This window comes from Hevea brasiliensis, chromosome 7 (genome assembly GCF_030052815.1).
Source record: "Hevea brasiliensis isolate MT/VB/25A 57/8 chromosome 7, ASM3005281v1, whole genome shotgun sequence".
Lineage (NCBI taxonomy): Eukaryota > Viridiplantae > Streptophyta > Magnoliopsida > Malpighiales > Euphorbiaceae > Hevea > Hevea brasiliensis.
The window spans coordinates 26786475-26858563 of record NC_079499.1 but is presented as its reverse complement, the minus strand read 5'-3'; the positions used below and the strand labels follow the sequence as shown (position 1 = coordinate 26858563).

Below are 72089 nucleotides of genomic sequence, written 5' to 3'. Positions count from 1 at the left end.
CTAAGACTGCGTTCAAGACCCAGTATGGGCATTACAAATTTCTAGTGATGTTGTTTGGTTTGACAAATGCACCAACAACTTTTACAGACCTTATGAACCGTATTTGTAACACCCCTATATTCGGTAGTGCGTTCTACTGTTCCGGTGACTAGTGTCTGTTTGGATAGCTGGGATGCCTAGAACCACACTGAGATATGGGTGAGGAGACATAAAATAATGAAATACAAGAAAGGAAAATACAAGAAAAAACAAAGAAAAATAATAGCAATGAAATGAAACTAAGTTAAACGAGCCAGCACCGAAGCGATGGGTGACCGCACGGGAAAGTTATGGCACAGGCAATAGCCGACCCCAGGACTGTAGGGAACCCTCAGAATTTAGTTTCGAGACATAATTAAAGTCTTATTGAAGTATAAATGTCATTAGAAATATCAAAGAAAAATTAATTAATTAGTACAAAGAAAAACGAGAAATCGAGAAAATGACAAAACTCGGTGTTATCGAAAAATTGGGAATGCAACCTGAATAGGGGCATTGTGGTCATTTGACATCCCGAGTTGCCTTTTGACCTAAATTTCCATTAAAAATAAATGATATTACACTTGGAAATGTCATGAAAAATTAAAAGGAGATACATTATGTAAAAAGTGAAAGTGTGGTGGCCAAATTGCAAAAATTGGAAACTTGGAATAAATAACCATTATATTTCCTTAGTGCTCCACTAACCTTAACTTTGGGACACCTAAAGGGACACTTGGGAGGCTAAGAACTAATCTTCAACCTTACTTTGCAAAACCAGCCGAAAGCCTCCATGGGAATCCTCCATTGCCATCCACTCTCCAAGCTTAAGTCCGCCATGATCTAGCCATAAAAACCTTAAGTCTCTTCCTTAATCTTTACCTACACACCTTGGACAGCATACTAGGAGCAAGATATATAAGTTTTGGGGAGGTTTTGAAGAAGTCCAAAAGAGGTAAGTGGGTGTTTTCAATTCTTGTTTCATTAAAAGTGTAACCAGGGTTGTGGGTAGTTGATTTATGAAAGAATTTTTTATGTTTGATGAATTATTGGAGTTGAGCCATTTTGGTAGCCATGAAACCTCACCATGAACAGTTTGTCCTTGCATGTAAATGGTTGTTAAGATGTTGATGTAAGTGTTTATGTGTATAGGAATGATTTAGAAAATGTATACTAAGTGTATGTGTAATGGTGCAATTGATTTTGAAAGATTGAAAGCAAATTTAAAAGAGATGTGTTGTAACACTCCTAAGTTCGGTAGTGCGTTCTGCTGCTCCGGTGACCAGTGTTGTCTAGACAGCTAGGATGCCTTGAATTACACTTCGATATGAGTGAGAAGACATAAAATAATGAAATACAAGAAAAGAAAATACAAAAAAAACAAAGGAAAGATAATAGCAAAGAAATGTGATCAAGTTAAGCGAGCCGGGAATCCTAGCGATGGGTGACCGCACCGGGAAGTCACGGCGTGGACCGTTGATTGGCCCTGGACTGCGGGGAACCCTGGAAAATATTTTTAGGACTTAAATAGACCCTTATAGAAGAATAAATATCATTAGAAAGATCAAAGAAAAATTAAATAATTAGTACAAAGAAAAGTGAGAAATCGAAAAACAGACAAAACCCGGTGTTACCGAAAAATCGAGAATGTAACCCGAACAGGGGCATTATGGTCATTTGGCACCCCAAATTGTCTTTTGACCTAAATTTCCATTAAAAATAAATAATATTACACTTAGAAAATGAAATGAAAAATTAATTTGGTGGTACCTAAAGTAAATAACAAAAATTAAAGGTTAAATGTGGAATAAGTGGGAGTTAAGTTTATAATATGATTAAATTTATGAGTGGACCACTAATGAATAAAATAAACACATAATGGGGTAGCTGTAACTCCATTATCCAAGCTGAAATGTTCATCTTCTCCAAAACACCAAACCAGCCGAATTGTAGAAGGGAAGAAACCACCATTGCCGTTTTGCATGAGCTCTCCTAACTCCTCCATTTCAACTCCAATCACTTAGGGTTCTTCATGAAAGTTTGTATACACATCATAAGGAAGAGCTTGATACCAAATTTAAGAAGTTTAATCAAGGTTTGGCAAGTTCCAACTATAAGGTAAGTTTACATTTTTGAAGATAGCTTTGTTAAACTTTGTGTTCATGTTATGGGTGTTGGTTTTGTGAAGAAAATTTTTAAGTTTGAAGAGTTATTGAGATGTTCATTTTGGACAGCCATGGAGTTATGTATTTGATGAAATATTTGTGCATATATTTGATGAGAAATGATGTTGGTTATGGTGATTTAATATCCTAGTAAATTACTTCACATGTATATGGTGATTTTTGCACTTGGATGGAAATTGATGAATTGTAGGACACTTTGGTATTGAGAAACATTTTCGGCAGCCTTGGGACACTTGGATAAATGTGTGTGTTCATGAAGGTGTTGGCAGAATATTGACATAGAAGGTTGATGGACATGTATATAGATTGATTGTGTAAAGTGTATGTAAGAACTAGTAAGGTTTAGGTGTGTATGTGATTGTATTTAGACTTTGTAAATGTAAATTTTAATTGGTGTATTAAGGATGTTTGTAATCTGCCAAAGTGATGTTAATGTAAAGTAGAATATGGTTTTGGTAATGAACCAAAACAAAAATGGTAAGGGAAGTGGACATATAGTAATGTAAGTGTGTAATTGATGTATGTTTAAGTAAGGTAGTTAAGGGCAGAATGCATTTTAGTCAATAACTTTAAATGTGTAACCTCAATTGGTATGAGACCAATTGGAGGTGGAACTAGGCACAAAATGTGCCAACTTTCATTGAGAAAGCATACCAAAATTCTGCTTGCAAGGTGATATGAAAAATGACCAATTCGGATTGAGTACATTTGAGGCCTGAAATTTGACCAATTGGGCAGCAGTTAGTGTTTAGGCCATAACTCACTCAAAACAGGTCCAATTGACCTGAAATTTTAACCATGAATAGTTAAGACCCATACCTACAAGTCTTATGAAGACACCAAAACCCAGAAATGACCAGAAGCAAGTCAAAAAGCTTGCACAAGTTCGGGTCCAAAAACTGGCCGAACCAAAGTTGACCAAATTGACCTAAAATTGACCTAATTTGATGCCATTTGACCAGCAATAGTGTAATGACCATAACTTGGTCTACTTAACTCGGATTGACCTAAAATTTTGCCCTGCGTTCCATAAGACATAGATCTACAAGTTTGTAGTTTTGACCAAAACCCGAAAATTGAGGGAACTAGGTCGTCCGGCTAGGTCAAACTAGTATACCGGAATCCAGCGATTTGCAATAAAATGCAAGGAAACGCAGTATACAAGGAAATGAGTTTGGTAAAACGTACCAACCCTAAAACCCTATCGAATGTGACATATAAAGGACACTAAAACCTAATTTACCTAAAACGCATCGAGGGTCGGTATATTAGGTGATTAAGCAAATAAAGGTATTCAATGAATAATTGAGTTCAATGAATTACTTATCAAACATTATCGTTAGAGACAGTTTAATTTAGTACTGAAACACTTCAAATTGTGTTTCTCAGTTACCAAAGACTCAGGAAAAGGAAAGGAAATACTGAGTCCAGACCCGGAGATAGTTATCAGAGGTTTGTGCACAACAGCTATTTCTTTTGAATTATTTTCAATTGAAATAAATTTTGAATATTTGTATATTATTGTTTTAAATTGTGAAACTGTGAAAATTTGTTTGAATGATATTTGATGGATACTTATTGATTGAAAAGCACTGTAAATGATTTGAAACCACAGCTATCATGTATATTGATTGTATTCCTCGCTAGCTTGTCTAGTGGGACGAATTGAATTCCCTCTCTAGCTGAAGTGTTGAGGTGTGTGCCTGTTGAGGACGAATTGGATGAGTACTCATATTTTTGCTAGCTAGCTATGTTATTCCTCATTAGTCATTAACTTTTGGGATGAATTGAATACCTCATTAGCCATCGGCTTTTGGGATGAATTGAACTTTGGAACATGATTAAAGCTGTGTGTGATTTATTGATGCATATTGTAAGATTGTGAAATGAGTTTAAATTCTTATTGACATTCACTGTCTTTTGAAGTTAACTATCTTTTGATTACTGAGATTTATTGTAATATTGTGTTAAATTCCTTATGACATTATTGTCTTGAATTTAACTATGATTTTAAGTATCCATTATTCACATGACTTATGAATTGTGATTTAAATTGTATTTGGTTAATGTTGTGCACCACTGAGACATTGTCTCAGCGATAGCTTTATTATTGTCGCCGCAGTAGACAGATTGCAGAGCAGACTAGGCTGCTAGTACCTCTAGCGAGAGACTACCGGGTATAATGAGTATACCAGTATTTTGTATTTTGTAATGTAATGTATGTTCACTGTATGTACATATTGTTTTCGGTTTTGAGCAGTTGTAAATTAAAATTGTACATTGAAGTTGTAAGTAAATTATGAGATATTTTGACTTGTAAAAAATTGTATTATATTTTCTCTATCTCAGTCCTTGAAAAATTACTGTGAATTTGACTTGAGAAATGTGTTGAGTTGAGAAAAATGTTGAAGTTGAGATTTGGAAATTATTGAAGTGTTTTTTTACAGGTTTTCTGAAGAATTGTTTTATCCAAAATACAGATGGCACTCTGCCAAAATTTTTACAGAAATTCCAAATAATCTAAATGAGTTAGCTGTTTCACTTCAGTTCACAAAAGTTTTTAACACCTGTAAATAGTGCTCACCACTGTAAAAGAAGTAAGAAAAGTTTTTAAAATCCCTTGTAGTGTATTTAATGGGTTATCAGTAGACGGAGTTGGTAATTCATTAGGTATATTACGGGATCATGTTATGCCTTACAGAGGGGTAGGGTGTGACATGTTTTAGTGGTATCAGAGCAAAGTTTTTTAAATTCTGTTTTCACTTGCTATTTGAATATTCTTTCTACATAGTACAACTGCTCAATATCATTGTTTGTTACATACAGTACATTACATTATAAATATGCACTAACGGGAGGAAATCTCCTTGTGTTATTTGTTCAGGAGATCTTAAATCCTCGCATTGAATATGGAAGAGGGTGATCGTTCAGTCGATCAATCTATTGAGGCTGAGGTGCAAGGATGCCCTGTGCCTACAAAATGTTAGTGGTTCAAAGAAGACCACCGCATGATTTCTGCTTCGATTCGCTCAACAGATGGTCGCAATGTTCCAACAAATGGTGATAATGTGCCTACTCAAGTCCCAATACAGACACGATGGTACAACCACGCCTCCTACTAGGCAAGATGATAAATTGATGAAATATGTGGATACAGAGTTCAAAGGGACAGAGATCCTCTAGAAGTCGAGATGGTTAGAGAGGATGGATAGGGTATTCAAGAAATTGCATTGCATAGAGGAGCCTGATTTGAATACTGGTGTCTTTGTTCTGGGGATGCTTATGATTGGTGGAAAACCATTCCCCACGATGCAGTAGAACTGCAGTGTTGACTGGAATGACTTTCTCAGGAATTGATGCGAAATATGTCCCTGATGCTTATGTAGACCAGAAGCTGCAAGAGTTCCTCAGTCTGAAATAGGGAAGCAGATCAGTGGCGGAGTATGAAAGAGAATTTTCCCGCCTTAGCCATTATGCAGTGAGTCTACTATCTACCAGCAGGGAGAGATGCAAGAGGTTTGAAACTGTCTTGAAGCCCAGTATCAGAGTACAAGTAATCGGTTTCAAACACACTAACTTCTCTGAACTTATTTCTCAAGCCCTAGAGTTGGAAAGAATTGAGATTGAGACTGCTCCTGAGAAAAAGAAATCAGAGAAGACAGAGAAAGAGGGAAAGTCAGTAGAATAGAGTTCCAGTGGTCGTACTGGGAAGAGGAAGAACCATGGGGGACATGGCAGAGGTGGCAAGAAATCTAGTAGGAGAAGATATTCAGGACAGAGACCTCCCCTATCTGGTCAACAGAGTTCCAGAAGTTCCTACCCTCCCCGCCAATGTGAAACTTGTGGAAAAAATCATGGTGGGATATGCTATAAGGCTATTGGAGCCTGTTATAACTGTGGAGGCACAAGACACTTTGCCAAGGACTGCACCAGTAATCGCAGAGTTGGACCACCTCCTACTCATCGCAGTGGGTCGATTGAGCCTGTCACTAGAAGTTAACAACCACCTAGCAGAGGTAGAGGCAGGGGTAGAGGTAACCCAGCAGGCAGCCAAGGCACAATGAAACATTCAGAGCAAGACAGTGCTCCGGTCAGAATGTATGCAATGAGACAGAGGAAAGAGGCCGAGACATCTGATGTTGTGGCTGGTACCTTCTCAACTTTTAATCAAAATGTGTTTGTGTTATTTGATCCGGGCTCTACCCATTCTTATGTGAGTGCTAGCATCATTGATTGCATTGCCGTTCCATGTAAAAAAATGGACTTTGAGGTGCTAGTAACAAGTCCACTAGGACAGGAAGTCAGGGTTAATAGAATGTATAGAGATTGTCCTTTGGTGATCCAAGGACACACTTTCCTGTCTGATTTCATTGAAATGCCCTTTAGAGATTATGATATCATCTTGGGCATGGATTGGTTAGCTAGGCATCATGCCATGATTGACTGTAGGTTGAAGACAGTCACTTTTGGCCTTCCTCAATATAGTGATGTGGTAATACAAGGGGAGAGGTAGTTACTGCCATCAAACATCATTTCGGCTGCACTAGCCAAAAAAATGATCAGAAAGGGGTGTGAAGCCTACTTGGCACATGTGGTAGACACCCAAGTGGGGAGTCCAGCATTGAAGGACATCCCTACGATATGACTTTCGGATGTGTTTCCTGATGAATTGCCAGGATTACCTCCGGAAAGAGAAGTGCAGTTTGAAATTAATGTTATGCCTAGTGTGGATCCAATCTCCATAACGCCATACAGAATGGCACCAGCAGAGTTGAAGGAGTTGAAGATACAGTTGCAAGAACTACTTGAAAAGGGCTTCATCCGCCCTAGTGTGTCACCTTAGGGAGCACCAGTGTTGTTTGTTAAGAAGAAGGATGGTACTCTCCACTTATGCATTGACTACCAACAGTTGAATAAGGTGACAATAAATAACAGATATCCATTGCCTCGCATTGATGATCTGTTTGATCAGTTGAAGGGTGCAGCTGTATTCTCCAAAATTAATCTGCGATCTGGTTATTATCAGTTGAAGGTGCAAGAGCAGAGTATTCCAAAAACTGCTTTCAGAACTCGATATGGCCACTATGAGTTTCTAGTAATGCCATTCGGGTTAACAAATGCTCCAGCTGCTTTCATGGATCTGATGAACACTATCTTCAGACCATATCTCGATCAATTTGTGGTGGTGCTTATTGATGACAGTTTGATATATTCAAGGAATGCAGAGGAGCATGACAGACATCTGCGGATTGTACTGCAGACTTTAAGGGAGAAACAGCTATACGCCAAATTGTCGAAGTGTGAATTTTGGCTGAAAGAAATCTCCTTTTTGGGACATGTTGTGTCAGTTGAAGGGATCAAGGTAGATTCCAGCAAGGTAGAAGCTATCCTTAATTGGAAGCTGCCCAGGAACATCACAGAAATTCGCAGTTTTTTGGGTTCAGCTGGATATTACCGTCGGTTTGTGAAGGGATTTTCTATGTTATCTTCTCCACTGACCAAGCTGCTTCGGAAAGATGTAAAATTTTAGTGGACTGATAAATGTCAGCAGAGTTTTGATGAGTTAAAGAGGTGTTTAACTGAAGCTCCAGTCCTCACTTTACCTACTCCGGGTAAAGAATATACAGTTTATAGTGATGCTTCTCATAATGGGTTAGGCTATGTACTGATGCAAGATCGGAATGTCATTGCTTATGCATCACGCCAGCTGAAACCGCATGAGAGGAATTACCCAACACATGATCTGGAGCTAGCAACTATTGTTTTTGCTCTAAAGATCTGGAGACACTATTTGTATGGGGAGAAATGCTACATTTACACAGATCACAAGAGCTTGAAGTACTTAGGCACCCAGAAGGAATTAAATTTGAGGCAGAGGAGATGGTTAGAACTCATTAAAGATTATGATTGCTTAATAGACTATCAACCAGGGAAAGCAAATGTAGTGGCTGACGCCTTAACTCGCAAGACTATGGCAAGTCTCAGAGTTTCTCCTTTATCCATGGTATATGAGTTGAAAGCACAGCATGCCAGTTTAGAGATTGATGATGAGGGACAGACAGTAGTTGCATGGCATGTACAGCCAATGTTGATTGATCAGATCAGAATGGCTGCTCAGAGTGATGAAAAGTATCAGAAGCTACTCAAAGAAGTCCAGCAGGGCAAGAAACCTGAATTCTTTGTGAGAGATGTTGGTTTATTGCTACATCAGGGCAGAATGTGCGTTCCTAATAATGCTGAATTGAGACTGATCATTATGAAGGAAGCACATGAGTCTCCATTTGCTATGCACCCTGGTGGAACTAAAATGTACAGAGGGCTGAAAGAGCATTACTGGTGGATGGGCATGAAGAGAGATATAGCTGAGTTTGTTTCCAAATGCCTAACTTGTCAGCAAGTAAAGGCAGAACATCAAGTCTCAAGCGGTTTTGTTACATCCTTTGTTAGTACCAGAGTGGAAATGGGAGCGAATAACTATGGATTTTGTTACAGGACTTCCAAGGACACGAGTAGTCATGATGCGGTATGGGTTATAGTTGTGATTGACCAAGTCTGCTCACTTTTGCGATTCGGATGGATTATAGCACGGAAAGATTGGCGATTATGCGTATATGAGATTGTAAAATTGCATGGAGTGCGATTATCAATTGTGTGCGACAGAGATCCTAGGTTCACTTTTAGATTAGGGTAGTCTTTAGAGAGCCCTAGGAACTAGATTGAACTTGACATAGCATTCCACCCGCAGACGGATGGCGATCTGAAAGGGTTATTCGGATATTGGAGGATATGCTACGGGCTTGTGTGATTGAATTTGAAGGTAGTTGGGATACACACTTGCCTTTGATTGAGTTTGCTTATAACAACGACTACCAATCAAGCATTGGGATGCCTCCATATGAAGCTTTGTATGGCGAAAGTGCAGAACTCCCTATGTTGGGATGAGGTAGGTGAAAGGAAGATGATTGGGCGAGAAATTGTTCAGCAGACGGAGGAAAAGATTAGATTGATCGAGAGATAGACTTAAGGCTGCATCGGATCGTCGAAGTCCTATGTTGATCCGAAAGAAGAGATATTGTGTATGCGATGGGTGATAAGGTATTCCTCAAAGTTTCTCCTTGGAAGAGGATTATGAGATTTGGCGAGAAAGAAAGCGAGTCCTCGTTTCATCGGACCATATGAAGTTACGGAAAGAGTGGGTCCTTTGGCATATCGATTGGCATTACCTCCAGAGCTAGCAAGGATACAGTGTCTTCCATGTGTCCATGTTAAGGAGGTACAGATCTGACCCATCTCATGTACTATCAGTTGAAGAGATTGAGGTAAATCCAGACCTCTCATATGAGGAAGAACCCATAAAAATTCTGGCTTATGAGGTGAAGCAGCTGAGGAACAAACAGATACACCTGGTTAAAGTGCTGTGGAACCATCATTCAGGCCAGGAAGCTACTTGGGAATATGAAGAAGATATGAGGAGACAGCACCCACAGCTGTTCAGAGACTAATGCCAGGTAAAATTTCGAGACGAAATTTATTTAAGGGGGGGAGAATTGTAACATCCCTAAGTTCGGTAGTGCGTTCTGCTGCTCCGGTGACTAGTGTTGTCCGGACAGCTAGGATGCCTAGAATTACACTTCGATATGAGTGAGAAGACATAAAATAATGAAATACAAGAAAAGAAAATACAAGAAAAACAAAGGAAAGATAATAGCAAATAAATGTGATCAAGTTAAGCGAGCCGGGAATCCTAGCGATGGGTGACCACACCGGGAAGTCACGGCGTGGACCGTTGACTGGCCCTGGACTGCGGGGAACCCTGGAAAATATTTTTAGGACTTAAATAGACCCTTATAGAAGAACAAATATCATTAGAAAGATAAAAAAAAATTAAATAATTAGTACAAAGAAAAGTGAGAAATATAAAAATAGACAAAACCTGGTGTTACCGAAAAATCGGGAATGTAACCCGAACAGGGGCATTATAGTCATTTGACACCTCGAATTGTCTTTTGACCTAAATGTCCATTAAAAATAAATAATATTATACTTAGAAAATGAAATGAAAAATTAATTTGGTGGTACCTAAAGTAAATAACAAAAATTAAAGGTTAAATGTGGAATAAGTGGAGTTAAGTTTATAATATGATTAAATTTATGAGTGGACCACTAATGAATAAAAAAAACACATAATGGGGCAGCTGTAACTCCATTATCCAAGCTGAAATGTTCATCTTCTCCAAAACACCAAACCAGCTGAATTAAAGAAGGGAAGAAACCACCATTGCCGTTTTGCATGAGCTCTCCTAACTCCTCCATTTCAACTCCAATCACTTAGGGTTCTTCATGAAAGTTTGTATACACATCATAAGGAAGAGCTTGATACCAAATTTAAGAAGTTTAATCAAGGTTTGGCAAGTTCCAACTATAAGGTAAGTTTACATTTTTGAAGATAGCTTTGTTAAACTTTGTGTTCATGTTATAGCTGTTGGTTTTGTGAAGAAAATTTTTAAGTTTGAAGAGTTATTGAGATGTTCATTTTGGACAGCCATGGAGTTATGTATTTGATGAAATATTTGTGCATATATTTGATGAGAAATGATGTTGGTTATGGTGATTTAATATCCTAGTAAATTACTTCACATGTATATGGTGATTTTTGCACTTGGATGGAAATTGATGAATTGTAGGACACTTTGGTATTGAGAAACATTTTCGGCAGCCTTGGGACAATTGGATAAATGTGTGTGTTCATGAAGGTGTTGGCAGAATATTGACATAGAAGGTTGATGGACATGTATATAGATTGATTGTGTAAAGTGTATGTAAGAACTAGTAAGGTTTAGGTGTGTATGTGATTGTATTTAGACTTTGTAAATGTAAATTTTAATTGGTGTATTAAGGATGTTTGTAATTTGCCAAAGTGATGTTAATGTAAAGTGGAATATGGTTTTGGTAATGAACCAAAACAGAAATGGTAAGGGAAGTGGACATATAGTAATGTAAGTGTGTAATTGATGTATGTTTAAGTAAGGTAGTTAAGGGCAGAATGCATTTTAGTCAATAACTTTAAATGTGTAACCTCAATTGGTATGAGACCAATTGGAGGTGGAACTAGGCACAAAATGTGCCAACTTTCATTGAGAAAGCATACCAAAATTCTGCTTGCAAGGTGATATGAAAAATGACCAATTCGGATTGAGTACATTTGAGGCCTGAAATTTGACCAATTGGGCAACAGTTAGTGTTTAGGCCATAACTCACTCAAAACTGGTCCAATTGACCTGAAATTTTAACCATGAATAGTTAAGACCCATACCTACAAGTCTTATGAAGACACCAAAACCCAGAAATGAACATAAGCAAATCAAAAAGCTTGCACAAGTTCGGGTCCAAAAACTGGCCGAACCAAAGTTGACCAAATTGACCTAAAATTGACCTAATTTGATGCCATTTGACCAGCAATAGTGTAATGACCATAACTTGGTCTGCTTAACTAGGATTGACCTAAAATTTTGCCCCGTGTTCCATAAGACATAGATCTAAAAGTTTTTAGTTTTGACCGAAACCCGAAAATCGAGGAAACTAGGTCGTCCGGCTAGGTCAAACTAGTATCCCGGAATCCATCGATTTGCAATAAAATGCAAGGAAACGCAGTATACAAGGAAATGAGTTTGGTAAAACGTACCAACCCTAAAACCCTATCGAATGTGACATATAAAGGACACTAAAACCTAATTTACCTAAAACGCATCAAGGGTCGGTATATTAGGTGATTAAGCAAATAAAGGTATTCAGTGAATAATTGAGTTCAGTGAATTACTTATCGAACATTATCGTTAGAGACAGTTTAATTTAGTACTGAAACACTTCAAATTGTGTTTCTTAGTTACCAAAGACTTAGGAAAAGGAAAGGAAATACTGAATCCAGACACGGAGACAGTTATCAGAGGTTTGTGCACAACAACTATTTCTTTTAAATTATTTTCAATTGAAATAAATTTTGAATATTTGTATATTATTGTTTTAAATTGTGAAACTGTGAAAATTTGTTGGAATGATATTTGATGGATACTTATTGATTGAAAAGCACTGTAAATGGTTTGAAACCACAGCTATCATGTATATTGATTGTATTCCTCGCTAGCTTGTCTAGTGGGACGAATTGAATTCCCTCTCTGGCTGAAGTGTTGAGGTGTGTGCCTGTTGAGGACGAATTGGATGAGTACTCATATTTTTGCTAGCTAGCTATGTTATTCCTCATTAGTCATTGACTTTTGGGATGAATTGAATACCTCATTAGCCATCGGCTTTTGGGATGAATTGAACTTTGGAACATGATTAAAGCTGTGCGTGATTTATTGATGCATATTGTAAGATTGTGAAATGAGTTTAAATTCTCATTGACATTCACTGTCTTTTGAAGTTAACTATGTTTTGATTACTGAGATTTATTGTAATATTGTGTTAAATTCCTTATGACATTATTGTCTTGAATTTAACTATGATTTTAAGTATCCACTATTCACATGACTTATGAATTGTGATTTAAATTGTATTTGGTTAATGTTGTGCACCACTGAGACATTGTCTCAGCGATAGCTTTTTATTACTGTCGCAGTAGACAGCATGTATGGCAAGCAGACTAGGCCGCTAGTACCTCCAGCGAGAGACTACCGGGTATAATGAGTATACCAGTATTTTGTATTTTGTAATGTAATGTATGTTCATTGTATGTACATATTGTTTTCGATTTTGAACAGTTCTAAATTAAAATTGTACATTGAAGTTGTAAGTAAATTATGAGATATTTTGACTTGTAAAAAATTGTATTATATTTTCTCTATCTCAGTCCTTGAAAAATTACTGTGAATTTGACTTGAGAAATGTGTTGAGTTGAGAAAAATGTTGAAGTTGAGATTTGGAAATTATTAAAGTGTTTTTTTTACAGGTTTTCTGAAGAACTGTTTTATCCAAAATACAGATGGCACTCTGCCAAAATTTTTACAGAAATTCCAAATAATCTAAATGAGTTAGCTGTTTCACTTCAGTTCACAAAAGTTTTTAACACCTGTAAATAGTGCTCACCACTGTAAAAGAAGTAAGAAAAGTTTTTAAAATCCCTTGTAGTGTATTTAATGGGTTATCAGTAGATGGAGTTGGTAATTCATTAGGTATATTACGGGATCATGTTATGCCTTACAGAGGGGTAGGGTGTGACATGTGTTCATGAGGTGATTAGGCAACTTTAAAGTTTAGTTAGAAATGTGTTGTTTCATGGTTTGGTTTATTGTATTATGATCCTTATGGTGGCAGCATGTGTATGTGTATAATTGTTTGGATTTAGACATGTAAACGAGGTATGTTCATGTGGTTAAATTGTGTAAATGCACTTTGGAAAATTTTGAGTTATAATGTGTATGTTGAGAATGGTTACAAGCTATCCAAAATGACCAAAATGTGTTGTTAAGTATGTTAATGGTATGGTACAAACCAGAATTGGCATGAAAGGATTAGCTTGGTAAGTATAGAATGTGTAATTGGTATGTGATGAAGAGTGTGTAGCAGGGCAGTGTATGTTTTAGCTTAGAACCTTAAGTGTGTGACTTCAATTAATATGAGACCAATTGGAGGTGAAACTAGGCACAAAATTCGCCAACTTTCATGAAGGAAGCTTACTTAAATTCTGCCTAGAAAGTGACTTGAAAAATGACCAAATCCGGATTAGTGACTTGAAAGCCTGAAAATTGACCATTTGGGCAGCAGTTAGTGTATTGACCATAACTTGCTCAAAATATGTCCAACTGACCTAAACTTTTTACCATGAATAGTTTAGACATATATCTACAATTCTTATGAAGACACAAAAGCCCAGAAATGGCCAGAACCAAGCCAAATAGCTTGCACAAGTTTAGGTACCAAAACTAGCTGAACCAAAAGTAACCTAAAAATGACCTAAGCCTACCATTTTAGTGCATTCTGTGCAGCATTGGTAAATTGACCATATCTTGGTCTATACAACTACGAATGACCTGAAATTTTGCCCTGCGTGCAATAAGACATAGACCTACAAGTTTGTAGCTTGGACCAAAACCCGAAAACTGAGGAAACTAGGTCGTCCGGCTAGGTCAAAATAGTATACCGAAATCTGGCAAATTGCAATAAAATGCAATATGCTTGAAAATGAATTTGGTAACATGTACCAACACTAAAAGGCTATAAAATGTGACATATTGGTAACATTAAACCTAATTCACCTAAAGTGCATCGAGAGTCAACTTTTTAGGTTGACTAAGGAAAACAATAGAATTCAATAAATTAATTATTAAACCTTATTGTTAGAGACAGTTTAATTGAGTACTAAAACACTTCACATTATGTGTTTCATTTAGCAAAGACTCAGGGAAGGGGAAGGAAACACTAAGTCAGGGCCAAAAGACATTTATCAGAGGTTTGTGCAGAACAATTATTTCTTTTGAATTTTCCAATTGAAATAAATTATGACTATTTGTATGTTATTGTTTTAAATTGTGGAAAATTACTTGAATGGATATTTGATGGATACTTATTGCTTGAAAAACATTGCAAATGGTTTGAAACCACAACTATCATGTATAGTGATTGAATTCCTCGCTAGCTTGTCTAGTGGGATGAATTGACTTTGAATTCCCTTTCTGGCTGAAGTGTTGAGGTGTGTGCTTGTTGAGGACGAATAGGATGAGTACTCATTTATTTGCAAGGTAGCTATGTTATTCCTCACTATCCATCGGCTTTTGGGACGAATTGGACTATAGAATCATGATTAAGTTGTGTGTATGATTTATTGATATTTGTTGTGATATTGTGAAATAGAGTTTAAATTCTTAATGACATTCAATGTCTTTGAATTTAACTATGGTTTTAAGTATCCACTATTTATACGACTTATGATTTATGATTTAAAGTTGCATTTTGTTAATGTTGTGCACCACTGAGACATTGGCTCAGCGATAGCTTTTCATTGCTATCGCAGGTAGATAGACTGATAAGGCAGTAGACTAGGTTGCTAGTACTACATTGAGAGTTCATCGGGTATATTGAGTATACCATATTTTGCATTTTGTATTGTAATGTATGTTCACTGTATGTATATATTGTTCTTAGTTTTAAGCAGTTGTAAATTAAAATTGCACATTAAAATTATACATTAAAGTTGTAAACTAAATTTGTAAATTATTTTGGCTTGTAAATATTGTGATATATTTCTTTTATCTCAGCTTTTGAAAACACTGAAAAATTATTGTGGATTTGAGTTGGCAAATGTTGAGAAACTTATTGTGTTGATTGGATATTGGAGTTTGGGGATTGAACAAAATATTTGAAGTGCTTTTTACAGGTTTTTGAAGAATTGTTTTATTCAAAATACAGATGGCTCTTTGCCAAAATTTTTATAGAAATTATTAATACTTCAAATGTGTTATCTGGTTTCACTTCAGTTAAAAATTTTTTTTAACACCTATAAATAGTGCTCACCACTTTGTAAAGAAGTAAGAAAAGGTTTAAAATCCCTTATAGTGTACCAAATGGGTTATCAGTAGACGAAGTTGGTAATTCATTAGGTATACTATGGGATCATGTTATGCCTTAAGGAGGGGTAGGATGTGACAGTATCTTCCATCCATACTTAGATCGGTTTGTAGTGGTCTTCATTGATGATATACTGGTGTATTCCAAGAACAGAGAAGAACATGATGAGCATTTGAGGATTATTCTATAAACTTTGAGAGAGAAGAGGCTGTATGCTAAGTTGTCCAAGTGTGACTTCTAGTTGAGTGAGATCTCCTTTCTTGGACACATAGTATTAGCTGATGAGATTAGAGTGGATCCCAAGTAAATTGAAGCAGTGATGGAATGGAAGCTTCCCAGAAATGCAACTGAGGTCAGAAGTTTCTTGGGGCTGGTGGGTTACTACAAAAGGTTTGTGAAGGGGTTTTCTCTAATAGCTACTCCACTGACCAAGTTGCTGCATTAAAATATCAGATTTGACTGGAATGACAAGTGTTAAGCCAGTTTTGAGAGGTTGAAGGCTAGGTTAATAGAGGCACCAATGTTGACACAGCCAGTATCAGGAAAGGACTTCGTGGTCTATAGTGATGCCTCATATAATGGGCTAGGGTGTGTTTTGATGTAAGAAGGGAAAGTGGTCGCCTATGCTTTCAGGCAGCTAAGGCTACATGAAAAAAACTACCCTACTCATGATCTAGAGTTAGCAATGATCATATTTGCACTGAAGATATGGATGCATTACTTGTATGGTGAAACATGCTACATCTACATAGACCATAAAAGTCTGAAATATTTGCCAACCCAGAAGGAGCTCAACTGTAGACAGAGCCGGTAGATTGAGTTCCTGAAGGACTATGACTGTGTGATAGACTATCATCTTAGGAAGGCAAATGTAGTTGTTGATGCTCTGAGCAGAAAGTCCATTGTAGCATTGAGATCCTTGAATGCCCGTCCGTTCTTAGCTCAAGATGGAGCTATTTTTACTAAGTTGGAAGTAAGGCCAAACCTGTTACAGCAGATTTAGGATGGGCAAAAGGTAGATGAGAAGCTAATAGCTATAATGGGCAAAACCCCAGAGGGGAAAGAAACTGATTATGAGGTGAAAGCAGATGGGTATTTGTACTATAAAGGAAGAGTGTGTGTACGAGATAATATGAAATTGAAGACTAGTATTTTGAAAGAGGCACACAACAGTGTTTATGCTATGCATCCAGGAAGCACAAAATTGTACCATGATCTAAAGCCTCACTACAGGTGGCCTGGGATGAAGAAAGACATAGATGATTATGTGACTAGATGTTTGACATGCCAGCAAGTCAAGGCAGAACATCAAGTTCTATCAAGTTTGTTACAGTCTATAAGCATATCTGAATGGAAATGGGATCGGGTCACCATGGACTTTGTAAGTGGCCTACCTCTCACCCAGAAGAAACATGATGCAATATGGGTGATAGTAGATTGATTGACTAAATCAGCACATTTTATGCTAGTTAGAACTGACTATTCACTAGAGAAGCTAGCAGAGTTGTATATCAGTGAGATAGTTAGACTGCTTGGAATCCCACTTTCCATCATATCTAATTGAGACCCGAGGTTCACATCAAGATTTTGGAAGAAGTTGCAAGAAGCCTTGGGCACACAACTCCATTTTGGCATGGCTTTTCATCCTCAGATAGATAGACAATCAGAACGAGTAATTTAGGTAAAACTTAAAGCTCATTGAATCATTACAAATATTAAATTGAAATGATAGTAATAATATGAAATATGTGATAGGTCCTTGACGACATGTTGAGGAGTTGTGTTATTGAGTTTGAGGGAAGTTGGGATAGATACCTCCCACTAGTAGAATTTGCATACAAAAACAGCTACCAAGCTAGCATTCAAATGGCTTTGTATGAGGCACTATATGGGAGGAGGTGCAGAACACCATTATGTTAGACTGAACTGGGCAAAAATAAACTTGTAGGACCAGACCTGGTGAAACAAACTAAGGAGAAAATGAAATTGATCAAAGCCAATTTGAAGGTTGCCTCAGACCGATAAAAGTCTTATGTTGACATGAGGAGAAAAGACATAGAATATGAAGTTAGCGACAAGGTGTTTCTCAAAGTCTCACCATGATAGAAGGTATTGAGATTTGGAAGAAAGGGTAAGTTAAACCCTAGGTTCATTGGCCCATATGAAGTCATTGAATGTGTGGGCTTAGTGGCCTACAGGCTAGCTTTACCACTAGAGCTGGACAAGATCCACAATGTATTTCATGTGTCTATGCTGAGAAGATATAGATCAGACCCTTCACATATCATCTCCATGGAAGAGTGTTTGTTCATATGACTATAACTTTGTATAAGAAGGTCCAAATGACCTGATTTTTGAACCAATGGAAAACTTAGATAATTTAGAATAACTTTCATAAAGAACAGAAACCCAAACTCTGATTAGAACCAATTCAAATTGCTAGCCAAATTTAGGACACCAAAACTGCCAAAACCAAATTCTGCCCAGAAAATCTGGACAATGACCAATCCGGCCAATTATGGTAAAAATGCCATAACTTGAGCTATAAATCACCAAATGGAGTGATTCAAAAAGGGAATTAAAGAAGACACATTAAGGAACAACTTTGGTGGAGGAAGTTTAACCAAAATCCCACTGTAGATTAGTCCAATGGAATAGTAAACATTGGTTATGAAATCTGAAATTTTAAAATAACTTTTAATGAACTTTGATTTGAGATTGGCCATTAATGCCAACAAGTCTAAAATCCAAAATGTGGGATTTTAGTATAATTAGAACTAACATAACTATTTTCTATGAAAAAGTCAACATTTGTGCATGAATAGTAAGGTGAATAGTAACCACCAAACATTAAGTGCAAAGAATTAAACAATTAATTTTGTAATATGCCCTAGTATGCTTAGAACGATTGGTTTGGATAGGTTGGTATGCCAATTGGATTCCGATAGCAGTACTGCATATGGCTTTATGCCATTTCGTGACTTATGGCATTTTATGCCCTTTTATGATATTATGGCCTATGGCCATTTTGCTATGTTTGAGACACTTGGCCTTGTGCCCGATGCTTGTTATGGCTTGTTAGTTGTTCTATTGCACACCTGATAGACACTTTGTGACTAATGGTGTGACGGCCTAAGGTAATTGGTACCCAGTGCCAGTTTACCCATTTATCCAGTCCCGTCACTGGTATAGGTAACTTTGGCAATTAAAATAAGTCTTAATAAATTATAACCAAATAATGAACATAAAAAGTACTAAATGAATAATATTATAACTAATTACTAAGAATTCAGTCTGCATAAAATAATAATACAATTTCTGCATATTCAATTAATTTAGTTTATTATTTCTATTTTCTATTGGTACCACTAAGTTGTATTGCTTAGCGCATCACTTTTTACCATGCGTAGGTATTGGTGAGACAGATCGAGAGCCCAGCAGACCTCAGACTGGGTGAGCATCCGATCTGCATTGTGTTTCAATGTTACCACATCTGCAGTGTTTTGGGTAGGACTCATTAGACCTGTTAGTAGTTTTGCATTTTGTAGTTATGTATTCATTTTGTATTGTAAATTTTGAACTTGTGTAACTATTGTAAATTATGCAAATTAATAAAATTTAAGCATTTATTTATGAAATTGAGCAAAATTACGTGATAGCATGGGATGAATGAAATTATGAGTCTGAGATGAAATATTAAGACATGTTAAAATTTTGTTGATTTTTACTGGAGTTACAAAAAATACATATATTGGAAGTATTTTTAACAGGTTTTCAAAAGCTGTTTTCTCAATTTTAAGCATTTCTTTATGAAATTGAGCAAAATTACGTGATAGCATGGGATGAATGAAATTATGAGTCTAAGATGAAATATTAAGACATGTTAAAATTGTGTTGATTTTTACTGGAGTTACGAACAATACATATATTGGAAGTATTTTAACAGGTTTTCAAGAGCTGTTTTCTCAATTTTTAGCCAGCACTCTACCCAATTTTCTATAGAATTTTCGAAATTTCAAGTTAATCAAAATTTCAATTCATGATATGAATTTCACTTGAAAGCTTTTTAATAAATAAATTAAGATTTGGGAATTATAATAAGATAAGCTAAAATGCTCCAGCACCGAGTGTGACATACTTTGCTCGGCTACATTGTAGACAAATGAGGGGTGTCACATGTGGTGTCTCTAAAAAATTGCATCTTAAGAATTTAATTTGTAAGCACCAAGTAGATTTCATGGGTATTGTGAAGAGCAAGTTAGAGTCAGTATATTTTTCATTAATAAGGAACATATGGGAATGGAAAATGTGGAATGTGTCTCTGCCCCTTCAGTTGGAACATCAAGAGGATTGATTGCGATTCAGAATAAAAATTCTTTATAATTTAATAGGAAAACCTATTTTGATAGCTAGTTTCCGCTTTCAAGAAAAGTGGCTTCTTGCAATTTTGATTTTCATCTTGGACTGGTATATGCACTATGTGATGTTAAAGAGCAGAGTATCCTTTGGGACTCTATTTTTAGTGAGCCTTCATAAGTGGTTCATACGGTTATGCTTCTAGGCGACTTCAATCAAGTTCATCATGAAAGAATTAATGGAAGGATTTCATTAGAAGGAATGGTTAAGTTTTAGTCATTTGTAAATAGTTTGAATCTTTTTGATGCTACCCTATCTGACAAACACTATACATGGCATAGCAAGCACTGTATGAGCAGGATAGATAAGGTTTTAATCTCCTATCATTAGACAATTAAGTTTCCTAAGTACAACATTTAGTGTTTGCCTCATGGACCCTTAGATCATAATCCCATCCTTTTCTCCACTAAGTGCCTTGATTGGGGACCAAAGCCGATTCGATTTATTGACTCTTAGTGGTCATGGCCTTCATTTCCTAAGATTGTTCAAGAATTCTAGGCTAATGTCTCAAAGTCTACATCCTCACTCTTACAAAGTTTCAATTATTGATGCATAAATTGCAACATTGCAATAGATACATCTTTGGTAACATTGATTATAAGCTTTCTACTATTAAGAAATCATTGGATGATTGGGCAACTATTTCTAAGCAAAGGCCTCTGTCACCATTTAAAGTGAATTTAGTGCAATAGCTAAAAGTGGATTTAAGCTTATGGATAGCAAAGAATGAATGTTTATGGGGGCAAAACTTTAGGGCGGCATGTTGTCATTTGGGAGACTAAAATACTAAATACTTCCACATACAAAGCTCTAATAGGTGGAGAACTAATAGTATTTCCATCATCTCATAGAGTGGAAGTACTTTTACTAGCTAAAGTGCCATTAGAAGGTTCTTTATTAAGCATTTTAAAGCAAGGTTTTGTAAGCCACCATCCAATAGTTGTGTATGACTTAATTTGGATTAGTTCTAGCTTAACCTTGACGAAGCACTTCATTTGGAGGACTCATTTTCTGTGAATGAGATTTGGTCTACAATGTGCCAATGTGACTCAGTCGAAGCTCTGAGACCTAATGAGGTCAACTTTTTCTTCTATAAGAAAACTTAGCTGATCATTAGTGATGATTTGTACAAATTGATTTGTGAATTTCATGCTTTCTTAGTGTAACGATCCAAAGTATGGGCCATTATCGGCAATAGGAATCTGGTCAGCTTAAGGCTATCGGAACCAGTAGCAAGCCTAAAACCTGAGAAACATATATACATTCCTACATCTCACCATTTAAACATACTTCAAACAATTACACCTTAATCTTTTCATCCATACTTATAGATCCTTAATATAAAAATGATTTATAATTCAAACGTTAAAACACATAAGACCCAAAATGTAATGGTTCTATATGCATACTCCCACAAAGGGATAACATAACTTATACATTATCATACTTAAACAAATATTACATATTTTCAATTTCCTTTAGTCACCCACATAGTACTATCCATTCATAAATTATACGTCCATCTACCCATACATCATACATAAAGGAAAAGGTTAAAGTTACCCCTGATGCTTGTTTGTTGGTTTTTCAACCACCGCAAGTGCACGGATCGCTAACAAGTAATAAAGTAGTGAGTAGAGTATTGTCCCATGAGAAATTTAATTAGTAAGTACCAATCTACATAGTAATTTTAGCTATCTAGGCAGTCGAATATCATGGGGAACTGAAATTTGTCTATTTTGAAAGCTGGGATAAAAAAGGATAATAAGTCTAAATTGGATAATCTATTTTGAAATGATTATGAAATTAAGATTTCACACTTGAATCTCACTATGGATGTTACTTTGTTTATTCATGGGATTGAGAATCAGTTGCCTTGATGGAAATTAATCCTAAGATATCTTAGGTCCTCTCTCAAGGCACCCAAGGTGTGTTTGAATCAACCTAAACCTTACTTTCATAGTGATTAAATTAATTAAAACCCCTTAAGATCTTTGATTAATTTTGGAACTCCACAAAAGTTATCAGCCTATCTCTAGGTCAGATTTCCTAGGTTTAAAATCTTGATTTTCTAATATTAATCTTCACCTTTCAGTCATTCAATTAATATCTATAATCAATACTAGGTGGGTACCAACACATAGCATGCATTAAGATCACAAAAAATTAAATCAATGAACAAATCTCAAATCTAATAAATAAAACTTAATGTTTATCCATAATAAAGATTACAAGCATTACTCACCCAATTCTATAATATGAAAGTTACTCACTCATGGTGAGTTCAACAAATATAATACAAATGAAGTAAAGAATAATAAAAATCTATTTAAGGAAATGGAATGAAAGAATCGAAGAGGGTTTGCAGCTTTGATTTTGTGGAACTTTAACTGAAAAACTCCTCTTTGTTACTGATATTCTTCTCCTCAAGACGGCTGAAGAGAGTGCAGAGGCGAGCACTCTTCTGAAACTCCTAAAAAGCTCTGTAAAAAGATTGATCCCCCTTTCTTTGATATTTTCTACTTCTTTTTATAATAGCAGTTCTAGGGTTAGGTCATTTTGAGTCCAAAAAGCCTTAAGAGTCTATTTTGAATGTGTAAACAAGAGTGGGATTTTGGGTTAAGAAACTGGCTACCGCATGATACACGGCCTATGTGTCACTACACGACCCCAGGCCATGTAACTTACTGGAGCAAAATGGCGGAGTCTTGCATTGGCACAGAGGTTTACACGAGTCTGCATTGGCTACACGGGCCTGGTTACACAACCCGTATACTTTTGTTCTCAAAAAATTCTTTAAGCTTGTGCTCGGCAAAGACTTACACAGGTCCAATTACACAACCCATGTACTTTTGTTCCTCCGTTGGCTCTCTGGCTTTCATCTGGCAGAAGGTTACATGGGTCTGTGACTTTGCTTACACGACCCATGTAAGGTGTATCAGCAGCTTTTCACAATCCTTTGGCTTTTCTAAGTTTCCTTTTGGACTCCTATGCCCTGGGGCTTTACCCAAACACTTGAAAAGATGCAGAAAAAATGGAATTAAGAGCTTGATAATAGAAATTATAAAAGCTAATGAAATTAACTACTATGCATGAGATTACTTACCTAAATGCTATGAGATAGTATACAAATGTGCTTAAAAACATCTATACAATTCAAGTGTATCAAATGCCCCCAAACTCAATCTTTTGCTTGTCCTCAAGCTAAACAAGACTTTGTTTTAGAATGCACTCTAGGGAAAAAAACTCGGGAATATAACCAACAATTCGATAAGTGCATAATTGAACTCCTCCAATCCTTCATACCATTTACCCTCTTTCAAGGCATAAGGGTTCTAATAGCTGTTTGTTTGAAACTTCACCTCCTTTCATGGTGTTTCAACTAGTTATTCCTCTGTGCAAGGCTATTAATAAGTCACAAATAACTTATTTTATCATGATAAATTTGAGAAACACTTACTCCTCTAAATTTGCCTCTATTATGGATAATTGTGATAAAGTGACTCAATTCCAACTCCATAGGCATGTCTCAATTTTCTATCTCCACTAATGTAGCATACACTTTTCAAAAGATCAAAAGGTCTTTAAAAGGGTTGTAATAGGGCTAAAAGGGATAATGACTTAGTTGTCAATGAAAGGTTTTTAGAGAGCAAATATGAGGGTAGCATGTGTGTATAAAATATAAAGTATACTAAGTTTATTCTACTGATTTTGTATGGAGAGGAAAGGCTTTTGGTTTTTTATAGTGCCAAGCATGCTTCCATGATACTTATCTTGGGACTTCTTGTTTTTTTTTCTTTTTTTTTCCTTTTTTTTATTTTATTTATGTCCCTTTTGTCCTCTCCCCCAAACTCATTACTTTTGTTAGGTTGGAAAGGTAAATTTTTCTTTGATTTCAATTGCACACTTGCACTCTTTCTTGAGTTCTACGTCCTCTCCTCATATTTTCTTTTGAACTTGATATACCTATCCTTTATGCATTAGGCTTCCTCAAAAAGGTGAGGTATGTGTTTAGGCTAGGGGCTAGGTCAATAATTATGGGTAAACAAGGAAAATCACATAGGTAAAAATATAGGCTCAAGTTGGGTGCAAATGACATATTGTGGCTAAGGGTGGCTAAGGCTTAATTAGGCTATATCAAAGAATGCTTTAATCATTTCTTCATCAAGCATATTCTAAGATTTTGCCTTGATAGGTCCAAGAGATATGTTCTAGAGCTGGTGAAGCATTTTCAGGTTTGTTTATATTTCAAGAAATTTCTCCTAACTTCACAAGTTCGATGTGATAAATTAATAGTTATGAAAGGGTTTAACTAGTCTAGTTCCACTAAAGAGATTAGGTTTTTCACATACAACATGTTAAAATCCCTTTTTGCCTATCCAGATATGTTCATTCCTCTATCCCGTGGAGTCCAATTATTAGCTTACTAGAAATTGGTTATAGTTCTAAGTTTCACAATTCAAAGTTCAAAATTTTCAAAAATTTTTCAATATTTATCTGGAATTTTGATGCATAAGATTAATATAGTTGAAATTAAGCAATGTAATGATATGCAAGACATGAAATGCACTTGTACCCCCCCCCCCCCCCCCAAACTCGAATCAGACATTATCCTCAATGTCAACATAATATGCAAAATTAGAGAAAATTATATAAAAATAATAAGAAAGCATATTATATATTAAGCATGGAAAGGTTGGATAATAAGCAAATAAAAGAAACCTATGATTACAGTTTAGGACTAAGGTATGCAAGATTTTACAATAAAGAACCTATCCTATAGTCCTAGTTCTAAAAGGTCTCTGATGGTGATGATGGCGACCATGGCTCCTCTTCATCGAGCCTCTCCATTAGCATGTCCAGCTTATTGTGGGCTTTCTAGAGGCTATCATCGATTGCTCACATCCTATTCTTGATGGTGGTCTCCATACACTGTAGGTATGCAAGGACCGGGTCTGTAGGTAGTGGTGTGTATGGAGGCACTCGAGTGGGGGACTCATGAAGGAATGGCTCTTGGGCTTCCGCCTGTGGCTGTGAGGTCTTGCCAGGTCCTTCTCGTGCTTCGTCTCTCCAAGGGATGGCATTCCCTTTGACATCAAGTAGGTAGCAAGTGTTGCCAACCTTCTTATATATCCCCATGGATATGCAGATGGTTTGATCGATTTTTGATGTTTCACTGACAGAGTGTGGCCTATGATGTCTTGGGATAAATCTAAAGTGGAGGGAAATGGTTGTGATGAGGCCATCAAGCACGATGTGCCTAGTAGGCTGGTGAGATAAGCGGCGAAGATAGTTGCAGAAAAAAAAAAACTGGTGCTATAGTGCTGGACCATACACCACAGGAAAAAGAGCTCGTTGGCGTTTACCATTTCAAGGCTATCACCATGGCCCATGATGGTGTGGGAGGCTAAGTGGTGCATGTAGAGTAGGGCTAGACTGGTGATACCCGAGGATTTTGACTTGCTGGAGTTATAAGGCTCCGTGTTCGGGGCTATGGAACTCTAGAATCAATGCTATTGTAAAGCATGCAGTTTCGAGGGATCTCTTGGTGGTTGGTGCTGTCAAAACCAAAGATGGATCTGCATTCATTACCCGATCGACACCAAGGAGGTGAAATTAAATTCTACATCTATCTTCCCTGTTGGTAGGCCATAAAGTGGCCTTGAAACTGCCCAAAAACTCCAATGTGGTGTCCCGATATATGAGGAATTGGAGTTGGAAAAACCTTGTCCACCCGAAGCTGTCAAGGATTCTGTTGATCTCGTCTTGTAGCCTGATTTGCTCCAGTAGCGCGAAATCCTAGTATTTTATGGAGCTAATTTTCTGGGTGTGAAGCCGGGTGCACATGGACTTGTGGGTATCGTCACGGAATCACCAAGGAATGGAGATTTTGGGTTATTGAGTGGCTCGTGGCTAGGGGTTGCGGTGGGGCTGGTTGAGAGGGTTGTGGTTGAGGAGGGGCTGGTTGAGGAGAGGCTGCCCTTGTTCTTGGTCATTGGTCTAACACCCCTATGTTCGGCAGTGCGTTCTACTGTTTCGGTGACCAATGTCTATCTGGACAGCTAGAATGCCTAGAACTACATTTAAATATTAATGAGGAGACATAAAATAATGAAATACAAGAAAAACAAAGGAAAAATAATAGCAATGTAATGTAATCAAATTAAACGAGTCGAGAATCCTAGAGATGGGTGACCGTACCAGGAATTTGCGGCGTGGACCGTTGACTAGCCCTAGACTGCGGGGAACCCTGAAAAATATTTTTAAGACTTAAATAGACATCTATTGAAGTATAAATATTATTAGAAATATCAAAGAAAAATTAATTAATTAGTACAAAGAAAAATGGGAAATTGTGAAAACAACAAAACTCGGTGTTACCGAAAAATCTGGAATGTAATCCGAACAGGGGCATTGTGGTCATTTGACACCCCGAGTTGTCTTTTAACCTAAATTTCCATTAAAAATAAATGATGTTACACTTGGAAAATATCATGAAAAATTAAATTGGTGGTACCTAATTCAAATAGCAAAAGATATGAGCTTAATGAGAGAATTTGGAACTTTAAAATAAATAAATATTTAACCTTCACTTAGTGCTCCACTTACTCCACTTAAGTGGACCACTACACCTTCATTTGGATAGAAACTCATCTTCTTCAACCCTCCCAAAAACCAGCTGAAAATTTCCTTGAGAAAATCCTCCATGGCCGAATTCATGCAAGCTTCCATTTCCCATGATCCAAGCCATTTTTCCACTTGATCCCTTCACTAAAGTTGTTCTACACAACTTGGGCAGTAGATAGGCAGCAAGAAGATCAAGTTTTGGTGAGGTTTTGAAGAGTTTCAAAAGTGGTAAGTATGTATTTTTTATGCTTGTTTCATTAAACTTTGTATGGATGTTTAGTTGAATTGTGGAAGGATTTTTGAAGTTTGATGAGTTAAGGGAGAGGTACATTTTTGGCAGCCATGGAACTTCAATAAGGGTAGTTTATGTTTGCATGTAAATGGTAGATTAAAGTGTTGATGTAAGTGTTTATGTGTGTAGGAATAAATTGGATAATGTATACTAAATGTGTGTGTGTGATTATACACTTGATTTTGGAAGCTTGGAAGCTAAATGGAGAGATGTACAATTCAGCAACTTTGATGTGTGGACCAAAATGTGTTGTTTCATGGTTTGGTTTATGGAATTATATTGTTGAATTATGGTGCTTGTTATGGCAGCATGTATATGTGTATAGAGGTTTGAGTTTGGACATGTAAATGAGCTTGTCATGTGGTTAAATTGTTTGTAATTTGGACTTAGAAAATTCTGGACTATAATGTGCATATTGAGTGTGGTTATAAGCTGCTAAAATGACCAAAATGAGTTGCTAAATGTGTTTATGTTATGGTACAAAACAGAAATGGCATGAAGGAAGTGACTTGGTAAGTGTTGAATGTGTCTTTTGGTATGTGATGAAGAGTATGTTGCAGGGCAGTATATGTTTTGGCTTAGAACCTTAAGAGTGTGGCTCCAATTGGTATGAGACCAATTGGAGGTGAAACTAGGCACAAAATGTGCCAACTTTCATGAAGGAAGCTTACCAAAATTCTGCTTAGAAGGTAACTTGAAAAATGACCAAATCCATATTAGTGCATTGAAAGCGTGAAAATTGACCATTTGGGCAGCAGTTAGTATTTTGGCCATAACTCACTCAAAACAGGTCTAATTGACCTGAAATTTTTACCATGAATATTTGAGACATATATCTACAATTCTTATGAGGGCACCAAAGCCCAGAAATTACCATAAGCAAGTCAAATAGCTTGCACAATTTCATGTCCAAAAACTGGCCGAACCAAAAGTGACCTAAAAATGACCTAAAATGACCATTTTGATGCATTCTGACCAGCATTGGTAAATTGACCATAACATGGTCTACATAACTCAGAATAACCTGAAATTTTGCCCCACAAGCAATAAGACATAGGCCTACAAGTTTGTAGTTTTGACCGAAACCCGAAAATAGAGGGAACTAGGTCATCCAGCTAGGTCAAATTTAGTATACCGGAATCTAGCAAATTGCAATAAAATGCAACATACATGAGAATGAATTGGGTAACATGTACCAACACTAAAATGCTATCAAATGTGACATATTGGTAACATTAAGGCCTAATTCACCTAGACTGCATCGAGGGTCAATATCTTAGGTTGACTATGGAAATAATAGTGTTCAATAAATTAATTATTAAGTATTATCGTTAGAGACAGTTTAAATGATTACTGAAACACTTCAAATTGTGTGTTTTAGTTAGCAAAGACTCAGGGAAGGGGAAGGAAACACTGAGTCAGAGCCAAGAGACAGTTATCAGAGGTTTGTGCACAACTAGTTTTTAACAGATTTTGTTATGAATATTTCATATAATTAAATGACATATTTTTCTTATGTATTATGTTTAACAAGCATTGGATTTAATTCAATGATTATTGAAATTATTATAGTATGTATGAATTTAGCTTTGTGAAATGGTATTTCCACAAGTATTAAGCATTGTTGTGAATTGAATAAATTATGTTTTGGAAAATTGTGATAGAACATGTTTTGAATTGTGATGGGCAATTTGCATGGAAAAAGGCAAATTTATGATATGAATTGTGATGAGCATAAAAATTATTGGATATTGGAATTGACTTTGAATCGAATTGTATTGTGATTTATGCTCACTGAAAGGATTGTGATATTGTTTTATATCTCACTATAGATGCTTGACTAGGTTATTACCCGTCTCTCTCATTTGTTAAGAAGACAATGGAGTTAGTTGTGTTTTCATTACCATGGTACGTGCACAGGCTTAGATTCTCCTCTTATTAGATGTTAGATCTAAGTTCTTATTTGTTATGGACCTTTTGAAAGATTCATTATTGTGATGTGTACTGTGCACGATGATTTGACCTCCCCAACCATAGGGAGTTGAATCCGATTTGACCTCCCCAACCATAGAAAGTTAGAATCACCCTGAAGATGGCCCTATCAGATTAGTCTTGCATAATTAGTGAGATAAAGAATGGTTTTTGAGATAAAGAATGGTTTTTTAATAGTAAAGAATTGTGATTTCAATTATGATTTATGTATAATCGATTTTGTTGGAATTACCTTAAATGGTTAGTTATGATTTGATAAATTGAATTTTGTGATCAAAGTCATTTTATACAAATGATTTATATTATTGGCAATGAATATTTTTAGTTTTGGAATTTTATGAGTATTCAGATTTCCAAATTATTTGCTATAAATTTTGTCAATGTATATTGTACTATGTTTTAAATTATAGTTATGCACCATTGAGTTCACCACTCAGCGATAGCTTTGTATGCTGTCACAGGTGAAAAGAGCATAGAGCAATTGAGTAAGCTTCTTTGAAGAGACATTCAGATTAGCTCCAGGTTTACCCATGTACACAGGTTTTGATGTATGCATGTAATAATATGTATGTAAATTATTTGAGTAGTTGTATAAAAAAACTCTTGTAAAATATTTTGGTATGTAATTAAATGTAAATTATTGTGATATAAATGTTGAGTCTTTTAATCAATGAAATGTTTCTTTTATGATGAGATTGGTTTGAAAATGAATTGATTTGATTATTGAGATTTGAATTATGAGTTGAAATGAAGTCATTGGAGTTGTATTTGAGAAAACATATTGGGAGTGTGTTTCTTTGCAGCTTTTGAAGAACTGTTTTTTTAAAACACAACCGGCAGTTTGCCGAAATTTTGAAAAAAATTTTATAAAACCAGATTTTAATCGATGATTTAAATTTCACAAAAATTAATTTAAAATCCCTTACAGTATATCTAATGGGTTATCGGTAGGCGAAGTACGATAATTCATTAGGTGTACTACGGGATCATGTTACATCTTACGGGGGAGTAAGGTGTGACAATTGGGGTGTCAGTTGAGGGGGAGAAGGTGAGGATTCTCCTCCTTACCTCAAGGAAGACCCCATTCTTCGTGCAAATCACTTTATAGAAGCCATTGATCAGTTTTGGGAAAGAGAAAACTAGGGTTTGGTGAAGGGAGAGGAGATTTGAGGGGTTTTTATAGACTAGGAGGGGTAGAGAGGAAGGGTTTTTGCATAGGGAGCAGTTTAAGGAAGAGAGGTGCATTTAAAGAGTCATTTGGACTCTTTGTTTTGCGCGTTTCATACCCCAAAGTCACATCTGCGATGAGATACACGGGTCGTGTATCACTACACGGGTCCTGACATGTTAGGTCATGTAATTTTCTGCTCAAAATTTTGTCACTTCTGCTAAGTTACACGGGCAGTATAATTCCATTCGGGGACCCATGTAACTTACTGCCCAAGATGTTGTTACTCATGTTAAGATGCATGGGCCGTGTAAATTGGCTCAAAGACCCGTGTAATTTACTGTCCTCCAAGTTACCGTGTTGACGATGTTACACGGACTGTGCAATTTACCTGGGAGACTCGTGTAACTTCCTGTCTCCCTCAAAGTTAAAATTTGCAAGAGTTTTATGGACTTTCAGAAAGTTACACAGGGTGTGTGAAACCTATACATGACCCGTGTAAGTTTCTAGTTCTCCATTTTTTCCCCTATGAAAATTTTTCTCACCACAATGCATAAAATGGATATAAAGGTTAGCAATAGAGCTACTTCCCCAGTTTTGTTCAATTTTCTCTTGTGTGGTTTTGACTTGATGATTCCTCTACTTTCTTGCTTCTAGCTCCTTGTTTTTCTGGATTTGAGATTTTTAGGGTTCCTACAAAAGAAAATGTGAACAAATATTAACAAAATTAAAATAAGAAAGAAAGAAAGCAAAAAAATTAGAAATTTCGGATTGCTTCCCAAAAAGCACTTGTTTATAGTCATTAACTCGACTCTGTCTTCATTCTATCACAGTCTGTCGAGAGGATGGTCGAGGGTGCAATTGACTTCCTTTTCTATGGGTTTTCCTTGAAAGTAAGGCTTTAGCCTCTACCCATTGACTTTAAATGCTCCTGAGGTTTCACTCCACACTTCTACTACTCCATGCGGGAAGACTTGAGTGACCTTAAAAGGTCCAAACCATCTTGATTTCAGCTTCCCTGGAAAGAGTTTCAATCTACAGTTGAATAACAGGACAAGGTCTCCTTCTTTTATTTCTTTCCTTGCTATGCGCATGTCATGCCATCTTTTGGTTTTATCTTTGAAGATTTTGGCATTTTTGTACACATCCTATCGGATTTCTTCTAACTCATTCAGATGTAGGAGTCTTTTTTCACTAGCAGCTTTGAGGTCAAAGTTTAGGATATGAATTGCCCAGTAAGCTTTATGCTCAAGTTCGACATGGAGATGGCATGATTTTCCATAAACCAGTTGGAAGGGTGTTGTGCCAATTGGGGTTTTACATGCAGTGTGGTATGCTCACAGTGCATCATCTAACTTCATGCACCAGTCCTTCTTGGATCAGTTTACAGTTTTCTCTAGAATCCGCTTCAGTTCTCTATTTGAGATTTCTACTTGGCTGCTGGTTTGAGGATGATAAGGTGTGGCCACATTGTGAGTCACTCCGTACTTTTTCAATAGTGTTTCGAATTGTTGGTTGCAGAAGTGACTTCCTCCATCACTGATTATTGCTAGTGGTGTGCCAAATCTTGTGAAGATATTCTTTTTAAGGAACCTTGTGATCACTCTGGCATCGTTGGTTGGTGTGGCTATTGCTTTTATCCATTTTAACACATAATCAACACCAATTAGAATATACTTGTTTCCATGGGAAGAGGGAAATGGACCTATGAAGTCTATCCCCCATACATCAAACAACCTCAATTATACCATGCAGTGGCATTTCATTCCTTCTTGAAGTGTTACCTATTCTCTGGCATTGATCACAAGCTAGCACGAGGATCTCACATCCTTGAACAGATTAGGCCAGTAGAATCCAGCTTGCAAAAGTTTAGCTACTATTTTTGTGATGCAAAAGTGTCCTCCATATAGTGATGAATGGCAGTGCTGGAGGATGCTCTCTATATCCTCCTCTGGTATGCATCTTCTTATTAGTCCATCATTGCATCTCTTGTATAGCAGAGGTTCCTCCCATGTGTAGTATCTCACATCATGTAAAAATTTCTTCCTTTGCTGCTAAGACATATTTGGAGGTAATACCCTGCATACAAGAAAATTAACAAAGCCAGCATACCATGGAGCTTAGGAGAATGCTAGTAAATGCTCATTAGGAAATGAATCATCAATAGGCAAATCCTCAAAGTCCCCTGTGCACTCCAATTTCAGCCTAGAAAGATGGTCAGCACTACATTTTTTAATCCCTTTTTGTCCTTAATTTCAAGGTCAAATTCTTGCAGGAGTAAAATCCATCGAATCAGCCTTGGTTTCACCTCTTTCTTGTTCAAAAGATACCAGATGGCAACATGATCTGTGAATACAATGACTTTTGACCCAATTAAATAGGATCTGAATTTGTCCATTGCAAACACCACTGCTAGGAATTCCTTCTCTGTGGTGGCATAATTGATTTGCACGTCATCGAGTGTATTGCTGGCATAATAAATGGCTTGGAGCTTTTTATCTTTTCTTTGCCTGAGCACTGCTCCAACTACAAAGTCACTCACATCACATATCACCTCGAATGGTAGCTCCTAATCTGGTGGCTACATTATTGGTGCTGAGATCAGGGCTTCTTTGATCCTGTTAAAAAAAAAAAAACAAGGCAGCTCTAATCAAAATCAAAGGGAACATCTTAACTTAATAGATTCGTCAATGGTTTAGCTATTTTGGAAAAATCTTTGATGAATCTTCTGTAAAAGCCTGCATGTCCCAAAAAGCTTCGCACTCCCTTTATAACGCCTTTACTATAGGTAGTCCGTATATTCTACTATTCCGACGACTAATGTCTATTCGGACAGTCAAAATATCTGAAACTACACTTAAACTATAGCAAGGAGACATAAATTGATGGAATAAAAAGAAAATATAGGAAAAATTTAGAGAAAATAAAATAAAATTAAGAGAATTTATTAATTGGTATAAAAATAATAAAAATAACTCGATGAGCACCACAAAGGGCATTTTAGTCATTTACCCCCCGGAGGTGAATTTTGACCTAAATGTCAAATTAAAAATTTAGAGAATAAAATAATTAATATAAATTAAAAACTTTATGAATTGAATTAGAAAAGAAAGAAGAAGAAAAGAAGAAGAAAAGAAGAAGAAAAGAAAAGAAAAGAAAAAGGCTTTTGAAATTATAAAAATATAAAGTAAAAAAAAAAAAATATATATATATATATATATATATATATATATATATATATATATGTAAAAAAAAATATATATATATATATATATATATATATATATATATATATATATATATATATATATATATATATATAAGACATAAAAGATAAATCCTACCAACCTAACTCATCTTCTTCTTCACTTCTTCTCTCTCCCTTTCTTTGAACCGGCCACCATGGATGCTCTTTCCCTCCATTTTTATTTTATTAAAGCTTGATTTCCTAAGCTTGATTTCCTAAGCTTTCTCCTTACCAAAACCCATAATCCCCTTCATTAAAAATTTAGCCTACTCTATAAGAAAGCTTTAGATACCCATAAGAAGCAAGTAAGTTAAAGTTGAAGTTGGGTCACAAGAGGTAAGTGTAAGATACCACTCCCTCTCTTCTTTAAATCTTGTAAGAATGATGAGATGAGTGAGTATCACGTAAAAATGAAAACAAATGATAAGAAAATTTAATACCCTAATTTCGGCAGCCATGGAACCCTTGGGGTTTGATGCTTTTAAATGATGAAAATGGGTTCCACGAGGATTGTTTGATAAGTTGATATGATTAGGAGTTGAATGTGTTGTGTTTGTATAAATTGGATAATTAAAACTAGGGCTTGTGTACATTATTTGAGGATTTTGTGTAATTGTTGAGATTGACCTAATTGAGATGAGATTGTTGCTTATAGAAGTGCTATGTATGCAAATTGAAGTAAGAAAGTTGGAGGAGAATGAATATTTGGGAATGTCATTTTCTGCAGGTTTGGGACTCAATGAGTCCAGTGTGTTTGATGAACCATAACTGAAATTGTGTGACTCCAATTGGTATGAGGCCAATTGGAGGTAAAACACTCAAAATAGCCCATTTTTCATGAAGAAATCATGACCAAATTCTGTCCAAAACATGACCTAAACACTGCCCTAATCCGGATGACCCTGCACAAAACCCAGAAAATGACCAAATGAATAGTTCATATTCATTTGGTCATGACTCCCTCTATACTGGTCCAAATGACCTGTATTTAATACCATTGGAAAGCTTAGATATAGGGCTATAATTTTTATGTAGACCATTAAACTCAGAAATATCAAAAACCAAACCAAATTGCTGACCAAAGTTGGGTCACAAAACTGTCCAGAATTAGGTTGTCCAGAAACTACTAGACATAAACTTACCCGACTAGTTTTTGGCAAAATGGCCATAACTTGGTCTACAAGAACTCAAATGTAATGAAACTAGTGGAAAAATGTCCACAAGAGATAGACCTACAAAATTGGTATTTTGACCAAAACCCAAAAATCAAGAGAACTTGGTCAAATAGTTAGAAAATTCACTGCATCAAAACCTGGAATCTGACCAAACTTCACTTGACCCTAGAACAGTCTTTTAGTCATAACTCCCACTAGAAAAATCCAATTGGGATGAGCCATACCTTTTCAGAAACCTAAGAAACAAGGCTACAACTTCGTTTTCGGAAACTTCCTTAAATTATGAATTTAAGAACCTCAAAAAGTGACCTGCACTCACTGATCTGAACTGAACACCTGTTGGCACAGGGTACATAAGTCCAAGTTAGTTAATTGGCCATAAATAATTCCACAAAACTTGAAAAATTGTAATAAAAATTTCTCATTGATCATAAGACATACGATAACAATTTCTATGAATATTACCATGCTTAAAAGTGAATGCAACATGTTCCATTAGTTAGGTAAATTTTAAGTCCAAAAGCTGCCTAGTTAAGGAACCAGAATCTAGAAATGAGTCAGTTATGGTTATCTGACCATAACTTGAGTTCTAAAAATCAAGTTGACATGATTCAAAAGGGAAAATAAAGATAAGACATAGAGGACCAACTTCCATGAAGAAAGTGTGGCCAAACAGTTGCTACAAACTAATCAAATGGATAGGTAAAAGTGAAACACAAAAACTGAACCTAAAGAAAGGTCTATGAGATAAATTATCTTATGGTAGGAATTTAACCCTAACAAGCCATTAAACACTAAACCACATGAAAGGGGTATGTGGGACCTATTTTCCCACTATAAAGTGATATGAACATTTTAAATAAATAAGTAATAATGTGTAATTGCCCATAGTATATCTAGACTTATTTATTTAGTTTGGATTGATTGGTATACCAATTAGGGACTACAGATAGCAGTATTGCCTACAGAGAAAATCATGAACTGATAATATATGTCTGTTATGATTGTTCTACAGGCTATATGCCTACTTACTGGCCATTGTGCCTAACTTTATTTCTGGCTTTACAAGCTTGATAGCCTCGTGCCTGACAGTTGGCCTTGTGCCTAACAGATGTATACAGGGTAGAGATATGGCTGTTAAACCCGTATACTCCCGTGTATCCAGCATTATAATTTGTTATAGGTTACTTGGTTACAAATATATAGGTATGACATAAAATATATTGGTATGACATAAAATACACTGATATGATTCCAAAGACTCTAATATGAGTTTAGAAAGCCAGAGAATGAAATTAATACACAGAAAAGATACTGATACTTAATTTATTTCCAAAGTACAGAAAAGTCATAAATGACTTAGACTATATGAGAAATGAACAGAAAAGATACTGTTAAATTTAACTCTTCCCAAAGTGTAGGAAATTTATAAAAGTCTTAGAATTGATGACAATTTCACTGATATGAGTTTAAGGAAACTGAAAATGAAATATATGCATAGATAAAATCCTGATCAATATATTGATTCCAAAATGCTATAAAATATGCGATTGACTTATAACTATGAAATTACACATATTATTGTCATTTTGAATCATTTAGTTATTATGCTTTAAGATTATGCACAACTAAGTAATTTGCTTAGCGCATTGGATTTTCCATCGCGTAGGTACTGGAGATCAGCAGCCGCTATAGTAGTATTCGGAAAGAGCTCCGACTAAATCTACCACCGTCTAGAGTCACCTCACCAGTCTTTTATATTTTGGTAGGGCCCATGTATAGAGTAGTATTTTTATTCATTGTGTATAATCATATGATGTAATTACTAGTTTGTAATGTAAATAAAAATTGTAAATATATTTTGGGTTGTAAATAAAGTTATGAATTTCTGCATATAAATTCCCATATGAATGATTGAAAAGTATATTGACTTAAAATTATATGAGTAAGAAAAGATATGTTATATGACAAGATGAATAAAATAGATATGATATAAAATTGTTTTGATAAGTAACTATTAGAACTCGCCAGATGCCAATAAAACAGAGGAGGCTCTACCTGGGTTTTCATAGAGATAAATTGTGATAAAAGAAAAATTTTTCACATGTTTTCTATAAAGTTTAAAATTAACAATGGACATGACAGGATAAGATAGGGTGCTCGGCACCGAATGTGGCACTCCTCGCTCGGCTACACTGTAGACGGATGAGGGGTGTCACACCCTTGATTGATGTTAGTGGTGGCATGTTTTCAATGGTCTCAATTTTTGCCTTATCAAACTTAATTCCTCTTTCTGATATCAAATGTCCCAGAACTATACCTTCCCTTACCATGAAGTGGCATTTTTCTGAATTTAGGACTAGATTTGATTCTTCACATCTTTGCAACACCTTAGATAAATTGGCTAGACAATCATCAAAAGTAGTTCCATAGACAGAAAAATCATCCATAAAAACTTCCATGATATTTTCAATATAATCAGAAAAAATAGCCATCATGCATCTTTGGAAAGTGGCAGGGGCATTACAAATACCAAAGGGCTTCCTTCTATATGCAAATGTTCCATAAGGGCATGTGAATGTGGTCTTTTCTTGGTCTTCTGGGTGAATAGGAATTTGAAAGAATCTTGAGTACCCATCTAAATAATAGAAGTAAGAGTGTTTCGCTAACCTCTCTAACATTTGGTCAATGAAAGGGAGAGGAAAATGGTATTTTCTGGTGGCACTGTTCAATTTCCTATAATCTATGCACATTCGCCAACCAGTGACTACCCTAGTAGGGATCAGTTCATTGTTTGCATTTTGGATAACAGTTGTCCTACCCTTCTTAGGAATTACATGTACTGGAGTAACCCATTTACTATCAGAAATTGGGTATATGATACCTACATCTAATAGTTTCAAATTTTCTTTCTTGACTACTTCTTTCATGTTTGGTTTAAGTTTTCTTTGGTGCTCGATAGTGGGCTTACTATTTTCTTCCATAGGTATCCTATGCATGCAAATTGAGGGGTTAATCCCTTTCAGGTTTTCTATTTTATACCCTATGGCCTTGTTATGGGTCCTAAGTTCTCTTAGCAATTTTTCCTCTTCTATCTTAGACATGCTAGCATTGATTATAACAGGATTTTTAGAGTTTGAATCCAGAAATGTGTACCTTAGTGAGGAGGGGAGAGGTTTAAGCTTTACCTATTCAGTGGTGCTTTCTGGTTTGCTTTTGGTTTGTTCCTCCTTCAACTTCTCCATCTCGGAAGCTTGAGCTAAGGGTAGGGGTGGATGAGCTGCTAACTATTGTGCACAGGCTACTATTTCTGTGTTTTCATTATTTGCTGTGTGGCTGTGCACAATGCATGCTTCAAGAGGATCTTTAGGATGTATCTTATGAAATTCCTCTTCAACTTTTTTGTCAATTATGTCAACCTTGAAGCATTCTTCAGGTTCAAATTTGTGTTTCATTGTGTCGAACAAGTTGAATTCCACTTCTTCTTCTCCTTCCTTGAGGGTTAGTTGTCCATTTTTTACGTCTATGATTGCTCCAGCGATTGCCAAGAATAGTCTTCGCAAGATGATAGGGATCTGAACATCTTCTTCCATCTCAAGGACAACAAAGTCTACTGGAATAAAGAATTTGGCCACTTTGATGGGGATGTTCTCAAGTATGCCCACAGGATATTTAATAGATCAATCAACTAATTGTAGTGAAATTGTTGTGGCCTTCAATTCTCTGATCTCCAGCTTTTGGCAAATTGATAGAGGCATTAAACTCACACTTGCCCCAAGATCGCAGAGGGCCTTGTCTATTTTCTTATTGCGAATGAGGAACGGTATGGAGAAGCTTCCTGGATCTTTCAACTTTGGAGGCAGTCTGTTAGAGCAACTGTCTCATAGTCTTTTAGTTTTCTTTTCTTTGATAGAATTTCCTTAAGAAATTTGGCATAGGATGGCATCTGAGAGAGTGCTTTAGTGAAGGGAATGTTGATATAAAGTTTTTGTAAAACTTTTAAAAACTTCCAAAACTACTTGTCCAATTTGGCTTTCTGAAACCTCTGAGGAAAAGGTAGGGGAGGCTGGTATGGCTCTGGTAACTTCTTTTTCTTTCCTGTTCCCTCTTCCTGATTTTTCTTGGCTTCTTCCTCCTTTTTCTCTGCTTGGCTTTTAGATTTTTCTGAGGTTTCCTTTGTCAGTTCTTCCTCTGGTTGTACTAGAGTTCTCCCACTTCTCAATGTAATTGCCTTACAATGCTCCCTTGGGTCATCTCTGGTTGACGAGGCAGTTTACCAGCAGCCTTACTTGAAGAACTTGCTTGCTGAGCAATTTGATTCTCTAGCATCCTATTATGGGTATCAAGTTGGTCCATTCTGGAAGTTAGCTGTTTAATCAATTCATTCTGTTGTTGTTGAGCTGCTAGGAAAACTTCCATCATGGATTCCATGGTCATCTTCGATTCAAGTTGCTAAGGTTAAGGAGGCGGTGGTGGCTATGCAAAGTTTTGGCCTCTGTTCTGAAATCTAAGGGGTGCTGGTGCTTTGTACCCTTGTTGTTTGTTTAGTGGCTAATTCTGTTGGTTTGACCATGAGAAATTTGGGTAGTTCCTCCATCTAGGGTTGTAAGTGTTTGAATATGGATTATTGGGTTAACTCGGGTTGAAGTTTCCCCCGTTACTGAGATAGTACATTTGTTCTATGGAAGGCTCATTGTATGTGACTCCCCTTGCCCGTCTACAATGAAGCCGAGTAGGATATGCCACACCGTGTGCCGGAGCATCATATCTTATCTCATTGACATTTATCATTTCTTAATTTATTCATTTATGGTCACTAAATGAAATTTATAAAATTTATATCATTTATTGAAATTATAATTTTATTTGGGGTTCTGAAAATTTTATAGAAAATCTGGCAGAGTGCCGGCAAAAATGGAGAAAACAGTTCTTTAGAACCTATGAAAAACACTCCCAAATATTCATCCATATTCTCAAACTCCAATAACCATCAACATGGTCTCAACATTTTTTAACATTCACAACCATCTCAAGTTTTCAACATGAATCCACAATTTCATTCAGATCAAAATCAAATTAATTTCATGAAGATATTCTCAAATTATATTAGTTAATGAAATTTTACAAAATATGTATGTAACACCCTCCCGGTAACAACTCCGTACATTCTACTATTCCGGTGACCGGTGTCGGTCTGGACAGCTAGAACGTCCGGAAAAATATTTAAACTAAAGTGAAGAACCAAAATCAACTCAAATATTAATAAGAAAAATTTAGTAAAAATTTTAGAAATAAAATACAACCAAGTTAAGCAGTAGGTGCCTAGCGAGGGTAACCAGAGGAAGTTGCGGTTCTCAACGAGGAGCCCTAGACAGGGAAAAATTATAAAATAATTTTTGGGACTCCAGAGAAGGGTTACTGAGGTTCCTATGGCATTAGAATGCCAAGAAAATACCTAGAAAAATTTTTCAATCGGTATAGACAATTTTGACCCGTTAAGCCAAACGGAGGGCATTTTGGTCATTTCGCCTTTAGAGGTGATTTTTGGCCGACTTGTCCAGTTGAGTAAATAATTAATATGACATAAAATATGAATAAACATTACTAAAAATTGAATTGAAATCAAGTAGAAAAGAAAAGAAAAGAAAAATGAAAAAAATGGGACTTTTGACATCACATGATGTCATTAAACTTTCTCTCCACCAATGACAATCAAGCAATTTCATTAAAAAGGGAAAATGAGGCAAAATTGAAACAAAAATTCTGTTCTTCTTCCTTCATCAAACGGCAGCCTCTCTCTCCCTCTCTCAACCTCCATTAAACCTCACTTCTCAAGCTTGATTTCTACTTTGTTTCACCACAAAACCCTAACCTCTCTTCATTAAAATTTTACCCCACACCTTAAACAACCTTTTGGCAGCCTAGAAAGTGAAGGAAAGTGAAGTTTAGAGTTGGGAAAAATCTGCCCTATTCAAGGTTAGTGCACTATATACCTAAAACTCTTTAATTTCATGAATAGGAACTTGAATTTAGTAAGAAAATATAATTTAAATGAACAAAATTCATGTGTATGTGTACATGAATTTCGACTGCCCTAGTGAAGGAATAGGAAGGAGTGTTTTTTATGAGCTTGAAGTGAACTAGAATCATGTTGGAAGTTTATAAACATAAGAATAATAAGTTGGTATGCTAACTAAGGCATTTTGTAGAAAACATAATGTGAAGCTAGGGTTTTGGGGAGTGAAAATTGATTTGGCTTATGAAATTGTTAGAGAACATTTTAATGGTCAATTAGTGACCATTTGAGGAGATTTGACCATAATATGGACTGAAAAATAGCATGGTAAAGGGAATGACTATGCTGCCTAGGGACAGCAGCAATGGACTGAGATTTCAGTCCAATTGCACAGCCATAACTTTGGCTGTGTTAGTCCAATTGGTGTTTGGCCAATTGGACATGAAACTAGGCTTATAATGGCACATTTTTGCTGAAGAAACCATGCCCAAAAGACCAAAGCAAGAGGACCAAAACTTGGCCCCAATCCGGATACCCTGCAACTGATTCTGCAGAATTAACCAAATGAATAGTAACTGTTCATTTGGCCATAACTCACTGTAGATATGGTCAATTGACCTGAAATTTTTACAGCAACAAGTTAAGACATAGACAAAAAACTTTCATGAAGGAACCTACCCCAAATTATGGCCATAACCTAACCCAAATGGCAGTGGCAATCACTGTTCATGTTACTGTAGATATGGTAATTTCTGCAGAATAGTAATCCGGCCAGCTGTGGTTTTTGGACCATATCTGGAGCTACAAAACTCCAAATGGAGTGATTCGAAAAAGGAAATTCAATTAGACAAAATAAGGAAAAACTTTCATGTTTGCCATTTCTTCAAATTCCCACTGCAACAGGGCCCAATGGAATAGTAAAGTTGGGTCTCAAAAACTGAAATTTCTGCCCTCCTAGATTTAAGTTGAGAAGTGGAAATGGCAATCAATTCCAACAAGTTTTAAATACAAAATGTGGTATGTTTGGGGTGTTATAACCAATACACCTATTTTCTATCCAAAAGTCAATATTTTTGTTGACCAATGAGGTGAATAGTGACACCAAAACTTGAAATTCACAAATTGAAGAATTTAAAAGTTTCAAATGCCCTAGTATACTTAACAAGATTGGTTTGGATAGTTTGGCATGCCGATAGGGTTCAGTTAGCAGTACTGCACATGGCAATATGCCATTTTGTGACTTTATGGCTTTTAGCCATTCTGACCTTGTATTGAGCTTTGGCCTTGTGCCTGATGTTATCACAGCTTGTTAGCTGTTCTGTTGCACACCTGGAGATGCATATGTGACCGATGGTGTGACGACCCGAGGTACTTGATACCCAGTGCCAGTTTACCCGTTTATCCAATCCAGTCATCTAGTGTAGGTTACTTGGGCAACTACATAAATGAAAGTGGACAAAGTTAACGAAATGAATGGATATACAAATACAAAACAAACAAAACATGCACATGCTATACATATTGATTTTCTGTTATTTCTTGTTATTTTATTATTGCACCACTAAGCATTATTGCTTAGCGCGTTACTTTTGCCACGCGTAGGTTCTGGAGATACAGATCGTGAGCCCAGTAGACCGCAGACTGGGTGAGTCCATCCTGCAGATTACGCACGATGTCCGTGTCACCTCGTCACTTGCAGTGCATTGGTAGGACACTAGATGTCATTTTGTCATTTTGTAATTAAATTTTTATTTTCTCATATGTATTTAGGATTTATGTAATGTATTTTGAGGTTCATGTAAATAATAAAGATTTATGGTTATGTATGGAAGTAATTTGAGTATTTCATTGTTGTTTATATATGAGAACCCTGAGAAAGGGATGTTTGAGAAATGAAAAGGTTGTTGAGACCTGAAATTGAAAAATTGTTGAGATCTTGATATTGAGTTTTGTGATGATATTGGAGTTGAGAATGAATGAATTTGTTTATTGGAAGTGTTTTTAGAGTTCAAGAAGCTTTTCTCCATTTTTAGCGGTACTCACGGATTTTCTATAAAATTTTGAACCTCAAATAAATAAAAATTTTGCTAAATGGCTTAAATAAAGTATATTTCATAAATTATATGCAAAAGCATGATATAAATTAATTAAGGTATATTAGAGTGTGCCGATACACCGTGTGGCATTACTTACTCAGGTATACTGTACATGGGTAAGGGGTGTCACATTTAGTGGTATCAGAGCACAGTTTAGGCGTTTCTGGGCCTAGATTGAGTCCACACCATGCATTGCATTTGTAAGAGTCGAGGTGACACTAATGCAGATCTGTTTGTCTTTGTTTTTTTGAATAGGATATGGACCCTTCATCTCAGAGAGCTATTGAGGAGGAAGTGGAGAGTCATGCTCCACCTGCAGCAGCTGAGACTGGGGGCATGGGAGAACCTACTCCACCAGGCTCGAGCGAGAGCTCGGCCTCCACAAGCCATGTTTCAGCAAATGGCCAATTTCTTTAGACAAATGGCCGGGGTAATGCCAGCACCACCACCACCACCAGTTCCACAGCAGAAATCACACCTGAAAAGACTAAGAAAGTTTGGGGCAGTGGATTTCTATGGCAAGAGAGAAGATGACTCTGTTGCGGTAGAATTGGTTGAATGCAGAGCAGAGTCCTAAAACAACTCCACTTTGCACTCCAGAGCAAAACACGGAAGGCGCCATATCTTTCTTTGCAAGACGATGCATATGAGTGGTGGGACAAGTGTTCGATGAAGAAGTGCGAGTCAGAATTTGGGACTTCTTCCTCTCTGAATTCAAGAAGAAATATGTGGGTACTGTATACCTGGAAGAGAGAAGAAGAGAGTTTATTAACCTGAGGCAGAGACAGTTGTTAGTGGCCGAATATGAGAAGGAATTTGTTCGTTTAAGCCGCTATGGAAGGGAGATAGTCCCTAATGAAGCTGAAAGATGTAAGAGATTTGAAGAGGGACTAAATGATAACATCAAGATCCAGCTCACTGCCTTGGGAATCACAGAATTTACCAAGTTAGTGGAAGCTGCAATAAAGGTTGAAAAAGTAAGAATCAGTGAGCAGACTAGAAGGGAAAGACAGCAGAAGAGGGGCCCAGGTCAGTCTAGTTCAGCTCCTGCATTTGGGAAGAAGTTCAAGGGTCCTCCTACACAGAGTTCAGCTCAGCCACAGGGTCAGGGTCAGTCTCAGGGGCCCAGGCCACAGTTCACCCCTAGGAGAGGTCAGTCCACACCATCAGTGGGCAGCTCTCCAGGGATGGGGTTCAGGGGACCAGCCCCAGCATCTTCTGCATGTCCACACTGCCTGAAGTGGCACAAGGGGGAGTGTTGGAGAGTAACTGGTGCCTGCTTAAGATGTGGGTCGACAGAGCATCAGCTGAGAAACTGTCCACGCAGAACTACTACAGCTGCTCCAACACAAGCAGACAGACCTGCTCCTGCACCACAGAGAGGTAGAAAATCTGGTAAATCAGAGGTAGTGGGACCATCACAGAGGCCGGCATCTGAGCCAGCAGAGAGGCCAAATAACAGACCACCTGCCAGAGCTTATGCCTTGAGAGCTCAGGAGGAGCAAGATGCCCCGGATGTCATTAGGGGTACGTTCTCCCTCTACAATACTCCTATGCATGCATTGGTGGATCCAGGATCCACTCATTCGTACATCTGCATCAACCTACCCGTAGAAAGGGGGATACTAGTAGGGGAGAGTGACCAAGACATTCTGGTCACTAATCCATTGGGCCACAGTGTGGTAGTGAACAAAGTGTACAAGGGTTGCCCGTTAAGGATTCAGGGGTATGAATTCTTGGCAGACTTGATTGAGTTGCCCTTCCATGAGTTTGACGTGATTTTGGGAATGGACTGGTTATCACGTCATCAGGCAATAGTTGATTGCAAATTGAAGAGAATTTCTTTGAAAACTCCTGAGGGTAATGAAATTACAGTTGTGGGGGAAAGGACAGATTTCTTGTCCAATGTCATCTCAGCCACTGTTGCAAGAAGAATGATGAGAAAAGGCTGTGAAGCCTTCCTAGCACATGTGGTGGATACTAAGCAGGCTAAGCCAAATCTGAGTGACATACCCACAGTAAAGGACTTTCCAGAGGTATTTCCTGAAGAATTTCCTGGTTTGCCACCAGAAAGGGAAGTTGAATTTGCTATTGAGACACTGCCGGGTACAACACCCATTTCCATTGCTCCTTATAGAATGGCACCCACTGAATTGAGGGAGTTGAAAACTCAGTTGCAAGAGTTGCTTGATAAAGGGGTTCATACGCCCCAGTGTGTCACCATGGGGAGCTCCAGTGCTGTTTGTGAAAAAGAAGGATGGGACTTTGAGGCTTTGCATTGATTACCGGCAGTTAAACAAAGTGACTGTGAAGAACAAATATCCATTGCCTAGAATTGATGATCTGTTTGATCAGTTGAAGGGAGCAGGAGTATTTTCTAAGATTGATCTCAGATCAGGGTATCATCAGTTGAGGGTGAAGGATGCAGATGTGCCAAAGACTGCATTCAGGACCCAATATGGGCATTATGAGTTCCTAGTGATGCCCTTTGGCCTAACAAATGCACCAGCAGCATTCATGGACCTTATGAACCGTATCTTCCATCCATACTTAGATCGGTTTGTAGTGGTCTTTATTGATGATATTTTGGTGTATTCCAAGACCAGGGAAGAACATGATGAGCATTTGAGGATTGTTCTGCAAACCCTGAGAGAAAAGAAGCTGTATGCTAAGTTGTCCAAGTGTCACTTTTGGTTGAATGAGATTGCATTCCTTGGACACATAGTGTCAGCTGATGGGATTAGGGTGGATCCCAAGAAAATAGAAGCAGTGATGGAATGGAAGCCTCCCAGGAATACAACTAAGGTCAGAAGCTTATTGGGGCTAGCTGGGTATTACAGGAGATTTGTGAAGGGATTTTCCTTAATAGCTGCTCCAATGACCAAGTTGTTACACAAGAATGTCAAATTTGATTGGAATGACAAGTGTCGGACTAGTTTTGAGAAGTTGAAGGCTATGTTGACAGAGGCACCAGTGTTAACACAGTCGGTGTCAGGAAAGGACTTCGTGGTCTACAGTGATGCCTCACATAATGGGTTAAGGTGTGTATTGATGCAATAGGGGAAGGTGGTCGCCTATGCTTCCAGGCAGTTAAGGCCACATGAACAGAACTACCCTACCCATGATGTAGAGCTTGTAGCAATTATCTTCGCACTGAAGATATGGAGGCATTACCTGTATGGTGAAAAATGCTACATTTACACAGACCACAAAAGCCTAAAATACTTGCCAACCCAGAAGGAGCTCAACCTTAGACAGAGGCGATGGATTGAGTTCCTGAAGGATTATGATTGTGTAATTGACTACCATCCTGGGAAGGCAAATGTAGTTGTTGATGCTTTGAGCAGAAAATCCATGATAGCTTTGAGATCATTGAATGCCCGTCTATCCTTGGTTCGAGATGGAGCTATTTTGGCTGAGTTACAAGTGAGGCCAAACCTGCTACAGCAGATTTTAGATGGGCAAATGGCAGATGAAAAGTTAATGGCTATTATGAGCAAAATCTCAGAGGGAAAAGCAACTGACTATGAGGTGAAGGCAGATGGGTGTCTGTATTACAAAGGAAGACTGTGTGTACCAGATGATGGGGAATTGAAAGCTAATATTCTAAAAGAGGCACACACCAGTGTATATGCTATGCACCTAGGAAGTACAAAGATGTATCATGATCTGAAGCTTCAGTATTGGTGGCCTGGTATGAAGAAAGACATAGCTGACTATGTGACTAAATGCTTGACATGTCAGCAAGTCAAGGCAGAACATCAAGTTCCATCGGGTTTGCTACAGCCTATATGCATACCTGAATGGAAATGGGATCGAGTCACCATGGATTTTGTAAGTGGGCTACCTCTCACCCAGAAGAAACATGATGCAGCATGGGTGATAGTTGATAGATTGACAAAGGAGACACTTTCTCGCGATTAGACCGACTACTCACTGGAGAAGTTAGCAGAATTGTATATCAGTGAGATAGTTAGACTGCATGGAATTCCACTTTCCATCATATTTGATCGAGACCCAAGGTTTACATTGAGATTTTGGAAGAAGTTGCATAAGTCCTTGGGTACACAACTCCACTTCAGCACAGCTTTCCATCCTCAGACGGATGGGCAATCAGAAAGAGTAATCCAGGTAAACAATTGAAACCAGTGGAATTGATACAAATATTGAATTGAAATGATAATAATAACATGAAATATATGTCAGGTCCTTGAGGATATGCTGAGGAGTTGTGTCATTGAGTTTAAGGGAAGTTGGGATAGATATCTTCCATCGAAATTTGCATACAACAATAGCTACCAAGCTAGCATACAAATGGCCCCATATGAAGCACTGTATGGGAGAAAATGTAGAACTCCAGTGTGCTGGACTGAATTGGGCGAAGACAAACTGGTGAATTTTACCCCACACCTTAAACAACCTTTTGGCAGCCTAGAAAGTGAAGGAAAGTGAAGTTTAGAGTTGGGAAAAATCTGCCCTATTCAAGGTTAGTGCACTATATACCTAAAACTCTTTAATTTCATGAATAGGAACTTGAATTTAGTAAGAAAATGTAATTTAAATGAACAAAATTCATGTGTATGTGTACATGAATTTCAGCTGCCCTAGTGAAGGAATAGGAAGGAGTGTTTTTGATGAGCTTGAAGTGAACTAGAATCATGTTGGAAGTTTATAAACATAAGAATAATAAGTTGGTATGCTAACTAAGGCATTTTGTAGAAAACATAATGTGAAGCTAGGGTTTTAGGGAGTGAAAATTGATTTGGCTTATGAAATTGTTAGAGAACATTTTAATGGTCAATTAGTGACTATTTGAGGAGATTTGACCATAATATGGACTGAAAAATAGCATGGTAAAGGGAATGACTATGCTGCCTAGGGACAGTGACAATGGTGAGATTTCAGTCCAATTACACAGCCATAACTTTGGCTGTGTTAGTCCAATTGGTGTTTGGCCAATTGGACATGAAACTAGGCTTATAATGGCACATTTTTGCTGAAGAAACCATGCCCAAAAGACCAAAGCAAGAGGACCAAAACTTGGCCCCAATCCGGATACCCTGCAACTGATTCTGCAGAATTGACCAAATGAACAGTAACTGTTCATTTGGCCATAACTCACTGTAGATATGGTCAATTGACCTGAAATTTTTACATCAACAATTTAAGACATAGAAAAACAACTTTCATGAAGGAACCTACCCCAAATTATGGCCATAACCTAACCCAAATGGCAGTGGCGATCCTGCTCATGTTCTCAGTAGATATGGTAATTTCTGCAGAATGGTAATCCGGCCAGCTGTGGTTTTTGGACCATATCTGGAGCTACAAAACTCCAAATGGAGTGATTCGAAAAAGAAAATTCAATTAGACAAAATAAGGAACAACTTTCATGTTTGCCATTTCTTCAAATTCCCACTGCAACAGGGCCCAATGGAACAGTAAAGTTGGGTCTCAAAAACTGAAATTTCTGCCCTCCTAGATTTAAGTTGAGAAATGGAAATGGCAATCAATTCCAACAAGTTTTAAATACAAAATGTGGTATGTTTGGGGTGTTAAAACCAATACACCTATTTTCTATCCAAAAGTCAACATTTTTGTTGACCAATGAGGTGAATAGTGACACCAAAACTTGAAATTCACAAATTGAAGAATTTAAAAGTTTCAAATGCCCTAGTATACCTAACAAGATTGGTTTGGATAGTTTGGCATGCTGATAGGGTTCAGTTAGCAGTACTGCACATGGCAATATGACATTTTGTGACTTTATGGCTTTTAGCCATTCTGACCTTGTATTGAGCTTTGGCCTTGTGCTTGATGTTATCACAGCTTGTTAGCTGTTCTGTTGCACACCTGGAGATGCATATGTGACCGATGGTGTGACGGCCCGAGGTACTTGATACCCAGTGCCAGTTTACCCGTTTATCCAGTCCAGTCATCTAGTGTAGGTTACTTGGGCAACTACATGAATGAAAGTGGACAAAGTTAACGAAATGAATGGATATACAAATACAAAACAAACAAAACATGCACATGCTATACATATTTATTTTCTGTTATTTCTTGTTATTTTATTATTGCACCACTAAGCATTATTGCTTAGCGCGTTGCTTTTGCCACGCGTAGGTTCTGGAGATACAGATCGTGAGCCCAGTAGACCGCAGACTGGGTGAGTCCATCCTGCAGTTCTGCACAGTGTCCGTGTCACCTCGTCACCTGCAGTGCATTGGTAGGACACTAGATGTCATTTTGTCATTTTGTAATTAAATTTTTATTTTCTCATATGTATTTAGGATTTATGTAATGTATTTTGAGGTTCATGTAAATAATAAAGATTTATGGTTATGTATGGAAGTAATTTGAGTATTTAATTGTTGTTTATATATGAGAACCCTGAGAAAGGGATGTTTGAGAAATGAAAAGGTTGTTGAGACCTGAAATTGAAAAATTGTTGAGATCTTGATATTGAGTTTTGTGATGATATTGGAGTTGAGAATGAATGAATTTGTTTATTGGAAGTGTTTTTAACAGGTTCCGAAGAACTGTTTTCTCCATTTTTAGCCGGTACTCCGCCGGATTTTCTATAAAATTTTCGGAACCTCAAATAAATAAAAATTTTGCTAAATGGCTTAAATAAAGTATATTTCATAAATTATATGCAAAAGCATGATATAAATTAATTAAGGTATATTAGAGTGTGCCGATACACCGTGTGGCATTACTTACTCAGGTATACTGTACATGGGTAAGGGGTGTCACAATATACATCAACATATGATTACATAAATTTACTATTTACATGAGTTCATAATTTACAAATCACAAACTACTACCTATTACAAAATACAAAAACAAAATTTCAAAAGGAAACTAAAGGTCCTACCACTGATGCACTGCCGATGAGAGGTGACTGTAACTCTATGCAGATCCGTGACCTCACCCAGTTTGTGGTCTGTTGGGCTCTCTATCAGTCTCTCCAAAACCTACGCGTGGAAAAAAGTGATGCGCTAAGCAATAGTGCTTAGTGGTGCCAATAATAAAATAAAGAGAACTAAAAAGAAATAAATATGCAGTGTATATATTGATGTCTCATGCAGACAAATTTTTTTTGTTAAATATTTGTAGTCCATTTATTTGGTACTTGTTATGTCCATTATTTCATAAAATTTATCAACTTTCATTTTTGGTTGTCCAAGTAACCTATACTAGATGACTGGACTGAATAAACAGGCAAACTGGCACTGGGTACCAAGTACCTCGAGCCGTCACACCATCAGTCACATAGTGTTTCTCGGTGTGCAACAGAACAGCTAATAAACTGTAATAACATTAGGCACAAGGCAAAGTATCATTATAATATTAGAATGGCTAAAAGCCATAAAATCACAGAATGGCATAATGCCATGTGCAGTACTCCTAACTGAACCCTATTGGCATGCCAACCTATCCAAACCAATCTTACTAGGTGTACTAGGGCACATTACCAAGTTATTAATTGAATTTTCATGCTTTACATATAAGGTTACTGTTTATTTTACTATTTATGTCAAATTATTGACTTTCCAATGCATAATAGCTACATAAGTCCTAATCACATAAATTTACCACATTTTGATTCCCAAAAGTGTTGGCATTAGTTGCCAATCCATACTTCTAACCAATGGTGAATAAATTAGAAATTTCAGTTTTGAGTGCTAGAGTTCACTATTTCATTAGGTCATTCTATAGTAAGAATTTGGCCAAATGTTCTTTATCAAATTTGTTCCTTATTGTGTCTAGTTACATTTCACTTTTTGAATCACTTCATTTGGAGTTTTGTAGCTCAAGTTATGGACTAAATACCATAACTAGCCAGATTGCAATTTTTCCAAAATTTATGAGCAGAATCAATTCTGCAGTTTTTGTACGCTGACTGCAGGTGAGTTTTTGGACATGTTATGATAAAAATTTGGGTTTATTTTCTTCATGAAAGTTGTAGGGCTATGTCTCAGCTTTCTATCGGTATAAAATTCAGGTCAATTGGAGGTTTCTACACTAAGTTATGACCAAATGAATGAACACTATTCATTTGGTCATTTTCCATGGACTGCATATTGGTCACCCAGATTAGGTCAATTTTTAGAGCCACTTAGGTTGGTTCAATGGGCAGGGTTCCTTCACCAAAATTGTGGCATTATGTATCTAGTTTCACCTCCAATTTGCCTTGCACCAATTGGAGTTACACAAGTTCAGTTAAGGCTCTCTAAACACACTGGACTCCAAGAGTCCAGACTCCAGCACACAAGTCAGCCTACCCTTTCCAACATTCAATGACTCAATTCACTTCATATTAAGTTTAAAACCTACCAAATGGTCACTAATTGACCATTAAAATGTTCCTACACCATTATAGGAGCAAAACCTCAATAGTCAAAACCCTAAGTTCTCCATTTCTCCATTCTTCCATTAACTTACAATTTAAAGTGCTAAGTGTTAAGTTCGTATAAAAGGGCAGCTTATATACTCATTTAAACCAAAGAAATCATCGAAACCCTAATAAGTCCATGGCTGCCAAAAATAGTAAAAATTCATCATGCAAATTTTGTGTAATTTCACTTAATTTTCTCACTCAATTCCTACTCCACATAAGGTATACATAAGATTTCTAGAGAGGATTGGCACTAGCCTTATTGGAGCTAACTCCCAAGTTTCAAAACCTTCCTTTTTCCTTCTTCTTTTTACTGGCTATAGGTTGTTCAAGATGCAAGATCAATTTTTAATGAAGCAAACTAGTGGTTTTAGGGTGAAATTTAGTGGGATTTGGAGCTTGATAAAGCTTTCGTAGAGGTTGGGTTATGGGAGGGAGTCGGCTGGTCTAGTTCAAGGAAGAAAGCAGATTGTTTTTGTTAATTTTTACCTCATTTTATTTCTTTTTAAATTGGTTTGTAATGGCTTGCTTAAATGTGATTGGTGGGAGCATTTTAATGACATCATGTGATGTCATAATTCTCAATTTCTTTCATTTTTCTTTCCTTTTCTTTTCTACTCATTTTTAATTAAATTTTAAGTAATATTTATTCATATTTTAGATCATAATAATTATTTACTTAACTGGACAAGTCGGCCAAAAATCATCTCTGAAGACGAAAATGATCAAAATGCCCTCCATTTGGCTTATTGAGCCAAAATCGTTTGTACCGATCGAAAAATTTTTCTAAGCCTTTTCTTGCCATTCTAATGCCATAGAAACCTCAATGACTCTTCTCTGGAGTCCCAAAAATTATTTCATGAATTTTTCCTTGGGTTTAGGCCTTCTAGCTGTGAAAACCGTAACTTTCCACTGGGTTACCCATTGCTAAGGCACCGGCTCATTTAACTTGATTGTATTTTTTTTCTAAAATTTTTCCTAAATTATTTTTATTAATATTTGAGTTAATTATGGCTCCTCACTTTAGTTTAAATGTTTTTCCAGAAGTTCTAGCTGTCCGGACCGACACTGGTCACCAGAACAGTAGAATATATGGAATTGCTATAGTGAGAGTGTTACATTGAAGCTATTGAATTCTGAGGTTGTATATCCTCCTCCATAGTCATCGCAATGCTGGTTGCTTGTACCAACTGCGTGGGCTTCTATTATGTCGAGTCTCCTTGTGAGCTTATCAAATTGAGCATTTATCATGCTTAGGGCGTCCACTTCTAGGACCCCTGCTGTTCTCCTTGCGGTTCCTCTTTCATTTGCCCACTCATAATTATGATATGCGATCCTCTCTAGAAATTCAAGTGTTTGTGTCACTATTTTCTCCATTAGGTTACCTTCTACAGCCGAATCTATTGTGCTCCTTATAGAGGGTAGTAACCCATTATAGAAATTTTGCACTAGTAGCCAATCCTCTATGCCATGGTGTGGACATTCCCTCTATAGGTCCTTATATCTTTCCCATGCATCATAGAGTGATTCACCTTCCTTTAATCTGAAAGTGTTGAGCTCAGGCCTCAACCTTGCAGTCTTTGCAGGTGGGAAATACCTTGCTAGAAAAGCTTGTGAGAGGATTTCCTAAGTGGTGAATGTTCTAACTGGATGAGAAAGTAACCACTTCCTTGCTCTGTCTTGAAGGGAGAATGGGAATGCTCTGAGTCTTATGGATTGATCAGACACTCCATTCATCTTAAATGTGTCACATAGGGCAAGAAAGCACTGGAGGTGATAATGTGGGTCTTTTGTTGGTGAACCTCCAAACTGGGTTTGTTGAATCATTTGAAGCCATGCTGGTTTTAACTCAAAGTTATTAGCTTCCACTATGGGTCTTGTAACACTGGGCTGAAATCCTTGGACTGATAGAGCTCCATAGTCTCTCAAGAGTCTTAGCCTATCATTATTATCAGCCATGGTTGGAATTTTAGGATTTTCTTGATCGTGCTCTTGATGTTTCCTTTCCCTCCTGATGGCTCTCAGAGTTCTATCTATTTCGGGATCACAGTCCAAGATTTCTTCTTCTAGCCTTGTTCTAGTCATACACTAGGTCAGACACCTGAGAGATAAGAAAAGAAATAAAACAAATCAAATAAAATTAGATAATAAATATAATTGCCTAAATCAGCGAAATTGCCTATCGCTCCATATTACTAAAGCCAAATTCCCTAGTAACAGTGCCAAAAACTTGTTTGTTAGTTTTTCAATTACCGCAAGTGCACAGATCGCTAACAAGTAATAAAGTAGTGAGTAGAGTATCGTCCCACGAGGAATTTAATTAGTAAGTACCAATCTACATAGTAATTTTGGCTGTCTATGCAGTCGAATATAATGGGGAAGTGAAATTTGTCTATTTTGAAAGCTGGGATAAAAATGGATAATAAGTCTAAATTAGATAATCTATTTTGAAATGATTCTAGAATTAAGATTTCATACTTGAATCTCACTATGGATGTGACTTCGTTTATTCATTGGATTGAGAATCAGTTGCCTTGATGGAAATTAATCCTAAGATATCTTAGGACCTCTCTCAAGGCACCCAAGGTGTGTTTGAATCAACCTAAACCCTACTTTCATGGTGATTAAATTAATTAAAACCCCTTAAGATCTTTGATTAATTTTGGAACTCCACAAAGGTTATCAGCCTATCTCTAGGTTAGATTTCCTTGGTTTAAAATCTTGATTTTCTAATATTAATCTTCACCTTTCAGTCCTTCAATTAATATCTATAATCAATACTAGGTGGGTACCAACACATAGCATGCATTAAGATCATAAGAAATTAAATCAAGGAACAAATCTCAAATCCAATAAATAAAAATTAATATTTATCCATAATAAAGATTATAACTATTACTCTCCCAATTCCAGAATATGAAAGTTACTCACTTATGGTGAGTTCAGCAAACATAATACAAATGAAGTAAAGAACAATAAAAATCCATTTAAGGAAATGGAATGAAAGAATCGAAAAAGGTTTGCAGCTTTGATTTCGAGAAACTTCGGCTAAAAAGCTCCTCCTTGATACTAATATTCTTCTGCTCAAGACGGCTGAAGAGAGTACAGAGGTGAGCACTCTTCTGAAACTCCTAAAAAGCTCTGTAAAAAGATTGATCCCCTTTCCCTTGATATTTTCTACTTCTTTTTATAATAGCTATTCTAGGGTTAGGTCATTTTGAGTCCAAAAAGCCTTAGGAGTCTATTTTAAATGTGTAACAAGAGTGGGAATTCGAGTTAAGAAATTGGCTGCCACATGATACACGACCCATGTGTCACTACACGGCCCTGGGCCGTGTAACTTACTGGAGTGGAATGGCCGTGTAACATTGCAAAACACGGGTCTGCGTTGGCTACACGAGCCCGGTTACACAACCCATGTACTTTTATTCTCAGAAAATTCTTCAAGCTTATGTCCAGCAGAGACTTACACGGGTCCCTACAGATTACACGGGTCTAATTACATGACCCATGTACTTTTGTTCCTCCATTGGCTCTCTGGCTTTCATCTGGCAAAAGGTTACATGGGTCTGTGGCTTTGCTTACATGACTTGTGTAAGGTGCATCAGCAGCTTTTCACAATCCTTTAGCCTTTCCAAGTTTCCTTCCGAACTCCTATGCCCTAGGGCTTTACCCAAATACCTGAAATGATGCAAAAAACATAGAATTAAGAGCTTGATAATAGAAATTACAAAAACTAATAAAATCAACTACTATGCATGAGATTACTTACCTAAATGCTATGAGATAGTATACAAATGTGCTTAAAAATATCTATACAATTCAAGTGTATCAATGCTTGTCTTCAAAATACTCTTTTAGTTTTGCAACCCTACACCTAGGGGCTAGGGGAATAGGATATGTGATACCCCTTACCCGTCTACAGTGTAGCAGAGTAAAGCATGCCACATTCGGTGCCGGAGCACTCTATCTTATCCTCTCATGTCCATTGTTAACTTTAAATTTCATAGAAAATATGTGGTAAAAAAAATTTTTTATCACAAATTATTTCTGTGGGAATCTGGGCAGAGCTTCCGTTATTTTATTAACATCTGGCGAGTTCCATTATTCACCTGTTAAAATTAATTTCATGTCTATCTCATATTTACATATACATCATGTCATATCATATCATTTCTGCTTATACAATTTCGAGAAAATATATTTTTCATTCATTCATTCATACATATGGAAGTTTATATACAAAAGATCACAACTTTATTTACAATCCAAAATGTAATTACAATATATTTACAATGTTCAAAAAGAGTTACACTATATCTACTTATGTACAATAAACTAAAATACAAAACCTAATAATATGGGCCCTACCAAAATAAATACAAAATACTGAGGTGACTCTAAACTGTGGTAAATTTGTTAAAAATCTGTCAAGGCACTACTGTTGCAGCTGTTGTTGTGTCTGTGTCTAGTCTCCAGTACCTACGCGATGGAAAAACTAACGCGTTAAGCAAATTGCTTGGTGGTACGTAACTTAAAAAAAAATAACTAAGTAATTAAAAATAATAATTCTATGAGGAATTTCATAACTCTAGGTCAACTGTATTTTTATTGCACTTTTTATTGCACTTCATAAATAAATTAATTATCAGTATCTTATCTATTCATTTGCTTCATTCTCAGTCTTTTAAAATCATATCAATGCTCAAGTAACCTATAACAGACTATAAGGCTGGATACATGGAAATATACTGGTTAGACAACTATATGTCTACCTTGTTTATAACTATCATGTCATGCACAAGGCCAGTGGTGTGACGCCCCTCACCCGTCAATAGTGTAACCGAGCGAGGAATGCCACATTCGGTGCCGGAGCACCTTATCTTATGTTGTCCTATTCATTGTTAATTTTAAACCTATAGAAAATATGTGGTAATTTTTTTTATCGCAATTTATTTCTGTGGATACCTAGGCAGAGCCTCCTCTGTTTAATTGGCATCTGGTGGGTTCCACTAGTTACCTATTAATAACAATTTCATATCCCTACATGTCATATCATGTCATTTCTGCTGATACAATTTCAAGTTCATTCATTCATTCATATAGAAATTCATATGCAGAAATTCATAACTTTATTTACAACCCAAAATATATATTTACAATTCTTATTTACATCACAAACTAGTAATTACATGATGATTATACACAATGAACCAAAATACTAGTCTATACATTGGCCCTACCAAAATACAAAAGACTGATGAGGTGACTCTGGATTGTGGCAGATCTGGTCGGAGCTATATTTGAACACTATTGTGGTGGCTGTTGTTGTAGCAGCTACTGATCTCCAGTACATACGCAATGAAAACTCCAACGCGCTAAGCAAATTGCTTAGTGGTGCATAATCTTAAAGCAGAATAACTAAATGATTTAAAATGACAATAATATGTGTAATTTCATAATTCTAGGTCAATTGCATATTTTATAGCACTTTGGAATCAATATATTTATCAGGATCTTATCTATGCATATATTTCATTTTCAGTCTCCTTAAACTCATATCAGTGAAATTATCATCAATTCTAAGACATTTATAAATTTCCTACACTTTGGGACAAGTAAAATTTAACAGTATATTTTTTGTTCATTTCTTATATAATCTAAGTTATTTATGACTTTTTGTACTTTGAAAATAAATTAATTATCAGTATCTATTCATTTGTGTCATTCTCAGTCTTTTAAAATCATACCAATGCCCAAGTTACCTATAACAGACAATAAGGCTGGATACATAGGAGTATACTAATTAGACAGCCGTATGTCTATCCAGTATATATTTGTCATGTCAGGCACAAGGCCAGCGGGTAAGCTTTTAAAGCCAGACAGAAAATGAGGCACAATAGCCAATGGGTAGGCATATAGCCTGTAGATCAATCATATCAGATATATGTTGTCGGTCAATGATTATCCATGTAGGCAGTACTACTATCTGTAGTCCCTAATTGGTATACCAATCGATCCAACTATATAAATATAATCCTAGGTTTACTATCGGCAATTATGCATTAATAATTATTTAACAGAATTTTCATGTTCATGTATAGTGGGGAAAATGTGTCCTACATATGTATTTCCTATAATTTAGCATGTAGTGACTTAGTAGGGATAAGTCATTAATGTTTTCCAAGAACCTTTCTTTAGGTTCAGCTTTACTGTCTTGTCTTTGCATATCTAATTGAGCAATTTGTGGCTACTGTTTGGCCACACTTCCTCAATGGCAGTTGTTCTTCTATGTCTTATCTTTATTTTCTTTTTTGAATCATGCCATTTAGATTTGTATAACTCAAGTTATGGTCAAATAACCATAACTAGGTCAATTCTGAATTTTTGGTACCATTATTAGGCAGTTTTGATATTATTTTTTGCCAATTTTATTTGAGTAGGTTGCTGCCATATTTAGGTTAACTATTCCGCATAGGATATGTTGCCCTATGTATTATGGTCACTCATAATTTTTGGTTATAATTTTTCAATTCTTATAGAGTTACTTGTAGTTAAGTTATTGGACTGGACTCAAATGTCTTGTAGTAACAGGATTTCAATTAGGGTAGTAGCTTTGACCCAATATTTGAGCTTCTTACATTTATAAGGTGAGGAAGATGTCTAAAACAAAATTGAAGGTCTATTTCTTAGCTTTCCAGAATGGTATGGCTCATTTTAATTGAAGACTTCTAGTGAGAGATATGCTTAACATACTATTCTTGAGTTAGTGGTCATTCATACCATTTCCAGATTTGGTTTGCCAAATTAATCAAGTTAATTGACCTAGTTTCCTTAATTTTTGGGTTTTCGTCAAAATACCATTATTGTAGGCCTATGTCTTATTGAAATTTTGGCACTGGTTTTAGGGCATTTGGAGTTCTATGGACCAAGTTATAGTTTCTTTGACAAAACTGGTCTAGTGGTCTTTATTTAGCAATTCCGGGCAATTTCAATTCTGGACAGATTTAGTGCCCCTATTTAGGCAAGCAAATTGACTTAGTTAATGGCATTTCTAGGCTTTGGTGTCTTCACAAGAGTTGTAGCCCTATGTCTAAGCTTTCTAATGGTATAAATTTCAGGTCATTTGCACCTGTCCACAGGGATATATGACCAAATGAGTGAACACTGTTCACTTGGTCATTTCTGGGTTCACTAAAAGGCAATCCGGATTAGGGTAGGCTTTTGGTCACTTTTTAGGTAGATTTTGGACATGACTTCTACATGGAAAATGGAGTATTTTAGGTCATTTTTCACCTTCAATTAGCCTCATACCAATTGGAGTCACACAAGGTCAATTCTAACTCAATTTACAAACTGTTTTCAACTATTCCACAACCTACACAAAAGAACACTCCCAATATTCATTTCTCCATCTCCCAAACTTCAAATATGCATTCATGGCACTTATAATATCACCAGTTCATCTCAATTCAATCAATTCTAGTAGTATACGCAAGCCTATAATAGCCAATGCAAGACCCTAATTCAATTGGTCAAGTCAACAACAATATGCATATGAAAAAATAATTGGCTAGCACATGAAATATCAACTATCAATGCCTAATTTACTTCCACATATCCATGGACACCATAATTCACCATTTAATTCATGAAATTACATATCTTATAAGCTCCTCAAGGCTTCCAAATTTGGGCTGTATCACTAGTCACTCATAATTGGTTCAAAGCCCTAATTTAGAGTGTCAAAATCAATAATATACATGCAATAAAATTCTTATACTCTTAGTCACCTTAATCAATATTATAATTCACCAATTATATGTATAAATTCATCAATAACCATGCTTATCAAGGCTACCAGTTGAACAGTTTTAAGCCTTAAACAAAATCCCCAAATTCATGGTTATAAACCCTAATTCATAATCAAACCTCAAACACCCACATACAAATTTATCCTAATTCAAGTAATTACCTTAATTAACATTACTAATCACCATTTTCATGTGAAAATAAATAAATTCCCAAATGTCCCATGGCTTCCAAATTGGGGAACCTAAAATTTCCCATCAATTTCTTAAATTTCTTTAGCATTTCAACTCAATTTAACTTTAATTCAACATATCACTAAGATAGGGGAAGAAATTATGCACTAACTTTAACTTGTGAGAAATCTAAGCTTGTAAAACTTCACAAATTATGCTTCCTTTTGCTGCCTACTAACTTCCCAAGGTGTGGAGACTAACTTTAATTGAAGAAATTTGTGATTTTAGGTGGAAGGATGGGGAGATTTAGCTTGCATGCAAGAAAAGCTATGGAGGGACAATGGGATAGGTTTTGGCACTTTGAGAGAAATGATGGAGAACAGAGCTTTGAGTGGATAATTCTGTCCACTTAGCCTTTTATACCTCTCCCCCCCCCCTGTAACACCCCTATTTGTATAGCCTGGTATATTTCACTATTCCGGTGATCAGTGTTGGTCTAGATAATTAAGAGAAGTAGAACCACGTCTAAGACACCTAGTTAAGCCCTGGACACAAATAATTAGTAATTTTCAATTAGTTAAGTATAAATAAGAAAAACAGAACACAAGAAGTTAAATGAGCCGAGAGTCACAGCGATGGGTGACCTTCTCGGGAAGGACTGCGAGGTTAATTTAAACTCAAATTTTGAACTGTAAAATGTGACCCCGCAGTCCTTAGGACTATTGCGAACACAATGAAAAGGAGAAAATCATGAAAAAGAATTGTTAAGCAAGTCAAATAATTAGGTCAAGGATCCGGAATAAATATTGAATTATTTGTAAACCGGATTGAACCGGTAAGGGGCAATTTGGTCAATTTACCCCTAGAGCTGACTCTTGACCTAACTGTCCAATAAAATCAGAGAAAAGAAAATTTTGGAATTAAGAATTAAATTAAAGAGTTAAGGAAAAATAAATAAATAAAGAAAGGACAAAGAAAAAAATTGAAAAAGGTTACTTATATCATGCAAGACATCATGCATGATGCAATAAACTTAATAATTAAAAATTGAAACTATAGGATAATTGTGTATTAATTAAGACTTTAAAATACATAAAAAAGAAAAGAAAAACATTATTTTTATCTTCTCCATCAGCTTGGCCGGCTCCTCTCTCCCAAATTCACCATTGAAAAACTCCATTAAAGCTTGGTTTCAAGCTTGATTTCCATGCACATACCTCTAATTTCTCCCAAATTTCTTCATAAAACCTTGCTAACTCAAGTAGAAAAGAAGATTGGAGGACAAAGAAAAGGAAGGAATTGAAGATTTGGAAAATTTGGAAGTCAAAGTTTGAGGTTAGTAATTTAAACTTGAACATTTTAGTTAAATGTTTATGTTCTTAGTTCAATTAACTTAGAAATATGCTTAAAATTAAAAGAAAACTATCCTTGGGGGACCAAATAGAAATTTGGCCAGCAGTAGGTTAGGGCTTGAAATGACTGAATTTGATGCATTTGAATGGTTGTTTAGGTTGAATTATTTATGTAGACTATGGATAGGTGTTTAGAATGCATTAGATTTGAATTTTATGAAAATTAGGGTTTTAGCACCTAGGGTTTGGGAGTGAAAAATGTGAGAATTAGCCAAATGATGTAATTAACATTATTTGAGTTGAGTAATGGTCAAGTGTGACCATTTGAGGTGTGTATGAAGTGTTAGAACTAAGTTTAAATTCGGATTGGTTATGGACATTCTACAGGCAGCATGACCTAGGTCTTTTTTAGAGACCAAAACTGAAAATTTACTAACCCAATTGGTGTGAGGCCAATTGGGAATGAAACTAGGCACAAAATGGCACATTTTTCATTCAGGAATCATGCCCAGAAAGTGACCATAACTTAGTGAACAAATTGGCCAAATCCAGATTAGGCAAACTGACTGTACAAAAATGACCAAATGAACAGTAGTTACGAAAATTACCATAACTTGGTCTAGGAAGATCAAAATGACCTGAAATTTTACCAGTAGAAAGCTGAGACATAGCCCTGCAACTTTCATGAAGAAAACAAACCCAAAATTTGACCATAACCTATTTGAAAATCCACCTGAAACCACAAAAATTGCCCAGAATTCTGGGTAAAAATCAAATCTGGCCAGCCATGTTCAAATGGCTATAACTTGGGTTAAAAAACTCCAAATGGAGTGATTCAAAAATAGAAATAAAGTTAAGACAATAAGAAACAACTTTTATGAAGAAAGCTTAGCCAAATTCTAGCAGCAACATGACCAATGGAACAGTGCAAAACTGAACACCAAAACTGAAAATTTGAAATTTATGCCTAAAAGACTTAAGATTTGAGAAAACAATCAAAACCTACAAATTAGGTAACCAAAATGTGGTATGTGTAATACCCCTATGATCGGTAGTGCGTTCTACTGTTCCAGTGACCAGTATTGTCCGGACAGATAGGATGCCTAGAACTACACTTCAATATGAGTGAGGAGACATAAAATAATGAAATACAAGAAAAGAAAATACAAGAAAAACAAAGGAAAAATAATAGTAAAGAAATGCAATCATGTTAAGTGAGCCGAGAACCCTAGCGATGGGTGATCGCACCGGGATGTCACGGCGTAGACCGTTGACTAGCCCTGGACCGCGAGGAACCCTGGAAAATATTTTTAGGACTTAAATAGACACCTATTGAAATACAAATACCATTAGAAATACTAAATAAAAATTAAATAATTAGTACAAAGAAAAGTGAAAAATCGAAAAACGGACAAAACCCGATGTTACCGAAAAATCGGGAATGCAACCCGAACAGGGCATTGTGGTCATTTGACATCCTGAGTTGTCTTTTGACCTAAATGTCCATTAAAAATAAATAATATTACACTTGGAAAATATAATGAAAAATTAAAATTGTGGTACATAATATAAATGTTGAAAGAAATGGGAAATAACTTGAATAATCAAACTTTAACATATAATATTAATTAAATAAACTTTAGTGGAGAGTTAGTGGGAGCCATTTACACCTAAGTGGATAGTCACTTCATGCAGCACCTTCATCTTCCTCATTCAACTCAACATTGCCGAATTCAAGAACTCCAAAACCCTCCCATGGCCTCCCAAATGCATGGCTCATTATACCCATTTTCAAGCTAGATTTTGTTTACTTGTCTTCATTAATTTTGATCCTCACACCATTGGCAGTAGATAGGCAGCAAGAAAGGAAAGTTTTTTTAGAGTTTTGAAGAATTTCCAAAGTGGTAAGTTTGTGTTTTTTATTTTTGTTTAATTAAAGTTTGTAAGGATGTTATGGGTGTTTGATTTATGGAGAAATTTTTGAGGTTTAATGTTGAATGGAGAAGTGTACTTTTGGCAGCCATGGAAACACCTTGAAGACAGTTTATTTTTTCTTGTAAATGGTGAATTAAATGATTGATTAAATGTATATTGTGTAGGAAATTGTTTGGGTGATGTATACTTAGTATATGTAAATGTGAATTGAAATTTGAAGCTTGGAAATTAATGGAATGTAAAGGTACCATTGCAGCAGGTTGTTAACTCTTGAAGAATACTGGAATTCATGATTGGTTTATGGTATATTAATGTTGAATTATGTTGGATGTTATGGCAGTTTGAGTGTATGTATGATGGTGTGAAGTTGGACATGTAAAAGTGTTATGGTTAGGTGCTTGAATTGTTGTAAATTAAGTTGACAAATTCTGCACTTTATGGTGTATGTTGAATGTAATTGTAAGCTGCCAAAATAACCTATAATATGTTGTGAATTATGTTTAGGTCATGATACAACCAGAATTGACTTGAATATTGAGTTTGGTAAGTGTTAGGAGTAATCCTTGATGTGTATGAAAGAAATGCAATAAGGCAGTTTGTGTTTTAGGCCTATAACTTTAAGAGTGTGGCTCCAATTGGTATGAGACCAATTGGAGGTGAAACTAGGCACAAAATTGCCAACTTTCATGAAGAAAGCTTGCCAAAATTCTGCTTTCAAGGTAGCTTGAAAAATGACCAAATCCGGATTAAGTGCAAATAAGGCCTGAAAATTGACCATTTGGGCAGTAGTTAGGGTTTAGGCCATAACTCACTCAAAATAGGTCCAATTGACCTGAAATTTTAACCATGAATAGCTAAGACCCATATCTACAAGTCTTATGAAGACACCAAGGCCCAGAAATGACCATAAGCAAGTCAAACAGCTTGCACAAGTTCAGGTCCAAAAACTGGCCGAACCAAAATTGACCTAAAATGACCTAAAGTGACCAATTTTGATGCAATTTGATCAGCAATAGTAAAATGACCATAACTTGGTCTACATAACTCAGAATGACCTGAAATTTTTCTCCACGTGCAATAAGACATAGATCTACATGTTTGTAGTTTTGAGCAAAACCCAAAAACCGAGAGAACTAGGTCGTCCGGCTAGGTCAAACTAGTATCCCGGAATCCAGCAAATTGCAAGAAAATGCAAGATATATGGAAATGAATTTGGTAACATGTACCAGGCCTAAAAGACTATTGAATGTGACATATTAGTAACATTAAAACCGAATTTACCTAGAACGAAACGAGGGTCAACATATTAGGTTTACTAAGGAAATAATAGAATTTGATAAATTAATTATTGAATCTTATTCTTAGAGACAGTTTAAATGAGTACTGAAACACTTCAAATTGTGTTTCTCAGTTAGCAAAGACTCAGGGAAGGCGAAGGAAACACTGAATCAGAGCCAAGAGACAGTTATCAGAGGTTTGTGTATAACTAGTTTTTAACTGATTTTTTTTGAATATTTCATATGATTAAATGACATACTTTTCTTATGTATTATGTTTAACAAGCATTGGATTTAATTCAATGATTATTGAAAATTATTATAGTATGTATGAATTTAGCTTTGTGAAATGGTATTTCCACAAGTATTAAGCATTGTTATGGATTTAATAAATTATGTTTTGGAAAATTGTGATAGAACATATTTTGAATTGTGATGGTAATTTTCATGGAAAATGCAAATTTATGATTTGAATTATGATGAGCATAAAAATTATTGGATATTGGAATTGAATTTGAATCGAATTATATTGTGATTTATGCTCACTAAAAGGATTGTGATATTGTTTTATATCTCACTATAGATGCTTGACTAGGTTATTACCCGTCTCTCTCATTTGTTGAGAAGACAATGGAGTTAGTTGTGTTTTGATTACCATGGTACGTGCACAGGCTTAGATTTTCCTCTGACTTGAGGTTAGATCTAAGTTTATTTTATCGTTATGGCCCTTGCGAAAGATTCATTATTGTGATGGTACTGTGCACGATGATTCGACCTCCCCGACCATAGGGAGTTAGAATCTGATTCGACCTCTCCGACCATAGGGAGTTAGAATCACATCGAATATGGCCCTTTCGGATTAGTCGTGCATAGTTAGTGAGATAAAGAATGATTTTTGAGATACAACATGGTTTTTGAGATACATAATGGCTTTTGAATGGTAAAGAATTGTAATTTCAATTATGATTTATGTATAATTGATTTTGTTGGAATTACCTAAATGGTTAGTTATGATTTGATAAATTGAATTTCATGATCGAAGTCATTTTATACAAATGATTCACATTATTGGCAATGACTATTTTGAGTTTTGGAATTTGATGAGTATTCAGATTTTCAAATTATTTACTGTAAATTTTGTCAATGTATATTGTACTATGTTTTAAATTATAGTTGTGCACCACTGAGTTCACCACTCAGCGATAGATTTGTATGCTGTCGCAGGTAAGAAGAGCATAGAGCAGTGAGTAGGTTTCTTTGAAGACACTTTCATATCAGCTCCAGGTATATTATAGGTATACCCATGTACATAGGTTTTGATTTATGCATGTAATAATATGTATGTAAATTATTTGAACAGTTATATAAAAACTCTTGTAAAATATTTTGGTATGTAATTAAATGTAAATTATTGCAAATGTAAGTTTGGGATTTCATTTATCTGAATAGTTTTGTAATATTAATTTTGAGTCTTATAATCAATGAAATGTTTCTTTTATGAGGAGATTGATTTGATTATTGTGATTTGAATTATGAGTGTAAATGAAGTTATTGAAGTTGTATTTGACAAAACATATTGGGAGCATTTTCTTTTGCAGGATTGAAGAACTGTTTTCTCAAAATACAGCTGGCACTTTGCCGAAATTTTAAAAAAAATTTATAACACCAGATTTTAATCGATGATTTAAATTTCACAAAAATTATTTTTAAAATCCCTTGTAGTATATATAATGGGTTATCGGTAGGCGAAGTACGGTAATTCATTAGGTGTACTACGGGATCATGTTATGTCTTACGGGGGAGTAGGGTGTGACAGTATGTGGGTGAAATTAGAATTCCCATACCTATTAAGCATTAGAAAGTCAACAAATTGACTTGAATAATAACCCCAAAATACAAATTTTAAAGAACGTCAAGTTTAGCATATTAAAGCTAGGTATAAGTAGATTTGAATTCATTTTTAGATTTATGATAAATTATGATACTGAAACACTGTAAAATTATGTGTTTCAGTTGAAAAGAATACCGGGAAAGAACCCGAGGCATCGAGTCAAGGCCAAGAGGCGACTCGCTTAAGGTTTGTGCACAACATCAATATTCTTTAAAATTTATTTACAAAGTACATGAAATGTGTATTATGCTTTTGACTTAAATTGTTGAAAGTTTACTTGTATATATTTGAAATGGCATTAAATGTTTAATAAATTGCCAAGACAGTTTTGAAACCACAGTGTCATGACCATATATTTGAATACCTCACTAGCATGACTAGTGGGGGAAATCAGTTTCGAATTTTGATTCATTCTCTGGCTGAAGTGTTGAGGTGTGTGCCAGTAGAAGAAGAAAAAGAATGGGTTCCCATATATTTGAGCTAGCTAGCCTTGTGATGTGACTTCTCATAAGCCTCTGGCTATTGAGATTAATATGTTTTGAATGGCATGATATAACTATGTGTTTTTATGAAATTTGTTTTGAGACTTTTAAAATGAAATTGTTTGGATTAAAATTTTATAAGTCATGTTTTGAATTTATTTCTCATGTTCAGTTCAATTTTTGAATAAGTATGATTTAAATTCTGCATAAAGGTTATTTTAGTATGTTGTGCACCACTGAGTCATAGTACTCATCGATGGCTGTTATTATTGTTGCAGATATAAAGACTAGAGGAGCAGCAGAGTGAGCTGCTAAGGATCTTGGAGCCACATCCCTGAAGTTTTGTCGGTTATATTTTATACCCTGATTGTAATAATTATTTTGATGTATGTAACTGAAGGAGCAAAAGCGTGAAAAACACAAGTTTATACCATTGAATTCAACAATTTTCACCTAGGGTCACATGCATCATGCAAGATTTATTTTTATCTATTTGATTTCAATGATAAACAATATATTAAAAATATTTTAATATGTTTTTGGATTTGTATTTGCCATTTACGATTTAAAAATTAATCAGATTAATTTTAGAACCCTAGATTAAATCAAGAACAAACACACTAACCTCTTGACGCACTGCAATGTATTTGCGCCTTTGAGATGCGTCTTCAGGACACCAGATGTTGTCCCTCTAGCTTGTCCATACCAAGAACACCTATGGCAGCCCTTGAATAGCTTCTAAAGTTTTTCTATTATTTAGAAAATCAAGTTCTGCCTTTTAAGAGATTAAAGATGTAAACAGGATACTAGAAATAATTTCTAGTATTTTTAATTCAAGAGATTATTTGCTAATCTCTTGGAATGAATGAGAGATGAAGAAGAAAAGAAGGGAGAGGCAGCCAAGGGGTGGCAGCACCTTTGAGAGCAGCAGCTTGTGTGTTTTAATTTCTCATAACAACACTTATATAGCTAGGTCACCACTTAAACCCTTGCCACATGTCACCCTTTGATTGGTTTTAGGTTTAATTGACCCAATCACATTGTGCCAAGTGTCAAACCTATGATTAAAAGACATTTGGCAAGCTTATGTGTAATGACATGTGTCACCATCTCATGGTGCCACATGTCACCTTGTGAAATGACCAAAATGCCCCTGTGTCTTAATTTTGAGTTCTTAACCCAAAATAATTATTTCTCTTTTTCTAATCAATTTATATCAAATATAAATTAATTAATTAATCTCCATTAATTAATTTATCATTAATTAAATTCATATTTAAATACTTTAAAATATAAATTTAACTTATACTTTACATCCAATAATCTAGATTTGGTTTCAAGTCATGCTAGGGACTTTGCAATCTAATTGTAAACCAAACCTATTTAATTAATCAATTAAACTCTTTAATCAATTAATTAAATCATATTTAATTAGATGATAACTTGTGTATGTGTGTGACTTACTAGGCTCATCACTAATTGGCAATGAGATATGATATTAACTCTTAATATCATCAGAACCCTTTCTTACCATAAATGATTTCTCTATATCATTTTATGCACCTCATAGACCATGGTTAACACCTAGCATAGCATGCCATTACCACCCAATTAGTAATAAGGTTTACCTTAAATGAACCTATAATCATATGTTATCATGCACTAGAATTTCTCTGTTATAAAATCCCAACTCAAGCTGGAGTCATGGTTTATGTCAAACTCCATTTGCTATGAATATTATGTTCTCTTTTAATTCCAGTTCTTGATTAAAAAGATTTTCTCATCAAAAACTCTTTTCTGATTAAATTTATTTGTCCTAGCCAGGAACTTGAGACATCGAGAACAATTAAATAAACATAGGATTTTATCTCTATTTACTTAGAGGAACAAATTCCATATTGATCAATACCTATCTCCATATATAACTAGTAGGAGCCAACACATGCCCATATACCCATACACAGTACAAGTATGAAAGCAGTATCAAACTCAAACTACCTATATACAAGATAACTGTGCTATCTCAGGTCTAAAGATTATATGGACTGATATGATTTGTGACAAAACATTGACAAGAGTAAACTCCATATGCTTGTCATAAGTGTCACTGGTTCGGCCTACCTATCATTTATAAGTGCCTATCATGTTTGTCATATGGCATGAGACTCACCATTCTATCTTATTTATATCTCATATAAATAACTTGGGAACAAACATGAATACAATCTTTCTGGATAACTTATGTCCTTATTATGAAGTATCCTCGATTGTGAACCTATTTATGATACTTTGTACTAGAAATATTATCACTCATATTCTTAACAACTTAAGAATATAATTTCTAACAAAATATCAATGGACCTTTTCTATTACACATAAATATCTTATGTAAATGGAAAAGTGGAAATGCCTTTTATTAATAAAAACATGTACAAGACACATACTAAATGATATCCTCTAGGGCATACTACTAATAGTAACTGTATGTATATGTAAAAAACTGATCATGAGCAGTTGTATAAAGTTTGTAATAATATTAGTTTGGATTTTTCTAATGTAAATTCTAGTTGGATGAATGTAATTTGTTTTAACTTTTGTGAAAAATGAATGAAAGTATTTTGTTTTAATTTGAATGAAATTACTTAGTATTATTTTGGATGATATTGAATTGGAAATTATTGATTTGAATTTTGGAATTTGAGAAATGATGTTGAAATTTGTTATGGTGGATGTTGAAGTTGTTGAGTTGATTAGATAAATTATTGGAAGTGTCTATTTCAGGTATTTGAAGAACTGTTTTATCAAAATACAGATGACACTCTGCTGAAATTTTTCTAAAATTTACGAAAAAATAAAAAGGGACAAAAATTTTAACTAGTTTTCAAACTCTAATTAAATGTTTTAATACCTATTAGAAAATGCTCACCACTTCTAAAAAGTAAGAAAATAACTTTAAAGTCCCTTGTAGGGTAATTAATGAGTTATCGATAGGTGAAGTTCGGTAGTTTATTAGGTATTCTACGGGATCATGTTATGCCTTACAGAGGGGTAAGGTGTGACCATCCCTCCCCCCCAACTAACCTTTGTTTATTAATATAATAATCAAGGTTTTAAAATTTCTAATTAACCCTACTTAACTTCACTTAATTACACTACTTAAAATTTCATATTTTAATGGGATTTTTATGGGATTTTCTAAATTTTAATATTACTCATTTTTAATGGAATTTTTGGTCAAAAGTCAACTTTAAGTGCCAAATGACCAAAATGCCCCTCTTCTGGTTGAAGTCCCTCTTTTTCGGAAATACCGATCGAACGATTCCTTAAATTTTCACACTATCTATATTAAATTTTTATTTTCACTTTCATCAATTAATTAAATTTTTCCTTGACATTTTAATATCATTTACACCTCGGTAAATTTTTAATTAAACCCCGAAAATAATTTCCTAGGGTTTCTCATGGGTCCAGGACACAGCTCTTTCAACCTAATTACATTTCATGCCTTTTATTTTTTCTAAATTTTTCTTGCATTTTCTTATCATGTATACCATCATTTTATGTCTCCTTACTATCGTTTAAGTGTAGTTCCTGGCATTCTGACTGTCTGAGCAGACATTAGCCGTCAGAACAGTAGAACGTACGGACTATCGATGGTAAGGGTGTTACAATTCTTTCCCTTTAAATAAAATTTCATCCTCGAAATTTACCCAGTGTAAATAATCAAGGGATCACTTTTTCATGTCATAATATTTTACTTTCCCTTTAGTCTATGTTGCTAGTCTTAGTTTTACAATCTTATCCTCATCTCGATTTACTATAAAAAATGCGTAGCTTTACACAATAGTCTTAAGTCAGTACTGTAATCTGCAGCTTACAGCACAAACATCGAGAACATTGCGTAGTTACCATGGTATATCCCAATAGATCATTTTTTTTTTCTATACTTATCCTTAATCAGTTCTATACTCATCCTCTTTTATCACTGACACAGTCTCTTTCTTATTTCCATCCATTATCTTTAATACGATCCTTTTTAGTTGGTAATCTACCATCATCTTATGACCTAAAGGGTTAGTGACAAATATGTCATCTTCTAACCCATCTATCGGTATCCTTTTTCAATAGGAGGTACAATGCATATATTAGGAATGACTATAATTAGGTTCTATCAATACATATGTAATGGTATTATAAATAGAAAGTGTACCTCTGATAACGTCTATCAGATCTGGCTCCTCCCGAGCCATAGCATACACTCGGGCTGCTACTCCAGCCTCAAGCCGTTCTATAATCTCAGAAGCCCTCTATGATGTACCAGTTATCTCAGGTCTCACAGGTCTTCTACCCCTCTACACTGTTGGGGTAGACCTCTCAGTCGGTGATAGAGTAGTGGGAGAACTCCTCTGTGGACAACCTTGTATGAAATGATCCGTAGATCCACATCTGAAATGTCCCTCAGTCAATAATTGACACTCCCCTCTGTATCTCTTACCACAATGGGTACATTCTGACACTGGAATTGATTCCCTTGTTACTGTACCTGGGGAACTAGCTATAGATACTCCAGACTGGCCCCAATGGCCTTGTGTCTGGCTCTGTGAACCCATATGCTTCTTACTATTAGTAGTTGGTACACTAAAATGGCCTTGTCCAGGACCTCTCTTACGCTGTCTGTCCCTCCTAGACTACTCCTCATTTCTGAGACTCTCCACATCCAGGGCTGATGCTACTAACAGAGAGAAATCTGTGAAGTGGTAAGATGTAACTATCAATTGGATGTTGTCATTCAGTCCATCCTTAAATGTTTTGCACTTGTCAACCTCTGTAGGCATTATCTCTAATGCATATCCACTAAGTCTCATGAATTCTCGCTCATATTCGGAGACTGTAAGCTGCCTCTGTCTCAATGCCAGGAATTCTCTCTTTCTGGCCTCCAAGTACACATGGCTGATATATTTCTTTCTGAATTCAGCCAGAAATAACTCCCAGGTGATCTGTGTAGGCTGTACCACTCTCGATACTATCACCCACCATCTATTAGTACAACTGCTGTAATACCCTTTCTGTCCTCTCCAGCCAACACTTTTCTATGGCTAGATCATCCTCCTTTTTACCCTTGAAGTCAACTGCCCCATACTTTTATAGTCCCTCTAATGAGGATCTGTGTACGGGTTGAGGTTATGGCTGAGGAATGGCTCTAGTGACTTGATGGAGTAGCTGAGTCATCTGTTCCAGGAAGGCCTGCTGTGCTCTCCTTGCAATACCACGTGATGACTCTGCTCTGCTGCTTTACTCCCTACTAGGAGCAAGTGTAGGTGCGTGACTCTCTACCTCCTCCTCTATCAATCCAGGAAGTCCATCCTCTGAAGGATCAGATGCCATCGATCCTAAAAAACAGACAAAGAATAGATCTGGATTAATGTCACCTCAACTCTATTTTAAAGGCCCATGCATGTGATGCACTCTATCTATTGCTATCTATCTAGGTCTAGGACCACATAAACATTTGCTCTGATACCACTAAATGTGACGTCCCTCACCCGTCTACAGTGTAGCCGAGCGAGGAGTGCCACATTCGGTGCCGGAGCACCTTATCTTATGATGTCCTATTCATTGTTAATTTTAAACTTATAGAAAATATGTGGTAATTTTTTTTATCACAATTTATTTCTATGGATACTCGGGCAGAGCCTCCTCTATTTAATTGGCATCTGGTGGGTTCCACTAGTTACCTATTAAAAATAATTTCATATCTCTACATGTCATATTATGTCATTTCTGCTCATACAATTTCAAGTTCATTCATTCATCCATATAGAAATTCATATGCAGAAATTCATAACTTTAGTTACAACCCAAAATATATATTTACAAATCTTATTTACATCACAAACTAGTAATTACATCATGATTATACACAATGAACCAAAATACTAGTATATACAAGCACCCTACCAAAATATA

General features: G+C 36.0%; 1 non-coding gene across 1 annotated transcript; it reads left to right on the top strand.

Moving 5' to 3' along the window:
- The first annotated feature begins 52665 nt into the window (after positions 1–52665).
- On the top strand, positions 52666–52772 carry LOC131181905 (small nucleolar RNA R71). Its single transcript, XR_009150379.1, has one exon. It is a non-coding gene; the product is annotated as a small nucleolar RNA R71 (small nucleolar RNA).
- The last annotated feature ends 19317 nt before the right edge of the window (positions 52773–72089 follow it).